A 68,769-nucleotide genomic window follows, 5' to 3' on the forward strand; every position below is an offset into this window, starting at 1 on the left:
AATCCTTAATGGGCTGGATTTCGGGGCGGGGTGGCCTGTGCCGATACGGAGCGCTGCCAGATACAAACAAATAACATGAGTCGGCAAAAGCGCCGACGAGAATGCTTACCACATTCCACCACCACCACCACCATCACCCGGCGGATGCCACGCGGTCTTTTGGAGGGGAGGAAAGAATTTCCCGGAAGTTCCGGCTACGGTGTGGGGTAGGCTTACCGGGAACACTGCCAACCCTGCCAGGTGTGGGTTGAGAAGGTGTGCAAAGGTTGATATTTATGAGCGCCTTCGGAAGTCTTACAAATTGATGCGCAAACCACCCGGAAGGAAGGGAAGAAACAAAGGCAGAGAGAGAGAGAGAGTAGGAAAGCGGACATCCTTCGGTCTTCGTCCTTTGCCGGTTCACCCGTGAGTAGCTCGGGCACGAGTGGCTGTTGCGCAACGTGGTGGCACTCAATGTACGCGAGGATGTCACAGGACCACCGTGTGCGTCGTCTCGTGACGTGAGCGTCGCCAGTTGAGTTCGAATTATAGCCCGGAACGGAACGGAGAGAGTTTGTGTGCGCGTGAAGGGCACCTTTAACCAGCAACCGCACCGGCCACGGAACACCGGGGTGAGCGAAGCGATGCCTTTAAGTACACCATCACCACCACCGCCAGCAGCCATCCTTCGCCGTGTGCATGTGAGTGTGCGTGGGGTGGCAGGGCCAAGTAAAACGATGTGAAGAACTCCATCTTCGCCAGCAGCCCGCAAGAGAACTGGAACTGACAGTGGCGCCAATTATCTCCGTGTCAATTTCTCCCAAAGTGCCACGCACGGCAAGGAGTCAGGTTTAAAGCCTTGGCCACGGGTGGCCCCTCTGGTAACGAGTGTCAAATTATCAGCCAGCGCCCAGCCGGGCCCGGGTCGTTTTAGTGTGTTTGCGTAGCACGCCTCGGGCGCCAGCGAGAGATAGTGTCCATCGTCGGCGGTAGCACCGGGGCGCCATGTTTATCTTTCTGCTGTTTGCCTCCGACGGGTGTCGGAATGTGTGCCAAATCTTTTCGCACCGTTTGGTGGCGCACCTGCGGAACCACCGCCGCAAGGCGGCCGAACGCCGGGCCCAGGTCGAGGTGGAAGCGAAGCAAAGCCCGACCGCACCGTCGTCGCCGCGCTGGCGAACCGGCATAAGGACCTGGATCAAGTGTGTCTGTGCGTGTGCCTGTGTCGGCGGTGGCGACGTCGGCGGCCGGCAGTGCAGCAGCTTCGAGGAGTCGGACACCGTGCGGACGCTGGGCAAGTTGTTCCTGAAGCTGGCCCATCAAGCATGAAGGAACACTGGGGCACTGAGAGACTGGCTATTTAAAGCCCAACGCGCGACTTGAAGGTGAGTAATAAAAGGCAACCACGGAGAAGTAATCGAGTTCAGGGTCCGTACCAGGGCAGGGTAATCGCGTAAAGTTAGCAGCCACGGATCGTCAATTTTACGACAATGTTCGCGTATGAATAAGCTAACGAACTGTCCCCGTTTGGAACTGTCTCGTCTTGGCGCTTTAGGCTTGGGGGAATGCAAATGATGCTCACACTCCGTAAGTTCGGATGTTGCTCGCAAAGAGTTGCTGGGGACACAAGGCCAACCATTATTGTTATTTACTCAAAATCATGGCTCAATGGTCTTCATACGGCTCTTGCTGGAAGTAGTTTCCTTTTGAAGCTCCCGGCGAGCTGCATGTGCAACATGTCTGGGACCATAAAACGAGCAAAAGTAACGCAGCACGTGAAGAGGGGTACCTTTGCTTCCACACAGTCGTATTTCATCGTATTCTGCAATTTCTGTGCCGAGCACTCTGGGAAAGGCATGGGGATGTCTAGCTGGCGGACTAGTTCCCATTTCGAAAAATGCTTTCGGAATCCACCTTCGTTTGAAAGGAACTTTATGGGCGAACGTGCTCACGTCCTGTTTTTCGTCAGACACGGACGCAGAGCGTAGTTGCTGCGCTCATTCGATTCATGAAATGATTGGTACCGATACACAATACGAACAAATGAAACTATTTTGCTATAAGACCCTCGTTCGGTACTGCACTTCTATCGATCAATTATAATAATAAGTAAATTAATAAATATGATTTTATATTGTATACTTTAGATCGGTCAAAAAGCAATCAAGAACCCAGCCATAATGAGGCAGAGCGTAGAAAAATATGCTTTCCAAGCAGCATTTGTTTGTGTTATTACTTTGTATCGCCAGGCGCCACCAGGCAAGTGGTGTGAAAAACGGCATATGGTCCGTTAATGAATTTCATTTACTTTTCCCCACCGAAGGTCCCGTGCCGGCCATCGGCGCTGGAAATAGCGGGAAAATTAAGGCAAATGATGGCAGTGCGCAAATAAAGCCCCGTTTCTTTTCGCTCCGTGCATTCGTAAGCTTGTCTTTCCCTTCTCATTACGAATAATTAAGCCGTCACTATCGCAACCATCGTCCTCATCATTCCGCGTTATGGTGGCCAGCCGGAAAGGGGCCGATGGGACGATTCGGTTTGCGCATCCCCAGCGCTCTCTCTCTCTCTCTGTGTCGCCTGTGTGCCATTAGGACAGTGCACTTCACGACGGCTGAGGTCCATCGCCCTGCTCGGTGATAATGATTTTCTTTCTCGCCATTTTTGCACCATTTCGTGACCATTTCTTGGGAAACGAGAGCAATTGGTGGGGGGGCTTCTTATTTGTTGTTTCGCTTCCAACAACGGTTCCGGGGCACTTGACCGTACTGTTCCGTCCGTCTGCTAACCCGGTGCCAGAAGCGAATTAAGATAACGGGGCACGGCACTGTTTGAATTATTCGATTCGATCTGCGTGCATTTTGTAGCTGCCGTACCCGTTGGCGCATCATAAATACTGCGCCATGATGGAATCTCTAATTAAATTGTTACGATTCCTTCCACCCAGCATACGGAGCAGGGCAAACTTGGTCCCTCAAGAACCACTTTTAACCATATTATCGGACCTACGCTTTGTGGGATCTTCGGGGGAAGAATCCCATTAACGACAAAAACACACATTTTGATTGCTTTCTGTGTCGTGGATAAGATGCCGTTCGGTGAGTCGTCCTGCGCGGAGCTACCAACCAATTACCGGGGCCCGCAGTAAATCATGCAAGTAAACCGCACGTCATGGCCATGTTGCGTAGGGCTTCGGCCCCTTGGCAAGGTTAAATCGAAAGAAAACACGGCACATGTTTGCGTCGTTTTCGTAGGAGAATATTTTTTCCTGCTGCTGCTGCTGCTGCTGCTGCTCCTCACCAATTCTTTGTTTTTCTTGGTCGGCAATCGAGCGTGGTCCATGGTGGCCAGAGAACAGCGGGCTGCCGGTGGTCTACGATCAGCGGTGATGGAAAATGTGTCACCAGCTAGCTCTCGTCACTCTCGCCGCACGCTACAGTGAGGCTCTATAATTGAATTTTTCCCCCGATTGCGAAGGTGCCCGGAGCAGACGACGATGGCGACCAAGTTGTCCGTACATTTCGCCCAGACATTTTTGCCCCGAAACCCGTTCCCTGCAGGTGACGCGGAACGCGAAGCGAACTTTGTTAGTGCAGTGTTTGCCGTTCCTTCGTTATAATCAACTTAATGGTTCATATTTTCAATTAAATGCATTCCACAAATGGCACCGTTGGCTGGTGGGCTGCAAATTATTTTCTTCTTAACTCTGAAAAATATTGTCTTCCGTTGCCTGGCCACACGGAGGGCGTTTGGAGGGTGCGAAACAGAGACCGAGTGTAGTCTATAATATTGCTTTCGTCTAACTACCGAGACTTTTTGAACGGATAGTGCTTATTGCCTTGCACACGCCATTTAGCGCGTAATAAAGTGGCATCAGTAGCGCTGGAAACGAGAAGCCATTTTTATCATGCCCCTGAATGGCCCCGGTGAACATAATAGGGACTCAATGGGAACACTTCACCGATCACTGCAAAGCTTCGTGTTGCCCGCTACCGTACGGGATCCAGTTGGCAGTGACTAAGTCGCGCATCGGTTGCCATCGAAACCAAGCATCGAGAATGTTGTGTAATTAGGTACTGTACTGAAGCCGCTTCCGTTCATTTGTGACAATGGCCCCGGCAGGTAGTAAAGCACTCTACTAAGCGGCAGCTATTAGCTTAACAACATGAAACGATCGAAACACTTTTCTCCATTAATATCCACAAATCTCATGAATGATTAATAATTCTGCACGCGGCATCCTTTTTGTTGCGCCACTGGAACTGCCGACTTGCCTCGTGAGACAGAGAGATAGAGACAGAGATATAATCACGCCTGATGGCCAGCAGACATGCTCAGAATACTACGAAAGTGGCAAGTCACCCAATTATTTAACGTCACCAAATATTCTGCAAATGGCCGCGAAGGCGGAAGCTTCCGGTGCTTCCGGCACCGGAACTGATTTTAGCACTCCGCTGGGATTAGCTGAACTGAACTTCCGGTTGCCCCATCCGGGAAACCAAGCGTCCCGAGAGTAATTAATGACTGGCCTGTTGGTGCGCCTACTTGACTCGAGAGGAATAATGAGCTAATTATAAGCCACTCAACGGAATAAGTTGCAATGATCGGTGAAAGAATTAATAATAGTGGCGATGCTTATCCGATGTCGCCGGACATTAGATTAATTGTTTGATTGTGTTGGCACCATGCTTCTAGTTCTCCGAGTGGAACCGAAACTGTTCTATGTTTGCTCGTACCTTACCTTGTTTATTTTTTATGTAAGTTTCACGATACAAAAAAGTAAGTCTTATCCATCCTACGAAGGTTCAACGAAGCTCACTAAAGCATGGCATGCTTGGTTCATTGCTCGTGTCGAACTATCGATTTTGATTAAACGATGGCCCGTTCGGAGAGTAACGGACGGTGGCAAAAATGGTCATAAATTTTTGATGCCGACCCGGATAGAGTGTTGTTCTTCGGGGGACGATATCACAACACGAGACACGTATCTCGTGTAAGTGAGCCCAACAGACTACGGCTTCGTCGTATAACTTTATGTTCAACCCATCAACGGTAGATCATCAACCTATGTTAGGAACCTCGGGCGCTGTTGTTGTGTTGAGAGCAAGACTGTTTTCTCATAGGCCGTACTTTGCTCCCTGTGTTTTGCACAATAATCAAAACAACAGCGAAGCCCTACGAATTTACTTACTCCTTGTTTCGTTCTTTTTTGAATAACATACTTCCGAGAATCAGCAGTAAATGATTCACCAAAATCCTGTAATGAAAAGCTGTTTGAAGGAGAATGAATTGTCTGGTTTGTAGCAACAAGTGATTATGCATTTATAATTGAATTTCTTCGTATTGCATACAGTGCTCGGCTTGGTTGGGTAGCTTTTCCCCATAAATACGTTATTATACCTTCTACAAATAAATGCCGGATTGGTAAGCCTTACTTTACGACGGACTCTTCACGATCGGTAAGGTAAGAAACCCACTGCATGGTCACGAGTCCATGATTCTCCTTCCGGCTCTCATAAATTACCGGCTTGCAACAAAGTCGCTTTGCAGATGCAACAAACTCTCCATCGTACGCCTTGTCGTCTAAGAAATAGAAGCTTGGCTTTGGCCAAGAACTCTTTCGGCACAGCTTTGCCACCTTCTATTTGCTTCGCACCTTGCCCGGTAACCGCTGTATCACCTCGGTGGCAATATACGGTGAAGATTAAAGATGCTATGTTTTATTATTATCCCTCCGTATACTTTCCCCACGATGGGTTCGTCGAAGTTTGCTGACGGCACACGGGTTCTTCGGGCTCAATTTGTTGGTCGCATAAACCAACCAACCTCTGTTCTGGACCTCCAAAGATTTCCATCCTCGCGAGGGCTTTCCGAGCCAACCTCCGGTGAGCCATCGTGCACACGGCGATAAATTTGGCCTCCCCGTGTATGCTCACACAGCACGGCATTGTGCACACAGACCAACGCCAAACAACACCTGATGCCGTTATTTATATCACCCCGACACGCTGTGGGTTGGAAATTAAAAAATAAATACCAAACCTGTGAAGCCGGCAGGCATTGTGAAAAGTATCCCGATAATAATACCATATGCAGGGCGGGCAGCGGGCAAATAAGTTAACAATGAGTTTGGAAGTTATGTTGTGCTGTCAGCTGTATTGTTTTCATAAAACGAAGGACAACCCGGTGCGCCCCGGTACGCCCCGTGTCAAATTTCATAGGAACCTCCCGGTCGGCACAACTGAATTATAAATTTCATTGATTCGTTCAACAGCAACAGAGCTTATTTTGGGAAGATAACGATGGCTTTGGCTGAGAAAACATAACCCGGGTACGGCCCATGAATAAAACCACCCTTCGCCCCATTTGAACAAGGGACAAATAATTTTCCACAGGATTAGCATACATATTTTGGTGGCCCTTGGTTGGTTGTGGTAAACTGTTTCTTTAGGATCCACATTTTCCACTCCGGCCGTGCTAGGGCACATTCCACATCCTGGCGATATGAGACGTCTGAAGGGCTTTATTACCCAACAAGCCCTCGCCAGGACCCAGACGAGGCCCAATAAGGGGGTCGTCACTTTTGCTCCCTTTTGGCAAGATGGCAAGCCCTTTCGGCCCGACGTTGCTGGGAGTGGCAGGAAATAGTAGCGAAAATCGGGTCAAATTTTTGTGACTTTCCTGTTATGCCGGAGTCCTGCCGGGACCATCAGATCGATATGGAAATGAAGCGAAGGAGACACCGTTTGGGTTCCCGCCCCGAAGAAACCGGGACGAAATGAATCGTAATATCTGCTTTCCTTTTTTAAGATGCTGAGAAAATGAGGCGCATGTGAGGGAAAATTCATAACCAAAATGGAACTGTTTGGATGGCCCAAGCCAACCCAAAAAACCTTTGCCCAAATCCGCTTCGCTTCGTTGGCAAAGTACAATTCAAATTCGTCGAAGGCCGATGTTGGGTGGCCGAAGCAACCCAAAGTGCGCCCCAATATGGTAAAAGTGCGAAAAGTTTATCCCACACAGACGGGACGCGCTCGGCCGGGGTGAAGGCTTCGAAACTTTGCAATTAGATTATCTGCTAGGGCGGGTTGCGCGCGGGTTTTTCGCCGGGTATTTTTGGTTGCTACCGCGCTTTACGGGCCACAAAATGTGTGGCCTCAAGAGTGGTGAGCCAGCGCCGGCGACGCGAACCACTCGGACGTGCCACTTCCATCCACCCTAATCACTATTAGTTAAGAGCCGCTGCCGATGGCGGTGGCCTTTTCAGTAGGTGAGGCCGTACCCGGGGCTGCGTTATTTTATCTAGATGAAAAAAGCCTCCCATAGCCCCCGGTCGGGACGTCTGGACAAAGAGCATGATTTGGGTTAAGGGTGGATGCCGTTTTGTATCCTTTTGCTTCAATAGCCTCCAGCGTTGGGTGCCTCTCCGTGCTGGGGTCGGCGCAGCTGGGCCACGTTGGTCGCTCTCTGCTTCCCGCTCCCGGGCTGAAGCGAAATTAGCTAACCCTCTCTCCACAGTAATCTAACAGGACGAACTCATCTTCGCGATCCGTACGACCCGACCGAATCCGACTCGCGAACGCAAAAAGGTCGTAAACTCCTCGAAAGATGTCTAAGACCTCGCCAAGTCAATGCAAAACTTTGAGCCGCACTCCCGGTTCTAGTGAAAAAGGGACAGTTTCTGGCACGATGATGACTTTATTTACACATTTTCACCTGCGCCAATCGTTCACGAGCCACCAGGCGTCTCCATTCACTAGCTTTATGTTCGCTAAGGAATCATCACCTAATTGAGAATGTTTCATGATTTTGGGGTCGGATTATGGGACAAAATTTCTATGCTTCCTTACATTAATAACAAATGAACGCATTGTGAAGTTTACAATAATAATTATGTCAGCATTTGACAAATGTTGAATACGAGCGCGAATTGAAAGAAACTTTCCACAAACAAATTAAACGACCCACTGCACATAAACGCCATCAATGAAATTCATAACTCGTTGTAACTTTCTCGTTATAATTGTTTTCGTTTTGCGATCGCGATGGCAAGTCCCCGCCTTATCGTCGCACATCAAAACATGATCCATTGCCGCCGTTTGGCTCCGAATCCGGGCGTTCCCCGTAACGGGTTCAACTTTCCGGTCGGCTCTGTTCGGAACGCCAGCCACCGAACTTAAGTGTGTTCGGTTGACTGGTTAACCCGCTTGTAGTTGCCACTAAGTACGCTCCCATCAGTCGCGTGGTACACCCGACGCCGTTCCGGCGAATAATCAGAACGGTTATTTTATGCTAACAAGCACGGGAAAAAGTTGAATATTTCAGCTGCTGTGGTTGCATTATGAAGCGCTGGCTTTTGCAACTGCACGGACCACCGCCGGTTGGTCGTGCGGTCGGTGGTGGAGGTCTCCTGCCGGTCTCCTGCTTGCCGTTTCAGCGCTGAAGCGCTGAAAAGCGAAACGAGCGAACGGAGGGCTAAAGAGCCCTCGTCATTGCTGTCGATCGCGACGAGCGGAGGTGCTGTTTAATCAAACTTGCTCGCAGACAGCGCGCGACTGATTTTAATTAAAATTGTGTTTTCAATTATAACTTAACATGGAAGAAAAATGGTGGCTCTCGTGGTGTAAAGCATAACTCGCATGCAAATACCATACCTGGTCGGACATGTGTTGCGAGTTATCGTGTCCACTGATTGTGTCCCATTTTGAGAATGCATCGTGATTGATATCATTGAGCTTGTTTCGAGGTTGCTCCACCAAATAGGGATGGTTTCAGAAAGCATAACTGTCGATCTTCTCAGAAAAGTGAATTACTGTGTCCAAAATTATTATTTTCGTTCCACTGTCAGCGGTTTTTGATCGATGTGCCGGTATTATTACACGAATGTCAAAACATCGTAATGAAGATGATAATGATGGAGATGGTCATTATTCGTCTTCTGTTCATTATCACCATTTATCGATCAAATAGCAGCGCAGCTTTAAATGGCACGATGGTTCAGATTGGTCTTGATTTATAACGTTCATTAAACACAAACTTTTCCTGCGACTGCGTGAAAAATGATTTTTTTTTATAATACAATTCTTCAGAGCAAGCGTAACGATGGCGAACTTTCGTGAGAGTTTCCAAAAATATAGAAACCAGAGGGCGATAAGCAGTCGCGTCGCGAAAATTATTCCGATTGGCGGCACTGCGCTAAATATGTTGCCTCAGGGACGCGCTTTCTCCTAGGCGATGTTATGATTGTTTACTGCAACAATAAATCGATTCCATTCATCACGAAGCTAATGAGCGGAATAGGATATCGTTCGCTTGAATCACGGCTAATTCGCCCGCTAATGATGGCATCGATAATCCTGCGGTTTAACTATTTTTATCTATTTACTATTGTCCGAGTCCCTTTGTTGGCATGTATTGTTTTCAATTTTGATTTGAAAACGATGCAATATTGTTGCTAGATGATGAATAGTCCATTATTTACACTAAACCAGACATTGTTTTCATAAGCTACTGCCATTGATGTAAATTCCTATGATTGGAAAACAGTCGTTGCTGTTAAATCCTTCCTTTATGTTCCACACATTTGTGACCCCACGACATGAAAGTCAACATGAACAGCTTCTGGACTGTTTGAAAATTACACAAACAGGGGGCGTGATGAGACGAAAGTGGCTTCCGCTAACATCAGCGGAAACCAAACAAATCAGAAACAGATACCATTTAGACTGATCTCGACTTCAATTGAAATGTAAAACTTGTATCTGTTGCTGTTTTTTAACCTTTGTTAGCGCCCAATACTTTTACTTTGTAAACTTTGTTATACAAAACACATTCATTAATCCTAGTTCTTTTGGCAGTAAACTAAGCCGACAACCCCATTTTGAATTATTAAGCTTTCGTGTAACCGAAAAGAATCTTGTAGCCCTCAGGTTTTTAAGTCCAGATCGGCACAAAATCAAATATTTAACAGATCGTTATATTCTGCCACCCCGTAACCGTCGCTCCGGCCATTCTGTCACCGTATTTGACGCAGGTAACTAATTTCTTATTCGTACTGGGCGGCTGGCCACCCTTTAGAACAACTTCGTCCGCTTTCGCTCACTGGTTGTGCAGCAACTTTTTCTGTCTAGCCACCTTGAATATTCATTAGCCAAACCGGTTCTGGTCCGGCAAGAGCTTTGTGGCGTACGAATAAGAAAACGAACAACCAATCTCCAAGCCAAGGCGCTTAACGGACATTCCGGAGCACAGACTACAGTCGAGCAGAACAACAACTCAGTCGCCACTTTTCAAGTCTCAAAGTCTCAAGCAGCCGAGATGAAAAGAGGAAAAAAGGGGGAGAAATACTTTTGCTTTTCATTTGCACTGCATTACTCTATTGCAGCATTCGCCTACGGTTGCCGCAGCATGGCCACACCGGCCCTGGTTGGATCTGATGGGTGGGCGCAAGAAGTTTCGTTCGTTTATGATTTGCCCAGCTGCTTCAATAGCCGTGCAAAGTGGCCAGTTGTGGTTTTGATTGAGTATAAAACCGCTTATCCGAAGCTACCGAGCACTGTGTAGAGCGTGTTTCGCTCACAACGGTGATTGATGTTGCCGTCCCACTGCAAAGAGCTTGATAAAGCGAACCGGTGAATTATTTTCCATTATTTTAGGATTTGTTTCAAAAGGAATATCAAAGCTGAAGCACAAACAGGCCACTGAAGGGAAGTCAGTATGCATATTCATCATACAATATTGATTAAATAAATCGATTGAGTAGGAATGGCATCAGATTTTGCAACGGCCAACGTATCGGGGACGCTCAAATTTACATTTCAACTACCGCCAAACGGTGCATGACCTCGCCAGGGCTAGGGCACAACCGCGAAGCATAACTGAACCAACAATGTAGCAAACATGTTAGGAATGTGGATTATTAGAAGATTTAATTTTCATTAGGACCGATTCCGTCATGGTAAATGTTTGCCGTACGTGACAAGCGGCCAGACACCCGGCATGACACCGGTTCGCGGAATTATGGGTTTCGTGCCGCGCAACGCATGAGTGATGATGATACGCAAATGCCACAGCCTGGCAGGGCCAAAATTCCGGTCACGGCACGGTACCGAGAGACCTTGGCCGCCCCCGGGGTTGCCTACATCGATGCTAGTCCCGCTGTCAGAAATTTCATATGGTAGAAAATCAGTAACATGCAATCATATGCACAGCAGCGCAGCCAGCTGCACGGCGTAACGAACACCGTAGGGTCGTATGCATTTTTTGTGCCAAAAAGCTCCCATTTGACGCCGGGTTGGAACGAACAACGTAAGGTTTGGCTCTCCTGTCTGGCGGGCACAAATTTCCAACCATCTTGCGCTCCAAAATTAGCTCCAGTATGATTGATGTACCGAAATCACCACCGAGCAAACTGCGCCACGGACCTCGGGGCAACCACGGTGCGCCTTGCGATGCAGACATCTTGGCACGTGTCGCGGTTATTGACTGATGAAGATTGATCACTCCAATCAGCGGTCTGATGGCGAGCGCCTTTTGATTGGCCGGCCCCGAGCAAGTTTAATGATTATTTGCCCAGCGACCGTTCAATGCGTTGCTCTCTGACATACGGGGCATGCTCATCAAAATTGGTTACTTTTCTCAATTTTTCACAATATCTCTTCGATGCAGCGGTTCATTTATACGTTTTAAACGCGCCACGTTTAATCCAAACATAATGGACTCGAATGGTTCGCTCGTCGGCTGTCGGAGTACGTTTGACGTATCAAATATCGTCACTCTAGCACGTCAATCTCAATTTCTCCAAACGCTCTCTATTCTTCTGTCGCGATTGTCGTGCGCCCTGTCGGAACGATGCAAAACATTTTGCAAAACCGGTGTCCGGGTCCATCGATCTAAATATATCAATCCGTAAGATTCACGACTTTTGGTCGGTGTATAGGTGCCATCTTGTTCCTGTGACGCCTGTCCACATTTTTGTCGCAACCGTCCCTGTTCGGTTGGGGGGTTCAAATTGGCGGAATTGAATTGGATTGGAAAGCCGCCTTCCGTAAGTGAAGTGCCTTTCCGCAAAACCAACCCCAGGCAGCGGTTGAAGGCGTTCCATCGACGACGAGAAAATTGATTGCATCTGTCGGGAACGGAGTGTACACAGAAGGGAATTTCGCGCACTTTACGCTAGCGTCTTCTGTAAGCTTCCCTCGGTACGGTGGTCAAAGCGATGTATCGAGTAAGAAATGATCGGCAGAACACGAAGAGAGAGCAAACGGAGGGGATACCTGACTGGTGGCACTCGGCAATCTGTATCTGTGGTTGCGAAGAGTGCACTGTTGGCAGCAGTTCACAAACGGTCCCATCGTGCCTTTATTCCACCCTCTTCAGGTCTTCGGTATTGAAGAGCCACAAACTATGCTGCAGATGTTTTGTCGCAATCATTGGATTCCATTATGCCCGCCGGCCTTAAACTTTCTTTTATAACTTCGATGATTGATGCCAAGGAATCCTTAAAGCGACCTTAAACGAAAGGTGAAAGCAAAGTTTTGCCCGAAGCGAGCAGATTATTGATTCGGCCAACATCTAGGGCTGAAACGGGAATCCTCACCATTCAACAGGTTGCCGTGCTTGAAGTCGCTCCGTCCACCATCGGCTAGATGCTGGCTTTCGGTGTACACTGTTTGCTTTGATGATTGACGCTTGAAAGTAGCAAAACGAGACACTTTCTTGACCGAAATCGGCCAAGCTGTTTCAACTCGACAAAACAACCGACTGCGATTAGACACAAATTTTCCAGTTCCAGAAAGCTCATTAACAGGTCATTACTCGAGCAACCAATTTCAAGCGCGGTTCGTTCGCAACTTTTGCATAATTTAATTCACTTGAAAGGCGAAACACAATGCGGAAAGTTCAAAAACTATTCCCTGCGGAACGGCTGCCGGCAAAAGAGTACCCGAACAACTCAGCGACTACTTGGATTAAAAGTGAAATCAACCAGCGCTTCGGGGCAGGGCAAGGCTCACTATGCTTCTGCCGAAAGCCACGGGCTTATTCGGTGTACCAGAACCGAAATAATGAACGCGCATCGCGTTGTTTGCAAAATCATTGCACTTTCCAAACAAAGCTCGAATAGCACAGAAAACAGAATGCTCGCCCGAATGAAAGTGAAATACAACGAAAACTTTGCGGATGGGCGGCATCGGTCGGTGCTTCGACGCGACTTTCGGTTGCGTACTTTATTCGATGGAAAAACTTTTTCTCAACCTTCGATAATGGGCTTTTGTCCTTGCATGGTTGGCTTCCCTGTCCTGGGGCCGTATTTTTCTGTCTCACCGAACCCACCTCGAACGTTCTGAAGGTTTTTCTTCGCTTCAGAAGAAAAGCGAGTTGTTGCGTAAAATTGAGAGAGTTTTTTGAGTAAATAAAGCGAAAACAATACTCGCATCGTCGTACTGCTCGGGCATTATTTTCCACCCCAGGAAAGAGTTGAAGAAGAAATGAACGAACCAAACGAATTCGGGGTTCGTAGGCGTAACGTGGGCCACGAGGCAGACGAACCGCACGAAGCTGCGATGCTTTTGCACTTTTCGTCGGGAAGAATCCGGCAAGATTAGTCACGGCTGCGAACGAAGACGCTGACTTGTTTTCGTCCTATTGCCAAATAAAACATCAACAACAACACCTTGCTCATTCCGCTCCGCCGGGAGCCACAGTGCTGACGGTGGCGAAAAAGATCGGCCAAAACCCGGAGAACCCACCCATAAAACCATAAAACCGTTTGATAAATGTACCGCCAGAAAACACACAAACAAGAGCATCGTTTCCTGTCCTCGTTCCCGGCTCCCGGGCACAGGCAAAGGCAAATTGGCGCTCATCTACCTTGTTTATCGAGCCACCAACTTGCGGAGCTTATCGTAACTGCATCAAAAGCCAGTACCAGATTCGCCCATTGCTGAGAACATAAAAATGGAAGATTTTTTCAATTACCACCCATTCGTGCTGTCGTCGAGCTTAGCGGCGAACGATAAAGCTCGTGCCGGGCCTTACTTCTGATGCTCGGGGAGAGCATCCTTCAGTTTTCGAAACCCAGCTAGTTCTCAAAATTTAATTTGAAATCAGTTTCTTAACAGGAATTGATTTTGACACGATTCCAGCGCAGCGTTGAAGTACAACTTTTCTAATTTATAGCATGTCGAGCAAGGGTGTTTTCCAGGGAAAGTCAATATTGTACCAGGACCGCTGCGCATCAGGCAGCATCATTGTTCGCCTCAAAGAATGGGATTCGTGGAATGAAAATGAGTGTTTGTGCGCTTCTAGCGAAGCAGAATCGAATTCTGTGCCACTAAAGCAGACGTTCCACTGTTTGCTCTCCATCGTCATCGATCCGAAAGAGTTTCGAGTAAAAAAGCAATGGCGATGGCAGGGAAGCGTCTACAGCCCACAGTACGGCTGACCACTTTGCGTAACCCTTGTAATGGTGATATTAAAATGTAGATGCAATTATTGTGGCAGATCATTTACGAAACGGAGCTGGAGCTGAGCACCTTCAGCCAAAACTGACGTTCAGCTCGTCCCATGGCTGGACTCTTTAAACAGAGAAAAAAGGAGCCAGCAACCAGCTCGAAGCATCGTTAGAAATGTTTGTGTTTTGTAAATACCGCCCCGAGCGGTGTGCCGTTCATCCGACGGGGGTTTCCGGGGCCCTTTCCCGAGGGAAAACAAATGCTAATGGCAGTAGAAAGCATCCGATGAAGTGCCCATTCTGGCGGCCGACGCAATGGCACTGGTTTTTGCTCGGCACTGCCGCTGCCGCCGGAAATGTTAGGTCAGGTATTGCTAATGACAGCACACGGCTGACTTTGAGCGCTCCCCCAGCGTACGGTGGTTCTGCCGGGTTTTCCACAAATTTTCCTCCGAGGACGGGCTAATGGTAAGAATATTAAGCAATTTGTTGGGCGTACTTTCAGGCGCCAAATGAAATAATCATTACTTCGTAACTTACGTCCATCACGTGTTGCAGGTTTGTTAAAAGGTCAATATGTGTTTTTTTTTACTTTCAGACGGAGGACGCTGCTAAGAAATTCATTGGTGATATTATCTGCTTCACTCTAGTTTCTTGCTAATCGTAAGTTAACCCACAATCATCACCTCATCAGATTAGGTATGCAAATTGAAACGTTTTTCATTCACAAGCTAACCCATCGTTGGAATTGCTCCCCCCCGGCTTCGCTCCGGTTCCCGACGGGCTTCCCATGCGTACGAACTGGACCGGGCTGTTTCGAAGCGTAAATGTTGGAAAACAATTGAAATAGAATTTGCGAAATAAAAATTACGCCATTCTGTTGCTTGCATGTGTCAACGTTTTGTAGTGTATAAAATGCAGAAAATAAAGAAATAATTCTGATTTGAAAGAGATTTAACCAACCTGGTCAGCATTTCGATTCTCTATTGGAATCGATGGTTCGAACGGCTTCAATACAAATTTCCCCAGTTCGGCTGTCTGCGCCACCATTACCAAGTCCTTCCAAGCCATCATCTAAACTATCGAAAACGTGAAACTTCGTCCCTGCGCCATGTTCCACAAACTACTTACGCGAACCCGTTACCGTAACGAACTGTCATCAATGATGCAACTTCAGGTGAGTTTAGGACGGAAAGCGCACGCCAAAAGAACATCCTTGGCGATGGTACAAAACTGAAGAGCGTTCCAGGAAATTACACCCCGCCGGAGTGGATCTCGGAGTGGAAGTTTTTAAGCCGAGCACCACTTGGCAGGCCACCAGTACCGCTTGGCTGTGCGGGGCTGCTTCGGACACGGTTCTGGTTTGAATATGAAAGAAAGAGAGCTGCAATACAACCCCCCTTCAGCCGGCCGAGGGGACCAGCCATCTGCCGGCAACCGCGATGATCGACAAACTGTTGCCAAAGTGCGCTGCTTGAAGAAACACGTGTCCGTGCGGTGTCGTTTGATCTTCCTGTACATCACTGGCGTACGCCAGGAAGAAGCCGGCTTGCTTAATGTCCTGTCACGAAGTGAAATTAAAGCTCGCCAGACGACGCGTCGGCCAACAATGAGAGGCACACTTATGGCCATGTGAGAAGGGCTGTTGATTTTGTGAACAATACTCGATCGCTTGTGGCTCTGTTTGCATAAGCCGGCCCTTGGCCCAGCGCTGTGAAGTGGTCTTTGCACGAAAATTAAACATTACCCCGGGCTCTTGAATCGCCATTGGCCACTGGCACTTGAACTTATCTTATTACACATTTTATGGAGCCCCTATATACCGATCTGAACGCCCAAACAATTCATCAACAATTCATTTGCAAGGCCGCTTGCCTAATGGTGCTGTTGCTCGTCGCCGCAACCCGACAACAACGCGCCCAAATGTGTTCACGATAACCTTCGGGCTTGGTCGGCACGTCGGATCCAATATCGTGCCAGCCGTTATTCGAGGAGGTCCTTGCCGAGCTGCCATTTGCACTTCGTAACGCCACCGCCGCCGGCCGGCGAATCTTCATCTTTCTTATCGCTCCCGGTGCGGGCCGACCCAGCCATTCCCGGGCCCTTTTCGGTGGTGCCTACCATCGTAATGACGATGATCCAGACCATGATCCCCTTTGTCACCGGCCCGGCCACCGATCGTCCTCTCGACTGGATGCGCCCGGTGTCTATAGCCACTTTTCGTATGATTATCATGACCACCGATGGGGCAAACCCACTTTGGAACTTTCATCTCCGGGAACCATCTCCGGCACGGCCACGGGGCGACACGCGCCTCGGATGAAGTTCCTTCGGGTTTTCGGACGTTAGTTTGTCACAGTCGATTACTCATTTTCATAAACGGCTCTCCTCGTAAATGACTCGCCCTGTGGCGTGTGTATGGCGTCTGAGAGTTGCCAGCAGCCAGAAGCGGCTACCGGAAACTCGCTCCCAACATCATTCATCGGCCCAACGACACCGCCAACGATGCCGACGGCGCATGCGACGCCTTCGCCAAGGCGCCAAGGAAGCCGAGGGCTTAGCGTGACATGAAAAACGATATGGCTTTTAATCATGTGGAGTGGATGGTCGCCCCGGTCCCGGGCGTCAATGTCAGGGTTCAAGTGCCTGACCGACTGCCAGCTTGCCTGCCTGCCCAACAAGGCAGATGGCTTTAATGTTGGCCCCTGCCGTCGGCGAGTCTCGCCCTGTCACGCGTCGGTGGCTTTTGGGAAAAGGGCTCGTTTTGATAATTGCCACAGCTTTCGGATGCTTTCGGTTTCCCGCGGGCACACAAACGGGTTGTCGCAAACATCAGATCTTTCCGGCGGCCAACATGAAAAGGATTCCCGGCCCGGGGACGAGACAAACTTTTTCGATTTGTTGTAGCGAGCTTAGCAGCTTGTTCTGACCCTGCACTCTGATTGTGCAGACATTTTCAAAATGACTTCTTGAGGCAGGCCGTTACTGCCGGAATGAGGCTCGTGCCGTACGCTGGTGCAGGAAGGGCAGCACCAGCATGCGCCACATTGTGACACTCATAATTAAGTTATTTTTCAATCATCTTCACCTGCAACTGAAGGAACGCTTCTGACTCGAGTATCGCTCCTTCCAGAAGCCTGGCCAATTTGCTCCCTCTCCTTCAGCCCCTGGCAAAGGGATGAAAATTCAATTAAACATTCTCACGCTCCGCCGGATGGCCCACCTCTCCCCGGACACAATTGCTCTGGTGAATTTAATTAAATTTATTCCCCTTTTGCTAACCTCACATCGAAAAATGGATGTGCCCCCTACGGAAGGCACAAGATCTGGTGCAAATCTGAGCTCGAAGGGCCTGTCTCATACGGTCACGTAAGGATACACCCCCGGCAGGATTCGTCAGGGACATCCGTCGTACTTTCGGCAGACACACACCACAGGGCCCTTGATTGTAGCCACGATTAACCTTGCACTGCTCGAGCTCCTCGTACAGCAATTCTTACGGATACGGGTACGATTGCTGACTCCCGCCACCCGGCCCACAAGTTATGGATTGTGTATCGGTGGTGAAAATCTTAACTCCCTCGGCAAGGCCCCCGGCCGGCTTACGGGGCGCAAACTTTCACAATCACGAATAAATTTGGAGTTAATTCAGTTTGTCAATTCTTCGATCCCTCCGATCCGGACCGCAATCTCCGGGCTCCACGGGTGTTCGGGATGGAGGTTCGTTTCGGTTGTCATTTTTCAGGAAGGCTCCCCAAAGTACTTGCCCCCACACACAGCGCCAGCTCGTTCCGGCATCAGAAGGATGTGTTAATGGCACTCGCTTCACAGGGGTTCCGATTGCCAACGATTGTACGTACCGACCCAACATAAACAACCCGGTTCACCCGTTTTTATGGCAAATCAACACTTCTTGCCGCTTGCCAGGAGCGCTGCTGTTCGAGGATTTTATTTGCATGTAGCCACATCAGTGGATTTGAAGTGGCGTTTGAAAAGCGGAAAGCCAAGACCACGCAGCGCCACCCGGAAGCCACAGAGGAAATCAATCGTACGCACCGAAAGACTTCAGGCTTCTTTCGCACCTTCCGGTTCCGGGAACGGACGCTCGGTAAAGGTACTGGCTTCCGTTACTTTTCGCTCTCGATTTGAAACGCTTTCCCCGTTCGCAATGCTGGCCGATCACACTTTATCGATGGCCGCTTCACATTCCATTTTACGATTCGGGAACAAATGGTCCGTTTAAAGTCACTGTGGATGGTTCGTGCAGGGCGATTCTACTGCTCCGTGGAACGAGTCCGCTTCCGGGAAGTGAATTTGACGAGAGGTAGGCATTCAATTAGTTGTCATGTGATTCGTTGGAATGACGATGCGAAGAGGTTTGATTATATACTACTTCAGCGAACGCGAACCCCTCGGGTCATATGTTGCGTACATAATTTTCAAAGTGTTGTGCTAATAACAAACATCTTCCAGCGATTCACAATGGCTTTGGCGGGTGCCACTCCATGTGAGCGCTTTTCCCAAGGTCCCTAGCACCGTATGAATAAAATAAAATATGTTAATTCACCTTTTCCCGCAAATCTGTTTATTCATTCCATTTTGCATCGCACCGAACCCGCAGGCCGGGCCGGTGTTGATGAAGTAAATGCCGGCCGCTCCGGCATCGTGGGAAATTGCTTAAAGAATTTTATTGTAACAATTTCCGTCTCCCAGCACTTGTGGGGTTTCACGCGATAGCGAATTATCCTTCGGTTTTACGTGTGGCTTCGGCGTTTATCCACCGTATTACGGAAATTGCGCAGGGGACATGGCGTTGGATTATGAAATTTCTCCCAAAGCTCATTCCCTTTCTACGATGTATCCGTTCTGCGCGCACAGTGGATGCGACTTTTTTCTTTACTATTCGCAGAGCGGATTGAAAGAGACCCCTAGGGTCTTTTCGTCACACTAATCTACAAAAAGTCTTCGTAACTGGCTTAAGGGATTCCGCATTAAAAACTCTCCTCTCTTTAAGGCGGTGTCACAGATGTGGGAAATGAGCCTCCCATACAAACATCGTTTTCAAATAACAGGCAAACCGTAAGAGTGTAGTGAGTAAAATACATCCGTGTCCCCCTGTTGACCGATGTTCTGCTGCTGCTCATGTCCCATTCGGATTAAGAGGAAAATTAATCACATTAGTCCGGCAGAGGGCTTGGTCTACTTCCGATCGACCGAGTCTGCTTTCTCCGGAAGACTTCAGATTAAATTGAAACAAGCTTGCCTAACATGTGCTTTAAGCTGTTGTTATTCCACTAAAAATGGAAGGAATGTTGCCTGTCACATGTTGCCATCTTGAATTATTTTCTGTGAAACAGAAACACAGGCTTAAGCACTACCGAGCAGCCGGATGTCTATTTGGTATGCCGTCAGGTTTCGTAGTGATAACAAGAAAAGGATGACCCATTTCCATGCCAACCAGCAGCAGCCAGGGCAACGCTACCTTCCTCACCGTCCTCGACCACACGCCATTCCGTGCTTGACCATTCGAACGAGAAACTGTCAATCATCGTTATGGAGGCGCCTAGTCATCCACATACTTTCATGGCAGACGTAGAGATTTCGGCGGAACGATACGGCATTCCGTCAATAATGAACCGCCAGCTGTATATGTTTCTCCTCCGTTGGCCAAACTAACTCAACCGTTAGATAAGGTGGAATGATTAACGGATCGTCGTATACTCCAATCATATTTCCATTACTTCGATCGACTGTCCTCTCGGGCATTCGGCGTGGAAGAATGCCATAAAAACCTTATCAACCGAATGACCGGATTTAAGACTCGCCGGCAAGCAGTTTACAGTCAAAGTTCTGGGTCGGGTCGCATTCTCTCGGTTTCCCCGGTGCTCCGATCACAGTTTAATTTCTAGTTAGAGTCTCGGTCTCTTCACGGCCGATAACGGCCACCGAACCATATTCGTAAATCATAACCCAATTACCTCGTCGTCGTCGCCGTCGTCGGTTAGGTTTGCAACCGCTCGGCGGCGCTACAAACTGGCTGTAAACTTTTATTGCAATCGGATTTTTGGCCCGTAGCTTTATCACCGATGCTTATGGTCCCGTCGGCATGGAACATTAATTTTTATCGATAAAAATAAAAACACGAATTTATTTGGTGACTGCAAATCGATTTTTTGGCATCCGTTTGCCTGTTTCAATATGCACCGTGGAGGAAAGTTATTTTTACGATTTGTGGTCGTTGAAAAGGAGCCGCCATTTTGGGGACACCTGGTTAATCTTTTAACGGCAAGGTTGCTCAGAATTAACCCAGAAGTGTTGGCTATAGAAGCTTTTATAATTCAGCAAATTGTTCTTTAAACACTACACGGAATGTAAGCCATTCTTACGGTTCAGTAACCGAAGAACTTTTCGATTTCTGGTGCCAAGAAGATATCGATTTCTAGCCTCAAACTTTATGTTCGAGATTTCAGCTGTCGTAGGATAAACTTCGGCCCACCGGGCAAGTGAACAAGATGGATTGATTTCCTTTACTACCCAGCTTGGGATTCTCGGAGGGCTCACGGGTCAACACGAGCTGAAACCTGGGAACGGTTGACTGGAAACTTTCGGAACAGACTCCAGACTCTAATGACAATTTGTTCTATCCGAAAGTAAACAAACCTGCTTCAGTCTTGTGTGTTTTGGACGAAGTGAAGCAAATGTTTTACCAACACACAAGTTTTGCTATTGAGTTTCCAATTTGTTAGAATTTTAGAGTCACTTCGAGTTGAAAGATCCCGCTGCCATTAATTGCTACCTAATGGAAACTTTAAATTGGAAACATTGTAATCTCCCAGGGGGGGGGTTCTGTATTACTAAAAGTAATTGGTAACATTATCCAACCCAGATATGCCAGACTACCATAATGCTGCTTTAAGGAAAATCCCTTCTCAAACCGGACCGCCATTTGTTTAAAGTACTAATTGAAAATTCAAACACTCCCGATTAAAAAGCAGTTCCTGTTACTGGAATTGACGAACAAGCTAAAACAAACAACATCACTTAATAATCACTGAAAAGCCAGAAACTCATTTGAAATTCCAGATTTAAAGAAACAAAACAAAAAACAACTGCAATCAGTGGGAGCTAAAGTTTAAATAGGAATAAAACCTTCCATTGATTCTGCGGGAAAGAGCATACGCTACAGTGAGCATGGATTGGCGGGAGTGAGTTTTTCGCTTGGCCATTTCGTTCCGGGTTTTTTTTTCGGTTTTTGTTCTGTTGCGTACGAATATGGCCGCGAGACCGCGCCCAAATGGGGCCGCGAAATGCGGAAAACTTTTCATAGATTTTCCACTTTGCGAACAAATGGTTTCACAGTTTTGCATTCCGCCCTACAACAGACCAGCGGGCTTGACTGGCCCAAAAATGGCGCACGTGGGGTCGTAATTTCGCACCAGAATGTTCTCGCCGCTGGCGCCCGGGGCTTTGCGAATTGTTTTTCCGCTACTTTCCGATCATCGTGATCATTGGGCTGCTGACTCCCCACCGTGCACGGCCATCGGACCGGGTGGCAGTGCTTAGCAATTGGAGAGATAAACTGAAATTAAATAAACTTCTGACAGCACCAATTGGTTCGCACCAGTGCCGGCTGTTGCTGAAATGTGTCCTCGTGCACTAATAAAGACTGGGTAAAAAGGAAAACAAAACGGCGGCCACTAGCACCCCTAGGGTCGTTTCAGCACACTCTGGACTCGGCTAACAGGTATCTTGGGGTGATCGAGGCGGGTAAAAATCGTTAGTGACAGCTTTTATTTTTAAGCAGGATTTAATTAAGGCTGCGTTTGGAGCTCGCTGTGAATCATTATAACATGCCGACCATTAATTGTCTTTCTAAGCTGTTTAGTTAATAATTCAGAGCGGCAGAACGGTGTCGAGCGTGAACTGAATAATTGATGGTGCTACATGGTGGCAAATTCCGCACTCACGTACCGTTTCGAATGATAAAGAATTAATAAATGTTGAGTGCATAATTTTACCATCTGTAGCCATTATTGTTCTTTTTTTTCTAAAGCAGTGACTCTCAGAAAGCAACGTGATGAGCAGTGTATGGGCGGCTGCGTCGAGAGACCACCGTGGAACTGATCCACACCGGCAGCAACATTTTTACGACGCCCATAACCCTACTCTGCACGTGCTGTCATGTTTACAGGGGGTCCCCTTAATACCATTAACCTTTTCATTTCCCTTGCGGTTGCCGTTGTCGTCCATTTCGAACTAAAAAAGAGAGGGACAAAAAACACTGACACTAAAATAAAAAATTAAACTCCTAGAAGTAAGCATCCAGCGGAGGGGGAAACGACCGGACCTGGCACAAGGATTAAGAGTCGGGTGCAAAATTTTAGTCCGCTTCAGCATCCTCGCTAGTAGTGCGTTTTAAAGCTGCCTTTTATCTAGATCCTGGAAGCGCTCGGATCACCCGGAAACGAAACGGATGAGAACGGCGAAGCTGCTCCAAAAGCGAAAACACTGAAAACAAATGGAAACCCTTTCCGGTGACATGCTGCAGGTCAGCAAACAAAAAACGGAATGAAACTGTACCCTATCTACAAACGACTTTTATCTACAATGGCTGGCGCGCCATTACGGTCTGGGCATCATGGTGGGTTAGCAGATTGCAAGGAGCATCTTCATAATATTCACGTTATTGTAACCGCGCGGAAAACATACAAAGTTAGTTTGGATTTTTTAATGCAACGAAAACGTCACGTTGTGGATAAAACTCCTTTGGAGGTACTTCAAAAACAGATCTTCAGCGTCAGAGATACCGAAAGATGGCATTGTAAACTGTGCCGTTAGTGTCATTTGATGACTGACTGCAGCCATCGCCTTTACGCTATAAAATCCTATAATGACCGGAGAAGATCGCGTACCGATCGCGGATGCCGCGGAAGTTTCGATACCGGCACGGCATAAAAATTATTTTGACCAAGACCTCAAGCGGTAAGCTTCTTTCGCCGTAAAGATGATCCGGGAGGATTTTATGCGCTATTATGCTTCACTTTGTTGCCTGCCACTATTGTTATGGGCAGGCCGCTTTCAAGTGTCTCCACATCATTGCACGTCCCCTGCGGGCGGGGCTGGTGGGAACATCAATGGCATTCGCGAAACGGTCACAAAAAAGGGATGGCTTACGGAAATCCTTCATTCAGTCAACGACAAAGCGAACTTGGCCGGGTCTTCCCGGTTGCGTTTACTTTCTCCGTGGAGCGGCACACAATGGAATCAACGCGCCACCCCGTGAAGCTAGTTGGGTGTACATTTCACATTTCAGAGGGGATTACGCTTTTTGTGGTGACCTCATTCGTGATGAAGTACGTTACCGCAGATGATTCAAATGTTCCCCCGGGGGGGGTATGGGAGGTGGCAAAAACGTCCCCGAACCGGAACATATGCCACAGATCTAGCTCCGTTTTTTTCTTACGCTCCGATGCCCCCGGTGATGTCACTTGGTGTCGGATAATACCCAGGCAACGGCCAGCAATTTATGTTTCCATGGAAGTGCCATCGAAACCGTTATTTTTAGACGGGTCAGTTTCGGTGCTAAATTTGAATAGAGAGCTAAAGCTTCGAAGCTACAGGAAAAAAATATTCATTTCTCACATTTTTTACATATACATCATTACTCTTGTATGTTGTGTATTCGCGACAACACGATCCTGTCACTGACGATCACTTTTTCGCGCGTGGTCGAATCATCATCGTGGTGGATTTGAGTGAATATTTAGTTCCCCGGAAATCGACCCAAATCAGTCCTCGGGAATCCATCGCGTCCGGTAGCTTTCCTTGCAAGTACTCTCCGTTGAGGTGGCTAAGATCAGGCGTTGGGTAATAAGAAACATTGAAGATCGCCACCATTTTACTTAAGATGGGATGGGATTCACATACCTGCGGTGACATTTGTAGAACCACCAGGCGCCCTTGAAGGATGCGGCACAGTTGAACGTTGCCTTACTGTTGTCTTTGTCGTAGGTCGAGAAACTTTCGTTCAGATGAATACGCAACGAGTCGCCCGCCGAACACGAGACGCAGCTTCCGAGATCGGTCATTGCGTAGTTGATACTTTCCGCACCGATCCGAAACAGATCGTACCGTGCCGTCGCTCGAGCACCGTCAAAGTCTACCAGCTCGATGGCCAGCTCGTGCGGAGCCACATTCGTTAGGCGGTAGATGTTGTCCAGCCCTAGCCAGAACTCGCCATGCAGGGTCCCGAAGCCGCGCTTGTAGTTGTCCCAGTCGCGCATAAAGTTCACCGATCCATCCGTTCGGCGCTGTATGATGGTCCAGCCACCACCTTCGTACTGCTGATCACAATACACCGTCATCGGCTCCTCGAACGGATAGTTCGGATCAATGCGGAACAGACCCGACACTCTGGACGGCACATTCCGACAGGAAGATGCCAGTTGTTCCGATGATCGTTCTGCTCTTGACGGTTGTGGTATTGACGGCTGCAGTTGAAACTTCTGCAAAAAAGGAGCTAGACGCTCCAGCATGTTGGCCGTTTGGTCTATATAGGTCAACTGGTCCCTCTGAAGGCCCTGGATGGAGTCCAGTCGGGACGCTAGCAGCTCGTAACTGAAGCCGGTTAAATTTTCGGCACCGACACGGCACCACACCACGAACAGCACCAAACAACCTGCGAGAGCACTCATGACCAATCGCTTTCACTGCAGATTAATAACTGAAAGTATGAAATTCCCGGTGCCAATACTTGTTTTCAGTAGTTCTTTATGATCAGGGAATCCCAGAGTTCCGTTTGATAACCAATGCATTGGCAGAGTTGACGAGCTGACGTGTTTCGTACAGAAACCGAGATTAATCTTACAGTGCTGGCCGATGATCTGCGGACGAGCCTCGGTGGTCAGTGCGGACGTTAATTATCAATTTACTCACGACTACCGTGAGAGAGAGAGAGAAACAAATGTGTTTTAACATTAATGGTGATCGTTTAAAGGAACCAAATTGATAAGCCTCAACGGCCGCAGCGGATCGGACGAGCCTTTTGCTGATTGAATACAACGGAACGGAAGGAATCAATTAATCGTTTAATTTCTAATCCATTTAAATGCCACTGTTCTTATGTTTGTTTAGCTTTATTATCTCTTCTCTGCATTGTTTTGTCTATTATTACAATTTAAAACAAGTTCATTATACGCGCAAGAATCGATGGAGAAGCCGACGTAGCGGTCGGCGTTCTCCTGGTTCCGGTGCCTTCTACCTTAGCCAGCCATTTATCACTACAGTGACTTCTGATGCTGAGGCCAGCGGTCTCAAAATGGAGCAGAAAATTTATGTTAACGAATCATCTTGATGTCCGCGAGGGGAGCTACACTGTTCGGTGAGAAACTTTTTCCCAACCGGCACGGCACTGTCACTTTACATTCTGAAGTTTTCTGCAACTTTGTTTTCTTTCGGCTTTCTCCACCGATGAAAGTCGCTGCCTAATGAAGCAAACTTTTCTCGGGCACATTAATTATGACTTGTTTCTCACCCGATAGATTAACTTTGCGGTAGACACTTTGAAAAGAAAAACGTTTACCTGTGCTTTAAACAATGTGCTCGGTTGCTCTAAAGGTACTTAAAATTCTCGATTTTCAATAGCGACAAACACGTCGTTCTCCAAAACTCACATCTAAATCCAGCAGTCAACTCACGTTAGTCGACGGCCAATCAGGAATATCAATAAATCGAGCACCGCCATCGGATTGAAACAATGCGCTCTAAACAACTCCTGGCCGTTCCCGCTGGCCGTTAGCCGTCCGTCGTCGTCCGAAATGAGCAGCTGTGGTTCTTGAAACTTTAAATTGCCAATCAACTGTAGCAAATAATCCTGCCTCTCGAGGCCTTTTGGCAGTCTCAACTGCGGAACTCTCGTTAGCGGCTATATTTAACAACCGCCGAAGCAGGACAATTATGCGATTTCCAAAGTGGCAACTATGTGCGCCCGTTCGGGACAGACCCCGAGTACTGGCGCTGAAACCGCAGCATAAAATCGATTTTCAGTTGAAAGGAAATATGTATATCGTATTCAAAGCAAAATAGCGCTCGACATGATGGCCGCCCGATGATAGGTCGGGCGAATGAGAAAGGCTCCATTCGAAGGTATTCGCTTGAAATTAGGTTCCTGGCGGCCCCGAAGCGCATAATGCACCAGCGAGGGCATGGTTATGCACGTGCCGTGCCACGAGTGCCAGTTGAATGTCGTTAATATTCTAACTGGGACTGGGACAATTTTGTCAGTGAACCATTAAACATCTCGTAAAATGGTGCCATAATTGCTCTCGTCATATCTAACTACGGTTCCCTGAATGAGGGTCAGTTTAAAAAGTTTTCACTGTCCCATTCCGGCGCGGTCAGCGACAAATTCCACCATTGACGGTTGCTCGCCCCGTCGCTCAGTACGACAAAGTGGAAGTTGTTTTGCGGAAAGTTGAAGCCCTTGTTAAAATCGTCGGTGCAAGTGTGGGCCCCGTTTTATTACGTTACAAGAGTTTTCCCGAACTTGTATTGTAACTCTGAAGTGCAGAGCGCTCGTTGTGGCCAGTGGGGCGTACAGGAACCGTTCCGTATGTCACCGAAGCCGAAAGACAAGTTCATAGCAGAGCGCACATCATAAAGATGTCCTGACGACGCTAGAAAGTTCCATCTTTCGCTTTGACGCTGTTTGCTCATACATTTGGTCCGTGGCTGAAAACGAAACGATACGTATCTTTCAAAGTCAATAAGAAGGACACTTTATTACCGTTTTTAATGGATAAAGTCTGAAGTATACCCACATCTGTCGAAGATCTCCCTGTGTGAGTTTCGCAAGGAGTAGTGCAGCTTGAACCCGGAGCTGCGATAAATTAAAGGCAGTTAGATTTATATCGCTCCTATCGGGGGCAGGAAAGGTGAGATCGGTTCGCCATAATAAAGCTATCGCCACGTGCCAGAATTTGAGCGGCCGAATACTTGGTTTGAATCCTTAATCGGCTCGTGTTTAACAGGCAGAGGGATACCAAGCACCCAATTTGAATATTCATAGCGTTCTTAATTTCTTTCGAATACATAATCTATGATCTCGGTGAAGAAACTTTGTGTGAACTTTTTAAACTTTTTTATTTTAGAAAAAAATTGTTTTCGGCTCACAAATGGCATTCGAGACACCGTCATGAAGAAACTTTGATATCAATTTTAAAACTCAAGCAATGCAAATTATAATCGAGTGAAATATTATCAACAAACGCTTACACAACACCCAAGGCTTTCAATTTATTTCTTCACCGCAAAAGAAACTGAATAAACATCTCGCACATCAACAAACATTACCGCGCACCATATTATGAAGATGAACTGCGAATCATAACCGACTCTTACCGAAGTTCCCGTGGCCCGGTCCCAGTGGGAAAATCTCCAGACACAGTTCGACGAAATAAGAAACTTACGGACGCACGCAGAGAGAAAGTTACACGCCACGCAGGGTTGTCACAGATTTATGGTACAAGCAAATGGGTTTTGTATTTACTGAGCTACGAACCGTAAAAGGAACGACCAGAGACTGACGCAGCATTTGAAGTTTAACGGAACGAAGTTCTGTTGTTTCTGTTTTCGGATTTATTTTCAAGTAAATTTCGAGAAATGGCACTTTGTCCGATTGTATTTGTGTTTCTCTGCTCTCTCTCTCTCTCTCTTTGGTGAGTTTTTCTCGGCTCCCGGGAGAACATGTCCCCCCCGAGAAGGACACAGTTCCCGGAAGTAAAAACGGTGTCACACGAGCGTAGGTACAGATCTGTTTCCGACAAGTCCATGAAAAATAACCGGATGTTCCAGCTGGCGTATGACGATGTTTTCCGTTTCCGCCTTTCCGTTTGGTCGCCGACCCGTTATGAGGTCACCCGACGCCGGCTGCAGTATGTTGCAGTCCGGTGAACCTCCGGTAGGTCCTTATGGCCAGTTGTTAGCACGATTATGATGATGCAGGATGCATTTTTTACACAGCAAAGTATAGGGACTACTTCCGACAACGGCGCTCGTTCCGATATCCCCTAGGAACTGGGACGACTGTGGCAGAGACACACACTCTAAAAAGCTTCATTTATCATCCTGTTGTTCACCTCTGGCCACTTTGGCCCGAGCGTCACACAAGTAAGCTATAAAATGTCCACTTTTAATGCGCCCATCCGGACTATAAACCGGATCATGTTAGCGAATTGCTGACCTGCACCAACATCTGACGGCATCAAAAGAGCATTAACATATTCCGGGACGTCAATTGGCACTGCAATCGCTCATCCGTTATTGGCACACTGTTTGCTTTAAATAAACAGCCTGTGGGCCCGCATCCCTGCCTGGGCCTTTCGTGCCATTTATCAAAGTGTCAGTAAGAGAGTCTTCCGAGGGGGACCCCGGGGACGGAATCAAAACTGAGGAACCCGCTCATCAATTAATCTTCCCCCCAGCGGTGGCAGCGCCGCTGGCTAAACATCTTCGGAACAGATTGCCAAAGTCCTGGCGTTAAGTAAACAGCCACTGACGGCAAACCGCAGGTCACATTGTCGCACACCCCCCTCTCGGGCCCGAACTCGAAGTCAACCCGAAAGCGAATAAACTTCACCACCAGCATCAGGAATCGCGTTCCAACTTCAAGGGAGCAAAGCGGTTCGTTCGGGGATTGATTTAAAAACTCATCATGCTTGCAGTACCTGGGTGTGGTGTGTAATTGATGGGGAAGTTAAATTGATTGCCTAAAATTAATTACAAACTTAATAGATTTGGCGTAACAAATAGTTGAAAGTCACCCTTCCAAATGACCCCGGGGAATCGGGGGTTTTCTGTTCAGGGAACGAAAAGAAAGTTAAAGTAACGTTCGTCCTGTTAAAACTGGGGTTCAACAGCCTTTCGGCTCACCACAAAAGCCCGGTTTCGGATGTTAACGAAGATAAAGTAATCTCCCCGCAAGCTCTTTCGAAAGATAGCCCACATTATGCTACCGTAACGTTGTCTATCGGTCAGCTCTCAAGCTGTTACTGCTCAAACTGGCCGCACACACATCAGCAGCAGCCAGTAACCGACCAGTGCATTGACCATTAAGCCCCACTGTTCTGACAGTTCCGAGTTATTAATGACCAGCCGGAGAGCCGGTACCGGAGTCGGTTTCGGAGTCGGCACAAATATGTGGTGATGAACCTCCCCCCGTTGGAGGGTGCATTTGTGGGTCAACCGCAACATATCATCAGCGGCAGAGGATCATGCCCTTCGCAAAGGGGGCTTAAACTTACCACCGGTACCCTATCAGCTTTAAGGGGGTATTTTAATTAAATTTCTCTGAATGACGGTTTGATTTTCGGACCTCCAAAGCGATCGGCAGACGAAACGGGTTGATGTCACAAAAAATGCGATTTATTTCTCTAATCTCATCCACGTTACTGCTGATTGGCGTCCTGGGTTCTGGTAGTAAAAGTTCAAGTCCAAGTTCTCTTTCACTAACACGGCGCGCTCTCGTGTGCCGTTGGCCTTTCCCTTCGTGTCTGTGTCTGTGTATAAGAACATTTAAAAATATTGATTTTTGCCACATTGCGCCACGGCCACATCCGTCCTCGGTTTTTGATTGAAATCGTGCCCCAGCGTGCACCGTGAGAGAGAGAGAGAGTTTCGACTTCGAAAGTTTGGCTTTAGCGTACGTCCTCCGTCTCGGTGTCGTGGTCGGTGAAGATGTCGTATCCGGTTTGCATCTGTGGGTTGAGGCCGTCGTCCGCCTTCTCGGTGGCGGTCGTGTTGTAGCCGATCTCGTGGTACCGGATCGGGTAGGTCAACTGATTGCCACGGTCCCACGTGTACAGCTCCTGTGCCGGGGGGGGGAAAGCATTAAAAAGCAGGGTTCAGGTTGAGTTTCTGGCTGCAAGCGACGGCGCTTCTGCTTAAGGAATATTTATTTGTTCGGCGCAAAAGTTGCTCCGTTCGCTCCGGTGCCGACGCCGCCGCCACCGTTCAATATTTGATTAGGATACTCGCTGCGCTCGGCTGTCGCCTCGGTGGCCCGCACATCCCCGAGTTCTTCGTCCTCTTCGACGCCACCGGCGTGCATAGAAACCAATTTAATTTGATTTCCCATAGATGCACGGAAAAAGTTGTTGATCTAAGAAAATTAATTTCCTCCCCAGAGAGAGCGAGAGAGAGAGCGAGAGCATGTGGGTTGGTTTTGAGGTCCGGAAAAGTCTGAGCTAAAGTCGTTAGATAACCCTGCTTCTGCTTTGCGTCGGAAGCGTTTGAAGTCCGAAGTTCTGGGAACAACCGGAAGGCTTGGCTTTCATCGTCCGCTTTGCTGGGGGTTCCAAAACTCCCCTTCATCCTGCATAATTGATTTGTAAGCTGCAGCACAATAGATAAAATCTGATGCAATTGTTGCACATTGTGAGCGATATAATAATGCCGTAAATGTTTCGGACAAACGGAAAACAAATCCCTGACCGTTACTGGATGCTCGGGAAGCAAATGGCATCAACCGTGACCCGCATTCCCACATCAAACAACAACCAAGACGGCAGGCAACGTGGAGCCGTGTAACTGATTATCTCATTAATTATAGATCCTCGTCAAATGGAACCCGGAGAACACGGTGAGTGGACAAAGAGCAACATCGACCTCGCCCATCGAGAAGTTTTTCGCCGATCCGTCCGCTGTGGCTTCGAGTTGTGCAACCGGAACCCGGTCGCACCGAACGCTAATGACAAAGGAAGCAGCTCGCCGAGTGCCGAATGACGGTTTACCTTGTTTTTGAAATTGTAGCCCACGGTGGTCGTCTTGCGGAATGGGTTGGTGAACGCCAGGCTCACGTCGAGCAGTTTGCTGTGGTAGAGATCGAGCGCGAGCCGGATCTTCGTGTTCCGCTCCGTCACGGAATCGATCGCGTACAGGACACCGCAAACGATGAACATTTCGCCCACCTTGTGATGGTTCACGCTAATGTTCCACCCGTACTGGACCGTCAGATTGTTTTCGTTCAGCTGCAGGGTTAGAGGGCCAAGCGGAGGATACACTTTTAAAAACTTTCGACTAAGATTAATCTGCCCGCCCGCCCGCCTCACCTTGACCACCATCGTGTTGTTCGAGTCCGGCGTGCCGTAAATCACCCACAGTCCATTGTCGTCCACGTTGAAGTCCATGTAATTGATTTCGGTCGTGTACAGATAGTTGGACCCGTTCGTCGTGACGCCCTCGAGTTCCGTCATTGCTGGCAAAAGAATGGGCAAATTGGGCGCATACCGGGAACTCGTGGTTCAGCTCGACTTACCCGTTTGACGCTCCACGTTGAGGTCATACTTGACGATTCTCGGTGAGTTGCGCTCGTTGTAGTAGAAGGACCCATTGTAGACGACGTGCGCGTTACCCTGGTGGGGACGTCAAAAAGATTTAGTTTATCCAAAAAAGGGATCATCCGCATTATTGCGCCAAGGTGCGATCCGAAAAGGCGTCACCGATAGTTACCCGGAACGGACGCTCCAGCCGGTACGTTTTCGTGGCCACGTTGTTCCGGTACGTGGTCTTGTTGGCGAACTCGAACAACCGATTGGTGTCGTTCTCCCGGGTGGCCCACACCTTCTTCTCCTGCGCATCGTTCCGTGCGGCCGGATCCTTCAGCCAGGCCCCGAACAGTTGCTCCGTGTACTTGTGGTACACCGGTTTGCCGACCGCGTACAGCACGCAATCTGCAACGGCAAGAGGACCCAGTCAATCCGACGCGCCATGCACTGCTCCGGACTCTGGAGGGCACTAATTTGTTGCTAATTGGCTATCGGCCAGATTGTGATGGTCCGTGCGTCACGAACCTGTCGTCCGGTTCGAGAGCCCGGTGTAGCTGACGTTCCCGATGGGTTTGATTTCCAGATTCCCGACCAAATCGTACAGCGACACGATCGTGTCCTTACACTTGAAGTCCCTGCAACGGGGGGCGTCAGAAAGTAAACCGCGTTAGTGAGTGGTGAGTCGAATTATCAGGCCGGGCCGGACGGTACCTCGGGTCCGGACACTCCGGGCAGGTCGTCGGTGGTCCGCAGATGTCTTCGTACGATTCCTTCTCCGGTGGCTTCGTACCGTACACGCTGATGTCCGTCGAACCCGGCGGTCGAATGATGAACGGCGAGTGCTCCATCAGATGGAACTCTGCCTCGGTCATGCCCAGTTCGTTCTTCGCCACGCAGTGATACTCCCCAAAGTCACCGGGCCGGATGTTGGTGACGTTCAACCGCATAACCGATTTATACCTTCGTGCGGAGGGTGTTTTTTTTTCAGGGTCCGTGACCGAGATTGGTGAAACGAGATTTTCCGAGAAGCAAAATCGGATTAGTCGTCGCCAAGTCGCCTACATCTGCTACATCCAACACCGTGACCCACCCGAAAGCCAAAAGCTTTCCAAAATCCAATTACTAATTTTAGGTTTCGCCTAGTAGCACCGGGCCACGGGAAAACCCGGCCTCGCTCGAATCGTATGCACTTTCACGTCAGCAAAACAGGACTTATGCAGCCATTGTTTGCCCGAAAAAGGCCCGAAAGCGATCCACAAAACGACGAACGAAACACCAGCGAACTAATCGAGAAAAAGTTTCCCGAAATCCGGTCCCCCGTTGGCAAAAACACGGACCCATTCAGAAGCTCGGTTTGTATGTTTTTGAAAGCGTTTGGCAAAAAAGGGAGCATCTCCCCGTGAATTCATTATAATGTTCAAAAATTAATTTTCTTTCCTCAGCTTGAGTCTTTCTTTTTGCCGTTGCACAACCAACCGGTCCTCCTCGGGGACCGGTGCGCACACGGTGCAGAGATATTATGGCCTTCAGTCACTCATTGTTGCCGCACGCCGCCTGCCTCTTCTGCCGGTGTTCTTTATGCATAAGAAAATGTCCTCCCAGGCCTTTGCCAGCTTCTCGCGTGTTAATTTATTCAACACGGCCTCGCCGCTGTCGCAGCGTTACAGCTCGGTCATCCTACAGCCTAAGCTCTCAAGCTACTAAGTACCGCGGCAGCCGGACTCTTGGGCCGTAGAACTAACTTCTCTCCGCCCTCTGTCCAGTGGCTTTGCAAGGTTTCCACAAATCGGCTAATTAAACTACAAACACAAACCTTGCGTGGCATGTTCGCCGTGCCATGTCCGGGTGGGAACTTTATTCTTTTTTCATTGCCAGCATCCGAGAAGCACCGCCCATGGATGCGAAGGCCGCGGAAGAAAGTGGCCAGAAAATGGGAAACATTCCGCACTTTCGCGTTGGGAATGTGGCCACGGAAAAAAAACGCCTCCAGGGCAGGGCAGAAAACATGAAAGGACCGAGCAAATGGGCCGTTGGGCTCGAGAAAGTGCACGAAAGCTCTGATTTTAATCCGGATATCTTGTCTCTCTGCCGGAACACGCCTGCGGCTCGAAGTAATGAACAGGGACACTGCCACCGTAAGGCCCTACCGCAGATGGATCACGTGACGTGCGATCGATCGGTTTAACTTCGACGATTCTCTACTTACCCATCGAAAAGGGTTTCCATCTGAAATTTATCACCATTCTCCAGCAGCCGGCCTCCGGGGAACCGTTCCCAGTACTTGATCGCCTCCGGGAACGCTTCGACCTGAAATTATTCACAAAGAACCAAACGGAGTGCCGATTACTAGCGAGGCCGATTGTCGTGTCGTGTCCCAAACGGCCACAGGACATTATGCAGTTTCATGCTTATGGAGCCAAATATAGCCCGATAATGACTTCCCGTGATCATTTTCGACCGGTGCTGATGCGCTGATGTGACCGACCATTACTTCGGTTGATATGTTTAATGCTTTTATGAGCGAAGGTCGCCCGACGGGAAGAAGGGCCACCACGAACGATTGCCTGTTTAAAGCGGCCTCCGGCAGTGCTGAATCCGTTGAAAAATCAATTACATTGCACCCGCAGCCACTCGGAATCGAAATAACTTTCTAACGGTCTTTCCCTTTCGTTTTTTAACGACCCTCGACCGTCCGGAACGGACCCGTGTATGTGCGGGGGCTTTTCTGAAAGCAGCAAAAACGGCCTTTACATCCGGCCGGGTTCACCTGCCTATTGCCCGTTGGCGGTGGAATTCAATTTAGATTTATGAGCTCATTGCGCCCCGGAACCGTTGGGCAGGATTTTTGGTGGCCCCTGCACACACAGGGACGGACGGTTTGTTTGAGTAGGGAAAGCTCTTTCCCCGTTCGGATGGAGGAAAACGCTTCACGCACGTCAGCGACTAAAACAAGGCCCAACGGCCAGTACGTGCTCATGTCCTGGCCGAAAAAAAAAAATCCGTTACCACAAGATTTATGACAGTAAATCAATTTGCGGTTTTCCCGGAACAAATGCCGTGTTCCCGCCGACGATCGGTCGGTGGGGACGCCCGTCCGCGCGAGAGAACACTTACTTGATGTGAGCGTTGAAAAATAGGCCCGAGAATCGCACTCGAGCGAAGGGGGCCCGAATTTATGGAACGTAATTTAAGTTATTGCCGGTGGCCGGAGCGCTAAACGAGCCAAACGAGTTTGATGATCGTCGCCGTCTCCGACGTTAGGTGCTCGATGTCGAAGGAATGTAAGCCGAAGACACTGTTTTTGGGGTCCCTTCTAAACGGAACTTCTAAACTCGGTGGCCGGGGCCAGGCCATCAAACAATTCAACAATCGATATTTATGGCACGAACTTTTACGGGTCATATAGAGTCGACGACAACATGCAGCATAAATTCCAACGGGTCGGGGCCGCGGGTCACTCACCTCGCACACAAACGTTACCGTCGAGCCGTTCACGGCGTACGCCATTTGATTGCGAACTCGGATCAGCGGTGCGACTGAAATCGAATACAAGAAATGGGTGTTATAAAATGCGTAATAAATGGGCCGCGAATATGTAACGATAAATCCCCGAGGGCCATCATTTTACGGTTCTGCGAGGGGCTTCACGAAACAGTCACGAAAGCTAATGGGCCACTGCCGGTCTGTGGCGCGGTCGATTCCGGTGAATCGTTTTCCGAGATAGCAGATTTTTATCACTGCACCCTGCCATCGATCCGATTGCAGCCCTCGGGTCATTATTTCATTGCCCTCGCTTATTGGCTTAGCCACACACATGGACACACAGGAACACGTGTTGAGTCCAAAGGAGCCATTCGCAAGTGTTATTTGCCACTCGAACGCGAAACGATCGCTCTAAGCCCGGTTCCCGGATTCAATTACGCTTATCAACTCCCGACGGGGATTTATTCCGCGGTGCTGCGTGGCCAAACTACTAAGGTGCCGCGGTCAGGACAGGACTTACAGTGCACTTCGATGTTGAACGTCTGGTTGGCCGGTGGCGAGATGCCGTTGTCCGCCAGGCACTGGTAAGCGCCCATGTGCACCCGATTGATTTTGGTTATGTTGAGCGTGTGGCCAGCCATCGAGGTTGCTGTGGGGGGAGAGAAAGCGGAAAGCAGCATTAAGCACTGGCCATCGAAGTCCGCGGTCAATGGGTCCGTGCCCAGCCCGAATGCATTTTCCACCCATCGCACCCGGCATCCGGACATTTTCTTGTGGGTTTTCCACCGGGGCGCACTCGGATTCGGGGCCATTATTGCTTCCAGACAGTGCGATGGTGTAGCACTGGCCAGGATACAACAAAGGATCGGTATCGGTTTGTGTGCTTTGCACAGCAAACCCGGAAAGTACAATGGCCCCGGCCGCACTCACCTTCCCAGGCTCCGTTGGAAATGGTTTTTCCGTCCGCCCGGCGCCACTCGACGTGTGGTTTTGGGGTGCCCGTAGCCGCACACCGGAGCCGCAGGTGAGTCCCTTCGTGGACCACGATCGGTCGCAGTGCCTCGACCGTGCCGGCGCCGGCGATCGATGGCGGCACCAGCAGCTCGTTCGAGAACGTGTCGTTCACCTTCACCTTCCACGCGTTGATACCGGGCGTTCCGGGCGTCCCGTTCGTGCCCGGCCGGCCCTGTTTGCCTTTCGGTCCGTGAATTCCTGCGAATCGAATGTCGAATGGCGGTGAGTGAAGATTGATTCCTACGATGAAGTCTGCGAATGAAGTTCCATCCCAAACCGTTCCGTTGTTGGCTCAAGTAACAGTACTTCTTGTACATTCTTGACGCGGACTTTAAGGACTCGCTTTAAGGGCACTCGCCGAACGGCCTGTCCCGTTGAAGTTATCTGCCACCAATCGGTCAATCTGTTCGCTCGAATTTTCCCCCTAAAGCGACGGAAATGAGTATTCCGGAACTTTGGGGAAAGAAAATGTTGAATCAATCGCCCGTTGGCATTGATAAATCGAAACAACTGAATCTCAATATTTCAATTCCCATCGTGGCGTGGGGAGGGGGGGGGGGGGGGGGGGGGGGCGTGGTATTAACAGTGGCCAGGGACGCTTCTTTCGTTCGGACGCCAATCGACACTTTGAAAACATAATCACCGTTGACAAACGACGGTAGGAATTCATTCCACCGTCGGCCGTTCCGGAGAAGCTTTACAACCGGTTCTCTTCAGAACGGAACTTCACCCCCCCGACCGACTGCCGGGGATGGTCGAAGATATTGAGCAACTTCCGTGGGGTTTCTTGCCGACATTCGGTAAACATTCAATCAATCTGCGAAGCTCTGAACTTTAGCCCCCGGGGCAGCCCTTCGCAGCAATCCAAGGAAATTGGCACGTACAGTCGGAGCATTATGTTGCCCTCGGTACGCCTGTCCCGGGGTCCCGGGATGTATTTTGCACCGACGATGCAAAGTAAACAGCAGCACCGGTAGCACCGGCGTGTAAGCTGGCCAGCCACTGATCCTGACTCGGAGCGGAGGGAAATCAATTTCATTTTCCAGCGAAATCGGAATCGGAATCGGGGGCTGAAGCATCATTTCGTTTGCTTATGACCCCAAATGGTTTTCCTCGGTGTCTTGGAAACTGATTGAAGTGTCGAAAGCGAACGAAAACTACGCTCCCTACGCTCCGAGGACGATTTACTATCGAGCGGCCGGATTGGAATTGCTTCAAGATGATCTATTTCTTCGCGAAATCGAATTCGGAGAGGGATTTTAGTTTTTACGACGCCAAAGCGAGCCCGGATCAGCTCAGGGATAAGTTTGCTTCCTTTTTTGCCGTTTCTCTTTTCTTTCTCGTCGACGAATTTTTGGAGGAGTGATTTTTGTAACATTTTGACGCGCTCCAAACGTTGTACTGAAATTTTAATCAAATCTCCATCGACCGTGAAGCATTCAAATTGAAGTGTTTTGGGGGTAGGAAATAGCTAGACGTTCGAGGAGGAATGTACGACCCAATTCCGAACCACGACCCCGACCTTCAGCCCCTGCAGCCCCTTCACCCATTAATTAACGTTCTTCGGCTTCGAGGAAGGCATGGATGCTTGAATGCCAGGCGAAAGGAACCAATCATAACACCTACGGGCAGTGCCGCCATTTGCATAACTCGAAGGGCGCTCATAAATTGACCTCGGCGCTCGGTGCATCATTGTTAAGTCAGATAATTACGTGATACGCATGAACACGCCGGACATGTGCCGTTCAGTTCGCAAGATTGCACTCGCCCAACTTACCTCTCGGTCCGACCGGTCCAGGCGGTCCGATTGGTCCCATCGGGCCGGGGAATCCTGCAAAAGGGTCGAATGGTGCGATGTAGTATCGATCGCCCGGAAAGGAGCAATCTAGTGCACGGGGTCCTTACCGTCCTTGCCGTCGATACCGTTGCGTCCATCGACACCGGAAGTACCGTCCTTGCCGTCCTTGCCGGGGATACCATCGGCACCGGCACGTCCCGGAACACCGTCGAGACCGGGCTCGCCCGGTACACCGTCGCGCCCATCCAGGCCCGGGTTGCCCGGGTAACCGATTTCGCCCTTCGGTCCCCGTGGCCCGGGCTTACCCTCGCGCCCGTCCACCCCGGCCGGTCCCGGGAGACCCGGATCGCCCCGGTTACCCTTCGGCCCGGGGATGCCCGGCAACCCGGGCGGACCCGGAGGACAGTATTCTTTCGTTGCCCGGCAGAATCCAGTGATTGCATCGAACTGTGATGAAATTGATTAGCATTTCCAATATAATCTAATTAAACACACACACATAGGCAGCCCGTGGGTGTAGGCGTTTCCGGGCCGGTTTCTCCGAAGCCGGACACCCTTCCGGCCTTCGATACAAAAATGTGGGAATGAAACAGACCAAGTGGTGCCCGAAATTAATCTACTACTTAAACATCCTTTTGAAAGTGATTTCGTATTGAAACGGCACAAAAAGGACCCAGCTTCAGGCCCAGGAAACGGCAATTTAATCATAATTTAACTTCTTTCATTTTGCGACACACAAAAGGCAACATTATTGGGTGCGGATCCCAGTTGGATTGGCAGCCGAACAGCTGAGTGCCACTTTTCGCCAGCCACCATCAATCCTAGCTCCAGCAACCGAACGGCCAGGAAGCGATAAAATGCAATAAGCCATCCGAGATGTGTGCCGCCGTATCGTAAATCCTGATCCGTGCGTCACCCACTGTCATCGAATCGATGGAGAGGAATCAAACGGACGCTGTGCGATCATAAAACGGTGGGAATCGGAATAAAACACGCCACGCCATTTACAACCCAGGCCGTGTCCTGGGGAGGCCCTGGGTGGAGAAATGAAATTATAATCGCATCGCCCGGATCGGATGCGGAATAGACCGAGAGCATCGAGCATCTGGCACACCGAACACGGGGACGCTCATCAACCGCTTACCGGAATACGCGAGTAGCTCGTCAGCCAAACCCAACTATCGCCACCGGGGGCCGCTCCCTTCTGGCCCGTCTTCTTGATTATCTCGGCGTCCTTCTTCTCCAGCTCCGATCGCAGCTTGGGGTTGAAGAACTCCACATTGGGACCTGCGGGCGATGGTATCAGCCGGTTTATTACGCCGCATTACGCCACTGCGCGGGACTTACCGTCCTGATCCGGGACCAGGTTGTCGTCGAACTGGCTGAGATCGCGCCGGACTCGGGCCGCCTCCCGGAACGGTAGCTTTCGCTCGTTTTGTACTCTCTGATTCGCTACTAAGTAAGGCAATGACGTGCTGGAATTGGAGTGATATTTATTTTAACCGTAATCCTTGTGGCACATTGTTTTTTATATCGCGGACAATATTTTCTCAAACGACATCCGGGTGTCGCATCCCATAAAAAAATGCCCATCAGTATTGGGCGATGAATAATTTATGGTTACTTTTCAAGATTTCTCGGCCCGACTTTATGGTGGGCGATTTTATGCAGGGACCCCCCGCCCGGCCGCAGGTGCAGAGTCGTACTGCGTGGCCATTAAAATTTTAATCACGACAAACAAATTTCCCAACACCTTTCCGGCCGTCGAGGCGCCCGGGAGGGCCCGAGAATTATGAGCCCTGCAGAGGTACTTGTCGGATACCGGATCGGAACCAGACGACGCGCCAGCCCGTCGTTGGTCCCCCGACGGCCCAACTGGGTGGATTTTTTACGATCGACAATAAAACCCAGTTTAAGGAGGGGGCTTCGGCGATGAGAAATTGGGGAAACACAGTCCCGGATGGGTCTGTGCAGTGGACAGAAAGGACAGTTATCCGCTCCGTAGATAATATGCCCGCCCTGACCCGGTCTCTTAATCTTTTTCGATGCATCAGCAAACGGGGCCCGGAAAGCCGCCTCAAGTGGTCGGCAGAAATCGCTGCTACGGCGATAGAGCCCCATCATAAATCTGCCCATGGCAAAGCCACGGGGTTAAATGGCCGTAGAAAATTGTGAGGAATGGCTTTGGAAAATATTTATTCAAAACCACTCACCTATCACCACGGTGCATCGTAAAAAGGGCTGCTATCAAGCGTTTCGAGTGGCCATCCTTTTCATATTCATGTGGGGGGAAGCGTGATTATTCTCAATTTCGTACATTAATGGCACATTAATTGGCGTGCCTTGAACAGGGGCCAAGTTTCATCCAGCCCTTTCGTGGCCCGTTGATACGCTGCGCTCTGCGCCACATGAGGGCTCTTCATTATGTTCATACGTTCCTCCGGTTCCTTCATTAGGGGAAAAGGAAAACGCAACTACCGCCGCCCGCCAGGTGGCAGTGTAATAATATTTGGAGTGTTAAAATTAAAATGAGTTCCTGCCGGGCTTAATAACGTAACGAGAATCCCCACTACAGTGGAGCCAGATTTCATTAACACACTGCACAGAGCCACATCCCATCGGAAGCAGCGCATCGTTCCGTGTCGGTTCCGTGTGCTCGCTGCACACATGTGGCCATGTAAATGCGGTTATCATCCCTCCCGGTGCCCGCCCCTTGGAAACGGATCATCATCGCCACCGTCATTAGCAGTGCACGTGGCATTATAGTTATTAAACAACTACAGCCAGTGAGTCGGGCCCGGGACTGACTGACTGCCAGCCTCAGCCGAATGGCACAAAGTTTCACCTGCGGGTTTCGAAAGAAACTGCAAACGTACGTCGGAGTTGCCGAGAAGCGCAGTCGTTGCAGGTCGTTAAAACACGCGCACCGTGAAACTGCCAGGCAAAAGTTACACGAATCGGGCACACGTGCCGTGCCTCACCGTGCCGAAAGCCTCACCAGACGGAAAGGAAGTTACGATCCGTGCAGGTGTTCCCGATTCGTCGTGCTTGAGGCATTTATCAAAACCCCATGCCAACAAACCACATTAACCACCGGCAAACAGACACTGGCGCTGCCGAAGCGAACCGAATCTCGCGGTGCGGGAACTGACATCGGAAAACCCACATCCTAGCGGCCGTAAAGGCTTCCGCCGACTCCGGGACAAGGTTCCGATCATGAACCCACCGGCTCACCACCCGGAGGTGCATGTTTGCGAAGGTATACATTGCCGATATTACACTGCTAAGCCAGGAAAAGATTATCCTCCCGCGGTGGCCGGTGAAATGAAAAGCTCTTCCACGAACCGGGAATGGGAAATAAAATTATGTTCCGAGTGCAATTCAATTTTTCGATTGACCGGTGGACCGGTGGACAATGGAATCGATTTAAAATCGAACCGCCCGAGGAATTTTATCCAAAGCGGTGCAAGCGGTTGGCGAAGTAATTTTTCACTCGAAAGATGAAGAGCAAACGACCGTGGCGCACGCGAAACGGAATCCTTTTGGTCGGATTTTATCGAAAGTAATAGTTATTTCGTAACCATTTGCAAACAGCACACAATTCCGCTCGCCAGTCGGACTTACGCAAGACTGTCTTCGAGAGGGGCAAATAACATTTTATTGCCTTGATAGTGTCATATTTTTGTTGTCCCCGTAATCTAGCCCCCCCCGGCTTCTGGTTCCCTCTGCTACACGTTAAGCCACTTCGGCGACCGACCGTTATCCGTGTACGCCAAGCTTTTTCCGGCGTACGAACCGAACCGTGCTCACTCGGGGCTTTCGACGGGGAAGCCAAAACGGGAGGCCGTCTCCGATGAATAATCGTAAACCCGTTTTGCCGGACAGCGGGAAGCGCCCAGCATGACACCAGAAACGCATTAGGACCGCGCGGGACGTGCCGTGCCGATTCTCGATTCGCTGCAATTCCGCCGAGCTTAACTATCCGGGCTGAGTTAGATAGTTTTCGGTATGTATGTGCCAAAAAGTGGTTCGCCAGCCAGAAGCAAGGGGGCCAGAACTAAATGGACCATTTAATCGTCTTTGCATTACAGGGCCCCACTAGGACTGGGAGACAACGGAATCCGGTTATCCGTTATATCTTCCCTAAAGCGCTTGCATCAGCACGGGACAGCAAAACCGGGAGCGCACGATTTTGCTGACACGACCCCTCCCGTTACTCACCTAAACTCCGGCACCGACCTCCGTCCGGCGTGGGCCAGTAAGTCCTCGCTGAATTTATCGATATTATGTTTCCAATAGTTCCGGACGATCGTCTCGACCTGACGGCGCATTTCGTCCACGGTTACCGGCTCGCCCTGGTGATGATGGTGTCCGGCGGTCGGTGCAACAACAACCGGTGCCGGTTGTAGCCTGCGATCGATGTACGTGAGCAGGGCGGCCGAAAGAATAAACATTGCCACGAGCAGCACACTGAACAGGATGTAGACGGTGCGCTGCGTTGGCTGCACGGGCTGTTTGACCGGGCCGTGACTCATCCGGCCCGTGAGTCGCTCATTCTCACGCACCGCCTGTTGTTTCTCACCTTTCGTTTTCGGCTTCGGAACGGGCGCTGCCTCGGACTCGGATGCTGCCGGATGCAACACGGCGGTGACGACCGGTGGTGGTGTGTCAGCATTTTTCGCTGACTTCCGACCGGGCGAAGAGCGACCGGTCGGTGGCCGACGCGAGCCCGACGGGGATGATGATGATGTGGCGCACTTATCGGGACTCATTTTCGATGGACCGGAGCCGGTTCGGTAGCAGTCGCACGCAGTCGGATTGACTTCCTGGCCTCAGCTCTGGCGCATCTGCCTGCCTGACGGGGATGCGGATTTGAATAATCGAGCTTTTTTGCTTCGAATAACGGGCGCCGAGTTGGAAGCGTTTTCGAGCGGTGCAGCGGTGCCGTTCCGGGAATCACGATTGACATTTCAATTTCCTGCGAACGGAAGGTACGATACGAGAGCGCTCGTTAGGGTCGGCTAGTATGTTGGTGCTCATTAGCAGACTCTTATTGCGGCACTGACCTCTTTGGAGCCCTTTGGGCAATTTTTTTTGCCACCACAAGCAAAGAACCTTTCTCGGACGTATTATTAATGTAAACGAACCGAAGCCTACCGACGGTGCTACCCGATCGGCCGTTTGTGATTATTTTCCTAATTCCCTACCTAATTCCGTGAAATATATTGCTCCTTTCGTGGCCAAGGAATCCGGGATGAGGGGGGCCGTTTTTTTTCATCAACCTGAAAGCTTACGGCAAGCACTTCCCGTAAGAAGCTTCGTTTTTTGCTGAAGGCGAACGAAACCATATTCTTTACGAAATATTTACGTACCGGTGAGCCGCGAAGCCCTCGTTATTCCACCCGAAATCACTCTAAATGATTAAAAGTTCGGATTAGACACGGTGAAGAGACGGCCCCGTTCCACACACTCTTGGCTGACGGTGCATTTCGATGGCGGATCCGTTCTAATTAATTGCCTACCAATTGGTTTGGCACAAAAAAATGGATCCCTGCCCTTCGTGGTCGGCTAATCAAAAGGTGCTTAATGGTCCTTATTTGATGGATTTTTTTTGCCTTGAACCTTGCGTTCAAAACTGATTGTACAGAGAAAATTTTACGATAACGAGGCAAGATGGCAGAAAATGTTTAAATATCTTCATTATAAGCCCATTAGGGGGTTGTCCAATTTTCCGCTCACCCTGCATATTTGACTTGCTGCCCCGGCCCGATGCATTTGCCTTCATCCACTCGAAGCGTATGAAATGATAAAAATCTCATTTCTCGTATGCCGTTCACGTTTGTCATCAGCGTCAGTCAGTGTGGCCCCGGCGATGGACCAAGGAGAAAAGTGCTCCCAGAAGGATTCAACCGCACCGCATGCATGTGATTTCCAGACGGTTTACCATTTGGGGCGGGAAAAAATGTTCCCTGTTTGCCCTCGTGCAGGACGCAGGCCCCCGAATGCACATTGTCCGTGTGCTTCGGGTTCCGTTTTATGTTTGACGATCGTATGCAGGGGCGCGATCGTCGACGGGGTTTATGAAATTTTTCCTCCGAACAACCCGCACGAGACACCATTTCACCCTGGCCGTTACTGTCGCCCTCAATTTGCCCGAAAACACGACACGGACCGGGGCGGCCATGGTGCAACATGAATACACAAAATCGTAAATATGCTTTTTTTATTACTTTGCTGCTTTGCTCCGGTTCCGGAGCGCGGCCACGATCCGGTTCGCTTCGCCACACTACAGCCTCAAGTATGCATATGAATTCCGTTTCGCAGGTCCCTCGGAGTCAACCCGGCAGTATCGGGAAGCGCAAGATGTGCGGCTGGCGATGGTAAGACATAAGCCGAGCCCAGCAGTATGCATCACAAGATTACCGCGCGCCCTTCTTGAGGCCAGCCGAGCGAGGGAAGGCAAATTTGGCATCGTGCCTTCGAAAGTTGAGCGAAGTATGCATGCACTGGGAAACATTGTTACGCCCGTAATCCGCCCGCAACTGGGCGAAACGAGTTCACTTCGGGTTTGTTTACTTACATGAGCCGAGCCGAGCCACGTGGGGGGAATCTTGGCCACATTTTACAACGCTGCGATACTGCACACCCAAGGCGAAATGTTGCTGCGGCAACAATGTATCATCAAATGTGCGATTTGGCACAATAATACCTCGTCCTGAAGGGGCGCCCATAAACTACGTGAATTCATCATCGCGATGTGAAATCATAATACGAAAATCATGCATAAGTCATGCTCTACCTGGGCTCGTACCTGGGCCACAAATTTTGCTTGCCAAAAAATTTCATCAACCACCAGGCGCCTCCATGATGAGTGGAATTTGATTGCCGAATGGAGGAAGGCGCTTGGAAATTGGTTTTCTCGCAACCAAAAGGCACACACAGTGTACAAGTGTTTGCGCAAAGTGTTTGTCATTGGCCCGATGGATGGATGGATGGAAGCTCCGGACGCCCATTCTGGGTCGTTCTCGTGCACCTACAAGACCCAGCAGTCCTAACCCGGATGCTCTTGTTACGGCGATAAGCATTGTTCGATGGCCGGCCTTTTTCCTTGCGATGGTTTCTGAAATGCCGCTTTTTACCCCCATTCGAGAATGGGGGTTAACAGAAAGCGAGCACAGCAAATGCAAACAACCAGTTCCGAGGACGACGGGCCGATGAATTTCATATTCCATCGTCGTCCGGAGCGGTGGCTTCTATTGTTCCTTTCATTGGACGTCCATAAAACAGCTGGGAGGAAAAAATCTCCACACTCCCGAAACGGCCCTCAAATATGAGCATATGAAAAAAAAGGAATTGGAATTTGTTCGCCGGCGGAACATAGTGCCCGTTTGTCGTGGACGTCGTTTCCGGTTTAAAATTGAAAAGCATTGCATTGATCGGGAGCGACCGAGTGGTAGTTGCGAAACGGCGATAACTGGACGTCCCGGGTGAACCGACCAACCGTTCGGCAGACATATTCGGTGCGTGTCTTTTTTTGTTTTATCGAAACCGAAACATTCCTCTTCGGAACGAGAAATCGGCCATAGCGCCCCGGCGCGCGTTTGATGTGCCGTCGAAGGTTCTGGACCGGGACCGCTTATAGCGGCTCCTGACACTCTAATCAAACTAGCGCGCTGCAAACACGCAACCAGATCGCAAGAAATATGGATGCAAAGTTCATTTACCCATGGCGGAGGCAAAAACTAAGGATGGCCGGAGCCGGAAACGGGAGCAACCGAATCGGCGAGCATCCTGTTTGCGTAAGCCTTCACACGGAACACGTGGAGTGATTGACAGACGCGCAAATGGATCAGCAGCATCCGTCCGGAGCGTTCGATAACAATCAAAGGCTTGTCCCCGACGGAACGGAACTGGCGAATTTTGGATGCGAAATGTGGGCACGGATTTCGCATCATTCCATTTTTTCTCTGATGCCAACTTGAGCAATGTTTTGATGATGAAAGACCCCCAAAAAATTAGAAGAAGTTTTCATGAATTCAAAACTGAAAAGGCCAAGCTCAGCTGGCCGGCGAACTGACCTCCAGTTCACCCAAAAACAGGCCTAAGCCTACAAAATCGCACCAGATTGGGGCTTAAAAATAAACATTCTAAAGCCTCCAACCCGTTCCAACATCGCACGTGGTCGGCCGATTACGAGTAACGAAGCAAATTTAGTTCAACAAGATTATAACGCTAGATAAAGTGCCATTTTCCTGAGCACGCCGCCGCCACCATCGTCTTATCGGTGACCGTGTCCGGGAGCGTCGATTCGGGACGTGGGCCCGTCCCGCTGGAGTCTTCTAACCTTCTCCACGAGACTTTCGTCCCATTGCTGCGGACCGAACCACTTGCTACGGATGGGACGCGAACGATAAGAACAAAACCGTTTTCGTTTCGTCCGCTCGCTCCTCCTGACGTAGAGGCCGCAGTCAACGCTTTTTTTGATGCCGAATTGACATCACCAAAAAGGCGAAAGGACAGGAAAAAAAACAGCCAAAATCGGATGGATGTGTGGTCTTCGAGGCTTATGACTTCTTCTCCTCTCGCGACCTCGCGACGGCCTACAACGATAATCTGCCCTGCCCTCGGGAACAAATGGGGTTTGTTGATCCCGGATTCCGCATAAATCCTGTGCCGTGGCCTTCGAAAGGCGGGCGGCGGGCTTCAAAGTGTTTTCCCCGCTCTGCCGAGGTGATCTGAGTCTTTTAGCCTCCGATTCGATTAATCGCAAAAAGGGCCGCGGCTCATGCGATTGACACAGATTCGGCGAAAAGATGCCATAAATTTCGATTTCCCCGTTCCGTGCCCGGTCCCGCGCTCGTCCTTAATCGTTGTGGAGGGCTTCCTCTGTTTGCCAAAGACACAGACGCCCTCACTCATTCTCGGGGAGTATCTCTTCACCCAGCCTGGGTCTTCCCCGCGCGTAATCAACGGTGCGTGTCGGGCATTCACGATGCCACTAACCATGATTAATCGCCGACGGTCGGAAGGACTCCTCCAGGATGACATCGCCCAAAGCGCTCGGGGCCGGGTACATAAACCCGCGAGGACCGATAATCGAAGCGTGCGCTTTAATGGAAAGGCAAAAAAGTGGCCAAAGCGGGTTGGCGAATAGCTCCGGAACAGATTTTCGATCTGCTTTTCAATCTCAATCTCGTGGGCCTGAAGCGGGCCCGGGGGATGCGCCACGTTAAGGATTCACTCGGCCGGTAAACATTACGTCCCGGCCTGCCACCGGCCACCAGCCAGAATGGCAGATTATCTGAAGATGAATGGAAGTCCGGAAAAAGGCGAACGACAGTGTGCCGAGATTCGATTTCTAATGGGATCGCCCGGTGACCGGTTCCTGGTCACGAAAGCGAGTACATCCAGATGGCTGGACTGGAGTGTGTTTGGTGTGGTCAAATACCCTTCGCCCCATTTTGGCCACTCGACGGTCATCAACGTGCCGTCACAGCGGGACTCCCGAGCTGTCGAACCAAACATTGTCCGCTTGACCCACATACCCGGATGGAATTACGAGCGGGATTACCGAGTGTTACAAATGGTCTACTTAACGTGAAGCGGGCGCGCCTGATTCGACCACTCGGCCCCGCTCGCTCTGTCTCGGCCATCATCCATCTCAATCGAAGACAGACCCATCACGGCTCAAGTATCGCGCCTCAATCATCTGTCAAATTAATTAGATCTCTAATCCCGGAACTGAGCGGCTCAGTTCCGGTCCCGGTTGTAAGTAAACCTCCGATGGGATGGGGTCACTGCTTGGTTTGCATCCCACTTGACTAAAGTAAGGATTAACGCGCCTCAAGTGCAAGCTTGCTAAGCGCGGCTGACCTCAACTACTTTGAGGGCTTCGTAGGCTTCAAGTGCTTTAATTGGATTGGTTTTGCTCAACGGCCGCCACTAGAGGTCCTTATATCCGTTTGGGCACTTCTACTCTAAACTTAAAGATGTTACGGTTCTGAGGGAAATTTTTTTCCAAGAGAATCCGATGAAAATTTCATTCATTCTGCGTCACTATCGACCGCACGTTCAAAACAGGGCCCGAAACCTAATAATAAAATGGTATCATAAAGTCGTAGAACTTACACAGTGTCTGCATTGCGAGATGGGACCGCGACGCGGCAAGGACCGCGTGGCTGGAGCACTAAGAAATGCGTTTTTATCACGTCTTCGCGTTCCACTCTGGATCGTAGACAGAGCGAGCACCCCAACACAACGGACCCCCCAACGGACACTCCCTCACGTCGGCGAACGAGAAATCTGGGCTACTTACGACCTCGTTTCTTGTGCCCCACAACAGGATGGCCGTGATATCACCAATTCACTGCACGCCGGAACACCAGCTGATGATGAACTGCACACTTAACCTTGCCCTAACCGCAGACACATACATACGCACACACGCTGCACTTAATCATCTGTTCACCACACTCAGGCACGGACCGAATCTCGGCCGAATGCCCGCCTTTTCCGCCGGAACCGGAAGTGGTTGCCAGCAGCCAGCAGTAGAAGCAGCTCCGACGTTGATGGAGACCAAGTGCCGCCCAACAAAGAAGACCACCAGTGCGGCCAGCGAGCAATTAGGATCGGGAGTAAGACATTCCCAGAATCACTCACTTACAAGCTCAGGTTCAGGATCACCCCAGGATGCCGGTTCGTAGCAGCTCGGAGCACACTAACGCCGACCACAACGTCCGAGGCGCGACTGACGCGGGTTGCGCGATCGGTCCAGTGGCTGCCTACACTTTCACGCCTATCCCCTGGCCATGGGCGCTGCTGCCGCTGCGGTACTTCCGCAGGCAGGCCACGACGAGCTGCGATAAAATATGACACACTTTTTTGCACCCATCGGATGCGAAGAACAGAAAGAAGAACATGCCTACCACGTTCCGGTCCGGGCGGGGGCTGGCCGCTGGCCGTGGCTGATAGTGTGTGCAAAAGGTTAGCGGACGGGCCACTATCGCCTTCCGTTCTCTATTTTTGGCCCCCACCGGCTGTGATGGAACGCCCTCACGTAGGGCGCTGCTGCAGCCTCCGGGCACAATATACTCTGCTCGTTCGTTCCGCAATCCGGGGCCGGAATTTGAATTTCCTGCACAGCGCACCGGTTTGTCTTTTTTTGCCACAGTGTGGCCCCAATTTATCACCAAACTCTCCTGCGCTCCTATCCGGGCGATGGGACGGTTTGTCGGCCACTTACTTCCACTTCCGGGCGTTCCAACTTTAATTTTATGTTGCCGTTCACTTTCACTTTTGCTCGATTTTCTTAAGCCACTCTGCTTATCTCTTCACGGCTATGATTGGCACTCTCTCTCTCTCTCTCTCTCACGGACAGTGATACTATTTTTTATCATTAAACCGACCGCGACCGAACGCGGGGCTTAAAAAGTCACTCCACGGCGCTGATAACTCGATGAAACATTCAGTGGGCACCACGTGGAGTAACCACGTGCTGGCTGGGCTTCGGGCAAGAAATGAATAAAATAATCCAACCGTTTCTCCTTGCCAGGACAGCGGAACTCACACGCATTTACATGCCCCGTTTTGGCGTTCCAGTCTTCCCTAATGCACTTTTTAAAGCTTTGCGAAAGATTTATTTCCTCTGTTTTTGTTCACGAAACTTTCGTCGTTCGAGGCGGATTCATTATTCATCAGAATACGATCCGACCCGTGTCCGGGGAACAGCTGCTTTCGGGACACCCCGGGTTCCCACGGTGGTGAACTGAAATTACAAATGCGGCCCTACTTGGCCTTTGCCGCATGCCCTGACGACGAGGTTAATTCCATTCGGTTTGGTTCGGGCCCGGCTTCAAAGGAGCCCCAGGTTGGCAGAGCGATTTATTGAGAACCATTAGATCGATCAACAACTTTTCTCTCGGGCCAGTACAACATTCGGCCAGTACGTCACCGTTGGAACAGCGTCGTTGGGGACGGCTTTTTGCTCAAGCGAACAAGATCAACACGCGAACTCGCGAATCCAACTGAATGCTGGCCAACATTGGCGGAGGAGTTTTTGTTGAGCTCCACACTGTGTCACGCCGGTCTCGTTGCGTTCATGCAACGTTGCATCGGATCGTCGGCCGGTTTGTTTCCGCTTTCCGCCCGAAAGCGGATTCGGATGAATGCCGCCGAATCAACAGCTCCTGCACGTCGCCACAAGTGGCCAGTGGCGGTAGCAACATTTCACACGTGCTTTCACCGGCCGGCCCCGTGCGCATGTGCGTGTTTATGTTTTGACTGGTCCTTTGAACCTAACCAGGGAGTGCAAGGTTCAGGGTGGCCCCCCCGAGGGTGGGTGGTGACGTCAGGGGAGAGAAAGAGGAAAAAAAATAAACTACAGACCAAGATTATGGGCCGTGTTTAACATCGAGAATATTGAGATAAAGGCAGAGACATAATGTTGGCCCGCACCGGAAGTAATGTGATTTACTTTTATGGCACGCACGCACACACCTTATCATACGGGTAAATGGGCGCGTCTGTCATTTTTATCGTAATTTGATGAAGGTCCCCCTGCAGGGGCAGACCGGAAATGGACCGGGAAGCGAGGCGGTCGTTAGATCGAACGTGCGAGAGACGTCGCGCACAGCTGGGGACTCTAAAATACATTCATTCAATTAGCTCACAATATGTTTGAACCAGTTCTGGATACTACATAAATTATTACTTTCTGCATCACCTGTTTAGACTTTCCAATGTGAATGTTATCAAAGAGCAATGCGTCACAAGCTCCTAAAACCTGGTGAAACCAATGATCAAATTGAATCATGCATTGATCGAAAAACGACCATGTTTTCTGGTTCATGGAGGCGCCAGGTGCGGCTCAATGACCTCTGCACTTCCATGACACAGGAAGCAAAACTGGTTCAGGATACAATCAAAGCACTTGTCTAGGAGCTGCTATCCTCCGCGCTGTATTCACCAGAATTGGCTCTTTCGGGATATCGCTCATTTTCAGCGATGGGACACGTTTTGGCTGAGCTACGAGAAAGAAGAAATTTGATGGGGAATTGGTTTGTTTCGAAAGACGAAGAATTCTTTCGTCTGGAAATTCGTGATTTAGCAGAGAGATAGAAGAAATGCATATATCTAGCAATGGCACATACTTTGAATAAAATAGAATTTTTCATTTGAATGTAATAAATATGATATATTTTGTTTATATAATCAAATGAGCAAAGAGTCATATTGTAAAACGAAGAGCTTGAAGTACCAGAAATTAGAGTTGTTCAACTAAATATTATGTATTTGGAATGGGACAGGCTTTTTTATTTCGTAACGAACCGTTATTCAATATTTCAAAAAAAATTCCTTGCCACCGCACGTTGCACGAATTTCCACCAGAGGTCGCGCCGAGCCACATGTCACCGATGACGTTTCGCTGTTTCTCAGGTCATCAACAAACGTAAACAATATCTTCGTGCGGAGTTTCGTCAATTAAAATGTGTTTAATTTCCCACCACAGCAGCGTGTGTGGTTGGAAGAACCGTTTTTGTTTCCCGTTAACTCGTGCGAATCGCTCAACATTTAAGCACGATGGCCAAAGGCGTTGCCGAAAACGAATGTTCGCGTTTTCCATTACCGCCATTCATGAATCGACACATTTTGGAGCTGTCAGCAGGCGAGGGAACGAAAGAGATGACGCGATTCGCACCGCCCCCCGGGAGGCGCAGTGGAATGTGGATGATGCAAAAAAGGGATTGAAGTCGGAAGATTTTGACAGTCACGGACACGACCGCACCGTAAACTCCGCGACCAGCCGGCATTCCCAGGAAAACGCACCAGTCCGGTCGACAAGGTGGCCAGGAAGGCGAAGGATACCGGCGGACGGTGATCAGCGGCAACCTTCGATTTGCTGCGGCCCGAAGAACCAACAAACGGACAGGAACCGGAGCGCATCGGCGGAATCATCCGCGCGATCTTCGGTGGTCGCGCCGAACGTAAACCCCGTCGTCAGCGGTGGGTTGGCGGCTGGCGGTGCAAACTTGTTTTCTTCCCGCATCGCTCTTCGCGGTACGGCGGATGGGATCGCCAACTGTGCCAGTTAGTCTCGCGCCGGACACAGCCCCAATAGGACGGAACCGAAGAAACCGTCCGCAGGACTGGACAACGTGTAAACCCGTTATTGGGTAGTAGCTCACCATCGGTTGGCCTAGTATCGCACATCTCTGGAAGCCCCGTGTTTGCTGTGACAGACATCGACATCGCCGCCTTCGATTTCGATATCGGTGACATAATCCCTTCGGATTCGGGCTAATCGCGCGAGTTCAGCACTCGGGTACGCGCCTCCTGCGACCACGTAACCAAAGGAACCAAGGCGGAACTTATCCCTTGACCCACTCGCACACGTGGGTTATGTAACGTGGCCGGACGCATCCGAGTGGCCGATTTTCCCCTGCACCTCCACCGGCCGCTGACCCACTAAGCCCCGCCGAACAGGGTTTTCCCAGAAGGCTGTGATCGTGAAAGCATCTTTGATCACGCGAGAAGAAAGTTGGTGAACGCGATCGTGAGCTGTGCCTGGCTGTGCGTTTGTGTGCGTGTTTGTGAAGTAAAAGAAAGTTTTGCTCCCGCTTTGCGCAACGTCTGTGGGGCCGTGGAGAAAGTTTCCTTGTGAGTGACTAAAGCGAAAGATAGAGAGCGCGGGCGCGACACAACGAAGGAACAATGGGTAGCAGTAACGCGAGCCAAAGCAAGTGGCCGGAGCGAGTCGGGATCGTGGGGCTAGAGATCGTCTTCCCATCACAGTTCGTCGATCAGACGGAACTGGAGGCGTTCGATGGTGCGTCAGCCGGGAAATACACGATCGGGTTGGGCCAGCAGCGGATGGGCTTCTGCTCGGACCGCGAGGACATTAACTCGCTCTGCCTGACCGTGGTGCGTAATCTGCTCGATCGCTACCAGATCCCCGTGAACCGGATTGGGCGGCTCGAGGTCGGCACGGAGACGATCGTAGACAAGTCAAAGAGCGTCAAGTCGGTGCTGATGCAACTGTTCGAGCCGGAAGGTGTGACCGATCTCGAGGGTATTGACACGACGAACGCCTGCTACGGAGGGACGGCGGCCCTATTGAACGCCATCAACTGGATCGAGTCGTCCAGCTGGGACGGTCGCTTGGCACTCGTCGTCTGCGGGGATATCGCGGTGTATGCGCAAGGATCGGCCCGACCGACGGGAGGAGCCGGAGCCGTCGCCATGCTCGTCGGTCCGGACGCGCCGCTCTGCTTCGATCGTGGCCTGCGGGCGACGTACATGAAGCACGCGTACGACTTCTACAAACCCGACCTCAGCTCAGAGTATCCCGTGGTGGACGGGAAGCTCTCGATCCAGTGCTACCTAAGTGCCCTTGATGCGTGCTACCAGCTGTACCGGAAAAAGTTCGCCGAACGGCACCCGGAGCCCGGAACCGGCCCCGTCACGCTCGACACCTTCGATGCGCTCATCTTCCACAGTCCGTACTGCAAGCTGGTGCAGAAATCGCTGGCCCGCATCGGGTTGAACGATTTCGTGCTCGCAACGCCCGATCAGCGGGCGGCCCGCTTTCCTGGGCTGGGCCAGCAGTTCGACAGCGTGCGGCTCGAGAACACGTACTTCGATCGGGACGTGGAGAAAGCGTTCATGACGCAGTATGCCGGCGTGTTTGCGGCGAAAACGCAGCGCTCGCTGCATCTGGCCAGCCAAGTCGGCAACATGTACACACCGTCCGTGTACAGCTGTCTCGTTTCCCTGCTGATCGGCTCCGAGGTGGACGAGCTGCTCGGCAAGCGGATCGGCGTGTTTTCGTACGGTTCTGGGTTGGCCTCCTCGATGTACTCGCTCAGCGTCACCAACGACCCGGGGCGATTGGCGGAGTTTAAGCGACACCTGAACTACGTCCAACCGCTACTCGACCGACGGGTGAAGGTCGCTCCGGCCGAGTTCACCCGGCTGATGGAGGTGCGAGAAAAGAACAACCACGCTGCACCGTACGAGCCGACCGGTTCGGTGGATGTCCTCTTTCCGGGTACCTACTACCTAAAGGCGGTGGACTCGATGCACCGGCGAACGTACGAGCGTGTCCCACCGGAACAACCGTCTTCGTAGAACGACGACGATCGCGACGCGACAACCGGAACCACCAACCGTTCCCAATCCACTTGTTTTGCTTTTCATAACCCATTTGTTTCGCCCATTTTATTTAAATGCCTGGTGAGTGTCCAAGCGCCTGCGGTGAGGAAAGAACTTTGTTGTTTCGATGAAACTGAGAGGCTCAGTTAGTGGTACGGTATTACGGTCAGTAGGTTTAGGAGGCGGATGATGGCAGATGGGATCGATCGTCGTATTGGAGCGAATTCGTGTAACGATTTCTTAGCGAATCCATGTCTGTTGCTAGGTTTTTCTTTTTTTTAAACTCCTTTTTCCACCTCACACGTCTCTGTCCCCCTTTCCGGTGTCTTTTGATAGTGTTAGTGTAATTTGTTTGTTTTTTTTTATCATTAAACAATATAAAGACCAAGGAAAGTATGGTGGAAAGTACTCCCTGTTCTGTTTGTTTACTGTTTACGATGAAAGAAATTCCGCGTTTGGAGGTCAGATTCCGGTGCCACAGTTCCGCCAACAATATTGCTTCGAAAGCAACAGAGGAAGCCACGCACACAATCCATGATCGGTTATCGTGCGATAACGTAACGAACGAATCGGGCACAAGACCAGCGAAGATCGACCCAGGTTCAGTGATGACGGAGAAGGAACAGGTTTTTCCACGATGGCGACGCATTGTTCAGGCGCTATCTTATTTCTTTTTTTTTGGACCACGACGATCGTACGATCTTTTGCCACCTTTGTGATGGGGCTTTGTCGCAGAATGTTGCTTGCAGCACAACCACTATGCGGTGCGATATGAAAAGAAAAATTTGAAATTTTAATGAAGAATCTGACGAATCGTCTCGTCGATCAGTGGGGCCGGATCCTGTTCGCGTAAGGTGAACGACCCTAGCCGAATTCGTTATCGAGCCGGCCATCATGGGCTTTGGTCATCGAAGATTTTAAAATTAATTTCTCAACATTTATCACCGCCAACACTCCGACAGATCAACCTTGCTGAACCTTGAAACAAGGTTCGATGAGCACAGAGCTTCTGCTGGAGAGACTGGAACCAGCTTGTGGCCGCACGCAACACGTTTGTCGAGATAGTAAAAGTGTGTCTTTCTGTTGTGCCCGAACCGACGACGGCTAACAATAAAACTGCCGTCCAGCCATTGATGGCCAGCATCACTCGGTGGACTTTGTACTTTGCGGCCGGTGGACGGTAGGCGACCACGTAACGGAGTGTGGAATGTGTCATCTGATGCCGCAAGTTGCTATATAACCATCGAGCTAAGCCTTGCATCTGAAGAGGCATCAGTATCTGGAATTTTAGTGGACCCACTACAGCGGGAGATAGTTGTAAAAAATGGCTTTCATACTAAACCCAACGCGAACTCGCTTATCACACGTTTACTAACTCCAAAAAATGATTACGTTCACAGCACTTGAAACACTTTCTTGCTCACCTCTTGCCCAACTCGGTTCGGCCGATTCCTGTTTACTCATGCGGGCAGCTTATTGACCGAGAGACCGCGTCGCGTCGATGATCCAATACCATTTAACGGCCACCACGAAAGCCAACACCATTCGCTAGTGGTCAACACTCGAAGTGAGTTATTACATAAAGCTTCGGCTCTTGATCGCCCCTGTCCGCAGGGGTTTTTGTCCCGTGGATCGTCCTGATTGACGCCAACCCAGGCATTGTACAACCTTTTTGGAACATCATGCCACCTCTTCTTCATTGTAGCTCCACGAGGCGTACAATTTGTTACTTCTTTGGTCAATTTTTCGACTCACGCTAGCACCCGATTCCCCGATCCGAAACCCGGCTGGCTCCCGGCGGATAAACAAATTATTTATAGCTCAAGTGCCTCTCGAACACACGAATCATCCGAAAAGATTGTGACCCACCCCGGTGCGCAGTCATTGAGAAAAACCATGCACCAACGGTGCAGTTATCGACTGCGTATCCGGTTTCACCGGACCACCTCGGGCCGCAGGCTCGAAAATTTCGATGGTCCCGCGGGCGGGCGGTTCGTGCGCCTCGTGGGGGTTTAATGATGGAGAAACCGAATCGTTTGGAGTTCAAATGGCGATCGCAGCGGCGAACACCCCAAACAAGGTCAGTGGCGTAGAAAAGTGTGTCACGTTGGACTTTGGGAAATGTGAACACACCCCACGGTTTTGGGTCGGATCAGATTGTCGCGTCGTACACATGTAGCTGCGCCGCCGGAGGGGGTTGGCCGGATGGGCTGAAGAATGTGTGGCACCACCCAACTGTAACTCCCCATCACGGGCATGTTTACGTTTTGTTTATTTCCACCAGCCGGCGGCCGACCGGAGATCACATTACGGAACGATGATCGTTGGCGGTGTGCAAAATTAGCGATAGAAAATGTGCAACAATTGCAGGTTCCTCCTTCGGCATGCATGGGCTGACGTGGGCCATCAATTGAGCGCAAGCAGGGCCCGGCCCCCCGCCATGGTGCGCCGCTCCAGAGAGCCGTACCAAGCGCACGCGATCACCGTTATGCGGCCGGCACCGAACGGAGGTAGTGGGGCGAAGAAATGTCTTAATTTATGCAGTCTGAATCGGTAGCCCCAAGTCGAGGGTAGCGCATTGCGGACGGCGCCACGCCCCGGAGGAATGTGAAGCACAAGCAAAACGGGGCCGATCGTCGGGAGTAGGCCCATACTCCGGCGTGATAGAAAACGTTCTTCACCCTGACCTTGGTGCTTGGTTGTTGCCATGGACTGGTGAATGAATTGAGCAAATCCACGTGGCGTTGCGTAGCGGCCAGTTACGTTTATTTCCAGTTCGATCTCACCATCCGTTACTCTTCTCCATCAAAATCGGCCGAGAAACGGATAAAATCCGTACTAACCATCGGCACGAAGCGGTACAGATTTGCTCCGGTAGGGTCAACGCGTGTTTCAAAGTGATCTTTGACACGGACAAAAGCTGGTTTCGCTTGCGTTTCGAATAGATCCTGTGGGATAAATGGAACAAAACGGTACACTTCGAACTTCGAGGCCTCGGTACGAGTTTGCCTGAGACTTACGTAAACTTTGTAGCCCTTCACGACGGTGCTGTTGCTTAGGCCGACATCTTCCCGCAGATTCACTCTGATGGCGAACGGAGCACCATCGGCCCGGCGACTCACAAAGGCAACGACTTGCGTCAGCTCCGATCCGATCTTCGGCAGAATCGGTCGTTTCCAAATCTGCACGAGAGAGTTTGTGTTAGAATCGATCGAGCGCTTCGCTTTCAACAGTTTCGGTGCTTCACCTCTATTTTGTTGACCGTCTTCACAAGCCGTCCCTGCCGCCCGAGAGGGTCTTGGTTCGCCGCAATGATGGCTTTGTTCAGCAGCAGTTCCCTGATCTCCGGTGTGACACGAGATAGGTCGTTCGATATGAGGAACGGTGCAGCAAGTACGGTCCACACGGCGAGTTGAGATTTGCTTTGTGCGTAGCTCAGGCCATAGTTGCCCAAAACCAGCTGCCGGAGAATCACTTTCAATGGCTTTGTTTGCATACCAATTAGAACATTGACCTCACCGTATCCGGATCGTTCCAATGGCCGGGTCCAGAGTGTGGTACGATTCTGCTTTGGTGATCAGAAAAATATTTCGTGATCTCCTCCACGGACTGGTGCGAATCCTCGATATCACCCCAGTTGCGCCACATGTTACACGTTTCCTTGAGCTGCTCGTAGTCGGGCTGTTGCGACGATAAAAGGGGAATGTAAATTGATTACCTGCTTACATGCTGTAATACTTACAATGATTCCGTTATATTCCTGATAAGCTGGCCACGAGCATGAGTACAGTATGGGTCGTCCCGTTTTGTTCATATACTCACCAAACTTTATGTAGTCTGTAAAAGAGAAACCGATCCGATTTACCGGCTGGCAACAAAGGCTTATTTTTTTCCTTACCATCAACCATTAGCTCAACGTCCGCAAAACAACCGTCTATTTTAATAAAGTCTACGCCCCAATCGGCGAACGTTTGTGCGTCGAGCTCGAAGTAACCCACCATTCCCGGATAGCCGGCGCAGGTCTTTGTTCCGATGTCTTGATAAATGCCAAATTTTAGACCAAGCGCATGAATCTGTTACAAAGAGGACAAAATCTCTTTGATTCTCCTGATGCACAAATGGTGCACTCTGTGCTCACATAATCGGCAAGGTGCTTGATGCCATTCGGAAAACGCTCCCGGTCGGGTTGCAGCACCCCGTTCTCGTCTCGTTCGTTTTCCATCCAGCAGTCATCAATATTAACGTACTCGTAGCCAGCGTCAAGGTATCCTTCCGATACCATGAGATCGGCCACCCTTTTGAAGAGTCGTTCACTGATGCACTCGTCCGGATACTTTTTGCAATCCGTAATGCACCGGTACCGTTCCCAGCTCATCCATCCCATCGGTGGTCGCGGGGCAAGGCCATTATCGAGCCCACGAATCATCACAGTAAAACTACCGACCAAAACACCCAACAGCAAGCACCGAAACCAAGCGTAAACCATACTGGCCGTAGAGCATCAACGTGTAGAATTCAGAGAAACAACCCACAACGGTACTGGCATTCCTGGCTGCCGTTTGGTTGCATTTTATACCAACAACGAACCTACGCCTTAATCTAACCCAGTAAGATAGTTTTCTGTCTTTATCAACCATGTCCAGCTGTTGACTTTACCACTCAAGACCATAAAACGCCCAGCAGGAGTCCGGAGCGAAAGAACTTAGTACTCCCCTTTTGAAGTGTTCGGTATTTTGATGACCCAAATTTGGTTGGTGCTCCAGTTAGCGGTGCACTTCACGTGTGGCCTTCAAAGGGAACCTTTGAAGCCGAGGATTGTGTAACGAATACACGATTGTGAACTGCCTAAGATTATCAACTTATCCGGTGCGTAGGTAATACTTTCTTAGCAGGGAGAAGTTTTACACCCAACCTTGATCATTAAACGAAGATGTGCTAAAAGATCACCGTTTTTGCCTCCTGTTTTAGAATGCGTATCGGATTGAAAGCTCATTATCTTCGACCTTGTTTTTCCTCTCGCCATCGGTCGGTTGTGGTCAATCAAGGCACAAAAAGTCTGCACTGTTCGTGGAAGTAATTAAGTTAATTATCGGCTGGTTTGCTACATACCAGTGCAAATTCATTTCGGGAATCACCAATCCTCCGATCGGAAGCGTAATCGATTCTGCCTCGCGATAACACCGCAACTGTTAACAAGATCGAAACTAAAACAGAACTCAGATAAGATAAAATTCGGAAAACTCGGATAGAACTCGGAACACGTAATGCACGCTCGTTTCGTCAACGAACTTTATTAACTTGACCTAATAAGCTTGACCGGAAGGGCAGTCAAGTTAATTTTAAACTTCTCGTGAATCAAAGAGAAATCACAGTTTACGATTATAAAATGACGTGCTTTGGAGTGTGCAAGTACCACCCTATTGTTTAACGGTTTTCTGAGCATTCAAATTTAGTGACAAGATAGTAACTTACGTCTGCATCCATTTCAAGCCAGCAACGTTGACGGTACCCAAATATAAACAGTGCAAAAGAGACGGGTAGTGTAAGCGTTTCGCACTGCCGAGAGCGAGAGGGGCTCTCATTTGACAGCTGACGTTTCTGTGCGATGCGCGAGCAAAGAGCAAATCCGCTCCGCACCGAAAGTAATCACGTGAATATTTTGTAATGGTGGAGAAGATCTGCTGCCTTCGGTTCTGCCTGCGAGCTGCTGCCTGATAGGACGATTGCGTATCCCGTGTCCGCGTTTTGTGGGAATTTTTGCAACCGCCGCGTTTTCCGTGGGTCACTACGATCGTTTCGCTGCCTACGGCACTAGTTTGTGCAGCAGAAGTGCATCGGTTTCAGATTCCACAAGGTGAGTGTGCAGTAGGCGATGGCAAACAAGTTACATACTTTTTAAAGAAACTACGATGGTTATACGAAAAGAGGGACCCTGAGATGGAAAACCTAATCACATAGATTCGGGCGTGCCGCAGTGAAAATCTACTGTATGGAAAAGCGTTAAGAAAAGTGGAAGGCAACCAAAACGAAATCGCGTGCATCCGAGAGTCGGCCAAAGAACGGTGAAAATCGATAACGACCGATAGCGAAACAAGATGTAAACTTCTCGTGAATGGTTTAAGAACACGTTCGGCAAGTAAGTTTAGGTGGTCGGAATGGTTTCGCCAGTAACGGAAACACACGCATTGGCAAATATTCTGGCTTTCCTGTGCTTTACTTCGCGGTGGAAAAGAGGGATGTCATGTGATACCACATCAAAACAGCTGACCATTTTTCGCTCCCATCGCTCGCTCTCTCTTTCACTCGCCCGGCGAAACCGGGTGCAACGGTCTCGTGCCTTGTGGCGAATAGAACCAAACAATCGGAGGCGCAGAACATTGCATAAGTGAAGCACAAAAAGAAGCGTAAAAAGCGTCCTCACCGACAGGACCCACGCAGGAAGGATGTGACCGATGGTGATGACACATCGACGACTGGGCGACCATGGGCGGCGTGTTATTGATTTTCGATTCGATTACGGCGGGAGCGATTCATAACAATCCAAGGCGCCAGCATTGTTTAGCGTGACCTGGACATCTGCGATGGGAACATTCAAGTAATTGGCGCTTCGTTCGTTTCTTTGCAGAGCCCAATCAACTTAAGCGCCCACAATGTCCGAGTACTGGCTGATATCGGCACCGGGTGACAAAACATGTCAGCAAACCTTTGATACCATGAACCAGGCCACCAGGACCAATAATCTGTGTGAAAACTACAAGTTTCACATTCCGGATCTTAAGGTATGGCGCACGCGACTCCCGAAGGTTGCTCGGTTTGGTTGATCGATTTGCTTCGTTCCAGGTCGGAACCTTGGATCAGCTGGTTGGCTTGTCGGACGACCTCGGAAAGCTCGATGGGTTCGTCGAGCAGACGACGCGCAAGATCGCAAACTATCTTGGCGACGTGCTGGAGGATCAGCGCGATAAGCTGTTCGAGAATTTGGTCGCCAACAACAGTGAGTAGAAGCGTGTGGCGATCGCCAACCGATCGTCGGTCACTTTCTTGTTTCGTACTTCTCTGAACGCTGCAAAAGTATTCGCAAACCGATTTGTTTTGTGGCCACCTCCGGCAAGCATGTAGAAGTGCGCAGAACGCCTAAACTAATCAACCGATCAATTGTCGTTCCCAAGAGCACCCTCTTTCATAATTGCTACGCTGCACCTCTTTTCTAGTCAGGATGAAGTAATTGCAAAACTTCTATTTCGTTTCGCCCTTTGAAAGGCTGTTTTATGTTTCACATTTTGCTTTCGTTCATTATCGGTAAGACTAGTGAAATTTGGAAAATACTGAGCGTATTTCTGATTGATTTGAGGTAGCGTGGTGTTTGTTTATCAGTTTTCGAGCATCCCTCTCCTGTCTTCTCTGAACACCTTGACACGCGTACATTGCTCACCAAAAAGAGTACATTGCCCACTGCTTCACTACATTCACCAACTCACGAACTGCCGCACACACGAATGAACACGTTGAATATTTTGCAATTGACCACCGGTCGTTACGGTAAGGTATCCCAGACACACCGGAAGGCATATCGCCACCGTCAACTCCGCCAGAATCAGCTACATCGACCGATGACAATAAGTACTCGTCGTCCCGGGAGGAAATGGGTAGACTTTCGCTAACGGACCCTGTGTACCGCGCAGAAGCGGTCTCCGGAAGACACAGTAACGATGATGGAACCTCAGGTTCTTCGCGGCACGGAAGTCTTACGAACTCCTCGTCATCCGCATGTTTCCTAGAACGGGCCACGGTTTGCTCGTGTCCGATTCCATCAGCACCATCCTCTCCAAGCATGTCGGGTGGCCACCATGGTGGCAAAAGCAAATCACGTGGCTCACGCAAAAAGGCACCATCTCGCCGGGCTCGTAATGGCAACCGAAGCAGCACCAATCAGCTGGAACCACACAGCGGGCTGCCGAGCCCGAGATCGCCCGACCTCGTCGGTGGTCACAGTGCGCCAGAAACGGACCACGAGCAGGGGTCCGGATTTGAATGGCGATGGTTTCATAGGCGCAAACACTCGCATAAGTCCAGGTACCCAATCCTGATTTGTTTGGCACCCGTTCCGTGAAACACTCTCGATGTCCGCAGTCTTGTTAGTTGATGTTAGTTAGTGTTTGTGTTCAGTTCGTTCGCGTTCTTCCGTGTCCAACCGACTGGGTCCTAAGTGTTGAGGTCCAAATTAAAAAGTTGAATTCAATCGGTCTGCCTTTTAGTTTGGGTTTCAAATGGATCACTGCCTACAAAATCTACCTCATGGCCATGTTGCATTTACTTGTCGCTAGTAAGATCATAACGTAGTCCACATTCCATCACGACACGATCATTTCATCGAATCGGCGTACCGTGGCTTTATGTTTTTTCGTGTTGCCAATTGTCTTGAGAAGGACCCACTTGCATCCAGTTTGATTCAATTTAAGGATTACAAAATGTCCCCAGTGTGCCCTGTGTTTGGTGATCGTACCACTCCGTCCGTGTCCTAACCGTTGATCGTTATTTGTGCTGCATAATGAGTCACACGAGTGCGAACGCACCGTTATTGTGCAGAAAGAGTCACTTCCTTCTTTCGATTCTTGTATGCCTTCCTTGTTCGTTTGCTCGCGCACCCTGCCGCCAGGAGTCGCTCGTCCAGCCACCTCTCCGGTGGCAGCGGCGATGACTGCGTTGGTGACCACGGACACCACTTTGCCACTGGCTCCCCCGTCACCAGCTGCTGTGGTGGTGGGTTGCGTGGTACCGGCCGTCGACACGATCATTCGCTCAGTTCCGATCAGGACGAGGCGGAAGCGGATGAAGTTTACGGTGGAACAGCGGCGGCACGGAATGGGTTGCATCCTTTGGCATTACCTTCGTCCGTGGGCGCCAACAGCTGGCCAGCCCGGCAACACTCATCACATCCACCGCAACCGTCGGCCATCAATCCAGGTCAGGAACACCTGGGAGTCCTTTGTCTTTTGTTTGGCCAAAGAACACGCACACTCACACACGCTGTCACAATTTCCGTAGTCGCGCGCTGTGTTGTTCTTTAGTTTCGATTCTTAATCGGTTCACGCTGTCCGCTACCCTCCAGTACACCGATCCCCTGTACTCTGTGTGTCCCGTCGAAGCATAGTTTTTTTTTCATGTTGCACAATGTTCCAGCGTTTCCGGACAGAACCTTCTTCCGTTCAGTTGCACGCACTGGTGTGCCCGCGTCTTGTGTCCGCCGTAGTTCCTCCACTCTATCTCTGCTATTTCACCCGTTTTCTCTTTTTCTTATGCGTTTTTCCAGTTGTTAATCGTCTCAGGATCATCACTGCAGCAATATTGTGTTTTGAGTGTATATTTAATTTTTCCATTTTCACAGAACTACAAACACTTACACACACCGGTACACTTGAGCCCACACTCGTGATAAACATGGAACTAGCTCATTAATTTGTTCAAGTTCTAGTCCCTTCACTTTTTCTTTTATTTGCATGAGTTTCCCCTTGTTCTCGTTCTACACCTTCCCTTTGTGTGCCAGTTTTATTCAAAATCCTTCTCCCAAGGCATCCAAAAGCATCGAAATGTTTAGAGCCCACTCTTGATATCCTGGTTTTGCTCTTGTCCTGTTTTTAGTGTAGCAGTTGAAAGTCGAACACAATTGAACGATTTGATTACGTTTAATGACTGTGCGTAAAACGGCCCAAGCTTCTCTTCTCTATTCTAGTGATATGTCGGTGCAAGCACTTATTTCGTGCGTCTCGTTTGTCCCTCGCTTTTATGCTGTTTTTGCTCAAAACGTTGCCGCTTCGTTGTTCTGTATATTTAGTAGAGATATGGACCGTTTGAGTGACCCCGAGAAGAAGAACCAGTACTCGAAGCATCAAACAGCACACACTGTTTAATGTACAATATTGTTTATATTGTCGGTTCATTTTGGTATTATGTTTTTAAATTTTCTGCGGGTTTAAAAAGAAGCACTCACAGAATTGCAAACACTGCCTGCCCACCGAAGCACTAACTGAATGCTTTCTTTGTCTTTCATTCGCCGCTCTGGATGTGTTCCGCCCCTACAGCCGACCTGACGTCCTACATCGTCCGCTTCCAGTGGGATCTGGCCAAGTACCCGACGAAGCAATCACTCCGCAACATTGCGGACATCATCTCCAAACAAGTGGGACAAATTGATTCCGATCTTAAGACGAAATCAGCCGCGTACAACAATCTGAAGGGCAATCTTCAGAACCTGGAGAAGAAGCAGTCGTAAGTAGACGAGTGACAATGGAAAATAGGCCACACAATGGTACAAATCAATATGCCCTTCCTCTCGCTTTCAGTGGTAGCCTGCTGACGCGTAACTTGGCCGATCTTGTGAAGAAGGAACACTTCATTCTCGATTCGGAGTACTTGACCACGCTGCTGGTGATCGTTCCGAAGTAAGTGGGATGAGGTCGTGGTAAACAGACAGGGCCGGTTTAACGTTCCACTGGCGTTCCTTAGGGCCAACATGCACGATTGGAACGCGCACTATGAGAAGATCACCGACATGATCGTGCCGCGCTCGTCGCAGACGATCACTCAGGATCCTGACTACGCGCTGTGCTCGGTGACGCTGTTCAAGAAGGTGGTCGATGAGTTCAAACTACATGCCCGTGAGCGCAAGTTTGTCGTGCGTGAGTTCGTGTACAACGAGGAGGAGTTGGCGGCCGGCAAGAACGAAATCACCAAGTTGGTCACCGATAAGAAGAAGCAGTATGTAAGTACCCATCGAACGGAGCATCTGCAATGGTTACTCACGAAGCTATTAAACTATGTATCGATTTAGGGTACACTGGTTAGATGGCTGAAGGTCAACTTTAGCGAGTGCTTCTGTGCCTGGGTTCACGTGAAAGCGCTGAGGGTTTTCGTCGAGTCGGTGCTGAGGTAAGGGTTGGTGTTTTCGGTCAAACGGTTCCGTTTGTTACTCCCGATTCTCCGCTTCAGATACGGTTTGCCGGTAAATTTCCAAGCCATCCTCATCCATCCGAACAAGAAGAGCACAAAGCGTCTGCGGGACGTACTGCAGCAGCTATACGGCCATCTGGACGGTTCGGCAGGATCCTCGGGTGGAAATGCTGACGTACGTATAGAATCGTACGCGGCCGTTTGTGTTCGCCGTGCTACACTCACCTTCTCTCCGGTATTACAGAATGTCGACATTCCTGGACTGGGCTTTGGACAATCGGAATACTTTCCCTACGTGTACTACAAACTGAACATCGACATGGTCGATACGAAGGTTTAAGGTGAGCGCGGCCGCAAGTGCGTACTTTTAGGCGTGTCGAATGAACAGCGGCGGAACACGGCAAACGCTAGTCGTTCGGTACGGAATGCTGGACTGCCACGGGAAGCTGCCAACCAATAAGAGTCAGATTTCCAGCACCGTAGAGCGCAAAAAAACCACCATCCCGTAAAGCTATCCAACTTTATGAGTTCGCGCAATAATCGGGGTCAAATGATTTTAGTACTCCGTTTTTTTTTTTGTTACGCCATTGGCCATGTATTACGCAGAAAACCTCTTTTGGCAATCACACCTCCTTCCCATTGCTCCCAAGGGCGATCGATCGATCATGGCTGGTGTGTTAAATTGTTGAATACTTAGATCGATGAGTTTTATTAATTAATGCGGGTACCGCAACCTAATGTTTCGTTAATCATTTTAGCATTATTTGTTTTGCTTTTTTGATGTGACATCAAGCTTAAGATGGTAGTAGAAAAGAAACACCTGGCCACCGGGCGGCACAAACATCAGAACACCGTACATACGCAGGAGACGGAAGCAATCGGAAGCAAAATGACCCTTATCGTTGGCTGGTTTGGTGCGGACGGCGGACACTAACATCGCGACGATCCGTCGTATCCGTTCGTCCTCAAGTTCGCTTCCGATTGTCCGTTGAGCGTGTGCTTACAATCGAAACCCTAATCCGTATTAACGCGTCGGCAACATTCATTCATCCTTCCCAATCAGCTGCAACATCAGATTATCATATTTACCGTACGGAGAAACGTGTGTTTGTCAATTCTTTTCGGGGAGAGTGAGGATGGCCACCTTATTATTTCCGTTACAAATCGTTGATCCACCGGGCGTACCCGAACCAACACGGTCACTACCACCGTTGGGCATAAATAGTTGATGTATAGTGTAAGAAAAGTTTATCAAACACCGTTAAGTGATGATGATGATCGGATTCATATAAGTGTTCCCCTGCAGTTCTTCAGCGCACTGAGGGGACATTCATCGTTACGCACTAATTTGTTACTTGTCTGTGTGCAAACATTCTATTTAGTGTACGGAGAGAGAGGTAAACTGCACACGGTGGTCGCTATTCCAAATCAGCATAATTATTCGTGTAAGAAGCGCACCATTGAGAGCGCCTGTCCAAAAGTTTCGGAAAGAATCGTGCTACACAGTCCTATGTTATGTTTTTTTCGTGTAAATAAACCGTAGTTCCCGGTGGAAAATCTAGAGAGGAACCCAGATGCCTCACGCAAGGAAGCAACTCGCAGACGTGTGGAGTTGTATTGATGGAACAGATACAAATAATACCGATCGATGGTGGCCGCTAATGACGAATGATGATGATAGGAACATTCCAAGCGAAGCAAAGTATTTCGAATCGTTTTATATTCTTGTAGAGTAGAAGTGAAAGAAACCGTTTTTAGTACTTCCAGTTGGCCAATTTTATTGACTTTCGACAGAGAGAGCGAGATTTGACGCTGTGGCCATGCTGCCATCATCGTTTCGTTAGTAGTAAACGCTAATGGTTTTGTGGAACGGAATGTGTTCCAGTTCCTTGGCGTGCTTCCGGCGATAGTCCCACAGGAAGTGGTCCAACAGGATGGCGTTGACGCAGCTCGGTGCAATGTCCAAGTGATGTCCGATCAGTTTCTCTCGCACCAACGCCTTCAGCTGCTCGACGATGTAAATCGATGCGCCCCGTATTTCGACCTCCTCTCGGCAGCCGTTTTCCAAAAGTGTGTCTTCTTGCAGCACCGCCATCAATCGCTCGTCGTAGGAGAGGGTCCCGAAGTGGATCAAAACTTGAGGAACTCGATAGTCGGCAAACATCGTGATGGCGTCAATATCTTTGAAGCGGCCCAATCCTTCACCGCGGAAGCAGGACCACAGATCGCCCACCAAAATTTGGGCGCGTTTGTAAATCGAAACACGTGTCTTGCTGACTTCCGGCCCGTCACCGAGCTCCAGGGTGGCCTCATCACGGAAGCAGGGAAAATCGGACACGATGCGCTGTAAGAGTGCCACGGCGGAACCGTTGCACGATCGAACTAGGTTTTCAAACTTTCCCCCGTACCGCTCCAGTAGCACGTGGCCGACTTCATGGAGACAGCGGACACGCTCCTCCAGGAGTGGTACCTTCGTGGTGGCGTTGTCGGACCGTAGGATCCGCTCGAGCTGCTCGATCGTGATCGTGGAGTAGAAAGCCGGATTCGTCACGTCGATGTCCTCGCGCATGGCCCGATTAATAGCGGCACAGAGCGCAAAGTAGCCCGTTTCGCCTTCGACCGTCCACTTGGTAGCAACCTTGCCCGGTGTCCAGAAGCAAAAGTTGAGCGTATCGATCAGGAATATCCAATCGACCGCCTTCGGATCCTTCGCCGTCGGGTGGTGCTGATGCTGGGAGAAATTGTCCACGCTGATCTCTTTCTCCCGGATGCCCTGGATAATGCGATCGGCTAGCTTTTCGATCGCACCGTCATTGACTTTCACGTACCGTGCGTTCTTCACGATCAACTCGCCCGATTCGGCCGGTTGCAACATTTTGGAGGACAATTTACGCACGATGAAAGAGTTTTTCTGACCGCCACGACACACGACACCGATCAACGCCGAAATGCGCGCGCTCAACATCTGGCGTTGTTTACCATTCGTTACGATATCCGCCGTTTGACATTCGATATCCGATATCGTTTATATCGCGGAGTTTGGGAATGGAATTTGGATATGCCAGGACCGTGGTCTGGTTTTCGTGAGGCCGCGGATTCTGTAAAATCTAGTGGACATTTAAAAAAAGGGGCCGTTTGCATTACGGTTTCGATCTCACTGTATTTCATAAAACGGATACACACTACTCAATGCCCAACTTTTGCTTGATGAGGAACTCTGGCAATCGCCTTCCCTTCCAGAACCGTGGCAGCGGGGTGGTCTTTGCCAGGCGCAGCTTCTCGGCCACGTACGCTTCGGCCGAAAACTTTTCTGCCTCCTTTATTTGGTTGATCAGCTCCGCCTGGAACAGTTTCTCTTTCCTCAGTTCCCGTCTTTGACGAACCTACGGGGATTTTAAAGCATCTTAGCTCCGTTCCGTTGCACTGCACCGCCGGTTTCAATCAGCGCTTACCTTCAGCCACTCGAACTTCATTCGCTTGCGGAGCTTCTTTAGCTTATGCTTGCGCATTTTACGCCTCCGGATTACGATAAGACGAGCGGCCTGCTTTCCACGGTCGTCCTGCTGCACGATTCCCGTGGGGAGGTCGAGTGTCGGGACAGTGTTCAAATTATCGCCGATCGGTTCGCC

General features: G+C 49.9%; 7 protein-coding genes and 1 long non-coding RNA gene across 8 annotated transcripts in view; 3 read left to right on the forward strand and 5 right to left on the reverse strand.

Annotated features, from left to right (window-relative positions):
* The first annotated feature begins 548 nt into the window (after positions 1–548).
* LOC131216803 (uncharacterized) lies at positions 549–15,302 on the forward strand. The gene is made up of 3 exons (XR_009157064.1): positions 549–1,364; positions 15,027–15,091; positions 15,160–15,302. It is a non-coding gene; the product is annotated as an uncharacterized LOC131216803 (long non-coding RNA).
* Positions 15,303–24,139: 8,837 nt separating this feature from the next.
* On the reverse strand, positions 24,140–24,963 carry LOC131216001 (ficolin-1-like). The gene is made up of 2 exons (XM_058210397.1): positions 24,356–24,963; positions 24,140–24,278 (listed from the first exon to the last, which is right to left on the reverse strand). Exons 1-2 carry the CDS (start codon positions 24,961–24,963, stop codon positions 24,140–24,142), a joined length of 747 nt encoding a protein of 248 aa, XP_058066380.1.
* A 4,908-nt stretch (positions 24,964–29,871) lies between these two features.
* Positions 29,872–42,816, reverse strand: LOC131216002 (uncharacterized). Its single transcript, XM_058210398.1, has 16 exons — positions 42,266–42,816; positions 39,392–39,519; positions 39,189–39,331; positions 38,152–38,491; positions 38,024–38,077; positions 36,163–36,444; positions 35,753–35,881; positions 35,212–35,285; positions 33,956–34,056; positions 32,461–32,709; positions 32,275–32,384; positions 31,934–32,154; positions 31,740–31,836; positions 31,534–31,679; positions 31,216–31,452; positions 29,872–30,291 (listed from the first exon to the last, which is right to left on the reverse strand). Exons 1-16 carry the CDS (start codon positions 42,814–42,816, stop codon positions 30,121–30,123), a joined length of 3,033 nt encoding a protein of 1,010 aa, XP_058066381.1. The 3' UTR covers positions 29,872–30,120.
* A 9,372-nt stretch (positions 42,817–52,188) lies between these two features.
* LOC131205234 (hydroxymethylglutaryl-CoA synthase 1) lies at positions 52,189–54,588 on the forward strand. Its single transcript, XM_058197250.1, has one exon. The coding sequence runs from the start codon at positions 52,754–52,756 to the stop codon at positions 54,167–54,169; it is 1,416 nt and encodes a 471-aa protein (XP_058053233.1). The 5' UTR covers positions 52,189–52,753; the 3' UTR covers positions 54,170–54,588.
* A 2,397-nt stretch (positions 54,589–56,985) lies between these two features.
* LOC131216003 (alpha-N-acetylgalactosaminidase) lies at positions 56,986–58,679 on the reverse strand. Its single transcript, XM_058210399.1, has 7 exons — positions 58,332–58,679; positions 58,092–58,266; positions 57,936–58,030; positions 57,713–57,874; positions 57,441–57,653; positions 57,214–57,375; positions 56,986–57,141 (listed from the first exon to the last, which is right to left on the reverse strand). Exons 1-7 carry the CDS (start codon positions 58,677–58,679, stop codon positions 56,986–56,988), a joined length of 1,311 nt encoding a protein of 436 aa, XP_058066382.1.
* Positions 58,680–59,842: 1,163 nt separating this feature from the next.
* Positions 59,843–66,832, forward strand: LOC131205872 (V-type proton ATPase subunit C). The gene is made up of 9 exons (XM_058198161.1): positions 59,843–60,047; positions 60,819–60,972; positions 61,034–61,187; positions 64,273–64,459; positions 64,534–64,632; positions 64,697–64,952; positions 65,022–65,119; positions 65,180–65,315; positions 65,385–66,832. The coding sequence occupies exons 2-9, from the start codon at positions 60,844–60,846 to the stop codon at positions 65,478–65,480; spliced, it is 1,155 nt and encodes a 384-aa protein (XP_058054144.1). The 5' UTR covers positions 59,843–60,047; positions 60,819–60,843; the 3' UTR covers positions 65,481–66,832.
* A 113-nt stretch (positions 66,833–66,945) lies between these two features.
* On the reverse strand, positions 66,946–68,064 carry LOC131216515 (queuosine 5'-phosphate N-glycosylase/hydrolase). Its single transcript, XM_058211023.1, has one exon. It carries the CDS (start codon positions 68,013–68,015, stop codon positions 66,981–66,983), a length of 1,035 nt encoding a protein of 344 aa, XP_058067006.1. The 5' UTR covers positions 68,016–68,064; the 3' UTR covers positions 66,946–66,980.
* Positions 68,065–68,286: 222 nt separating this feature from the next.
* The window catches only part of LOC131206577 (uncharacterized), a 921-nt gene continuing 438 nt past the window's right edge, over positions 68,287–68,769 (reverse strand). The window contains exons 2-3 of the mRNA XM_058199180.1: positions 68,593–68,769; positions 68,287–68,523 (exon numbers count right to left, since the gene is read on the reverse strand). The exon at positions 68,593–68,769 is cut by the window's right edge and continues 278 nt beyond it. Of these exons, the coding sequence (XP_058055163.1) occupies positions 68,323–68,523; positions 68,593–68,769 (378 nt within the window). The 3' untranslated portion in view covers positions 68,287–68,322. The remainder of the gene's footprint in view (positions 68,524–68,592) is intronic.

Source organism: Anopheles bellator, chromosome 1 (assembly GCF_943735745.2).
Source record: "Anopheles bellator chromosome 1, idAnoBellAS_SP24_06.2, whole genome shotgun sequence".
In the NCBI taxonomy this organism is placed as follows: Eukaryota; Metazoa; Arthropoda; class Insecta; order Diptera; family Culicidae; genus Anopheles; species Anopheles bellator.

Coding starts and splice junctions, on each gene's coding strand:
- LOC131205872 (XM_058198161.1), top strand. CDS start 60,844: ATGTCCGAGTACTGGCTGATATCGGCACCGGGTGACAAAACATGTCAG. Junction 64,633..64,696: donor CTGCTGGTGATCGTTCCGAA/GTAAGTGGGATG, acceptor GGCGTTCCTTAG/GGCCAACATGCACGATTGGA. Junction 65,120..65,179: donor TTCGTCGAGTCGGTGCTGAG/GTAAGGGTTGGT, acceptor TCTCCGCTTCAG/ATACGGTTTGCCGGTAAATT.
- LOC131216002 (XM_058210398.1), bottom strand. CDS start 42,816: ATGAGTCCCGATAAGTGCGCCACATCATCATCATCCCCGTCGGGCTCG. Junction 35,882..36,162: donor TTCCAACGGAGCCTGGGAAG/GTGAGTGCGGCC, acceptor CTCCCCCCACAG/CAACCTCGATGGCTGGCCAC. Junction 31,453..31,533: donor ACAACACGATGGTGGTCAAG/GTGAGGCGGGCG, acceptor CTAACCCTGCAG/CTGAACGAAAACAATCTGAC.
- LOC131205234 (XM_058197250.1), top strand. CDS start 52,754: ATGGGTAGCAGTAACGCGAGCCAAAGCAAGTGGCCGGAGCGAGTCGGG.
- LOC131216003 (XM_058210399.1), bottom strand. CDS start 58,679: ATGGTTTACGCTTGGTTTCGGTGCTTGCTGTTGGGTGTTTTGGTCGGT. Junction 57,654..57,712: donor ATTGGAACGATCCGGATACG/GTGAGGTCAATG, acceptor ATTCTCCGGCAG/CTGGTTTTGGGCAACTATGG. Junction 57,142..57,213: donor TGAAGGGCTACAAAGTTTAC/GTAAGTCTCAGG, acceptor TTTATCCCACAG/GATCTATTCGAAACGCAAGC.
- LOC131216001 (XM_058210397.1), bottom strand. CDS start 24,963: ATGCTGGAGCGTCTAGCTCCTTTTTTGCAGAAGTTTCAACTGCAGCCG. Junction 24,279..24,355: donor TTCTACAAATGTCACCGCAG/GTATGTGAATCC, acceptor GCCTGATCTTAG/CCACCTCAACGGAGAGTACT.
- LOC131216515 (XM_058211023.1), bottom strand. CDS start 68,015: ATGTTGCAACCGGCCGAATCGGGCGAGTTGATCGTGAAGAACGCACGG.